The sequence below is a fragment of the Pinus tabuliformis genome, chromosome 5_2 (assembly GCF_031772625.1).
Source record: "Pinus tabuliformis cultivar Carrire ecotype Pingquan chromosome 5_2, CPIR1, whole genome shotgun sequence".
In the NCBI taxonomy this organism is placed as follows: Eukaryota; Viridiplantae; Streptophyta; class Pinopsida; order Pinales; family Pinaceae; genus Pinus; species Pinus tabuliformis.
Genome location: NC_142306.1, coordinates 764775238 through 764847326, shown reverse-complemented (window position 1 = coordinate 764847326; position 72089 = coordinate 764775238). Strand labels below are relative to the sequence as shown.

The window sequence follows — 72089 nt, the reverse complement described above, 5'->3', positions numbered from 1 at the left end:
GAATTCCCACAAAGCAGTTCAAAAATGTGCAATTAAGTTGAGCTTTCATCTTGTCATTCAATTGATGGACACTCAATATTAAATATAAGATAAATATATAGGAGTAGCATGTGAGTGTTAGATTTATAAAGAAGATTCTTTTTATTATCAATAAAAATATAGATAGTTAGTTTCATTTTAAAGGGTTATAAATATGAGTTATAAATACAAGACTTAATAGGTTGTAAATATTTAAAGTGTTGTAAATATGAGTTATTAATTGTTTTTACTCAAAATCTGATAAATAACAATTTAGAAATTTCTTTTTAATTGAGTGACTTAAATTCATGTTTCTTTAGGTTGAAGGTAAAGCCACTAAAGTGCAAAAATTGTGATGCCAATAATTAGAGGGATTGTCATCATGGGGTGATAAGAAATTTAATATTCCAAGAAGAGGAGGTAGTAATAGATTCTAAATAAATTAGCAATGCAACAACATAAATGTTTGCAACAAATTTAGAGAGATCCACCTTGTTGAATAATGCACACACTACATGGATAATGGATTTCCGCACTTTATGCCTTACGGCGTTTTCTTTGCAACATCTGGTGCAAATGCTAGTTATAACCTTTGATCAACACACATGAAATCAAAGGTTTGTTATATAATATATAATGTTTGTAACCTATCACGGTGGCAAATTTAAAAAAACAACAGAAATGGTTATCGACGTTTCCAAATATCAACGAACGGTTTTATATGGTTAACAAAATTAAAAACAATTCGATATTGGTTTTAAACAAAAATAGGTATGGTCGTACGGTTTAACCGTCAGACCAACCCAAACCCCAAGATTTGTCAACAATGCACCAACCAACAAGCCCAGGCAAGGAGATTTATTTAGTTTTCCCTTTACAAAATATTAATACGGGCACTTCCTCATTCGACAAGGATAAACGGGTGGAGGTCGAGCCAACCCAAACAACGAGGAATTGTGAGGAAGGAGCTGAAACCCAAAGTGATGGAACCATGAGATGGAACCGTACGTGGGCGTAGTTTTGAGACATATATCAGGGAATATTTTCTAAGAATATTCTTCGTATATTTTTTTTACGCTGTAAAGAATCTAAAATATTCCCTGAGCTGCCAAAATTACATGCGGCAGAATGTGGCTAGATTATACTTATTTTAACCAAAATTTCACAAGGATCACAATGGTGTAGTCAATTTTTCCATTTGAGTAGTGGATTTTATGAGTCATGGAAGGAATTCAATTTCTTCATTAGTTGTTGGGCATGAAGTTCGAGACAACAATGTGCCCTTCATAAGTGGGTCATGTTTATAATACAAAATATTAGGAAGACGAGGCAAATTCACTGGTGCTATCACTATTGTGATTTGAGTAGTTGAATTTCAAGTCACTCCTAAGATGGAGGTATAATACTATATTTTTCCATGTACTTGTCTTTCTTTTTGATGAGATGAATGAAGCGACCTTCCCACTATTGAAGCAAGGCCTGGGGATGTAGTCCACACTAGACGAACTCCTTTATCAAACTTTTGTGTGCATCGTATTTATGGTCTCATTTATGTTGTTTATTCTTTAATGTTTGCACATATGGTTTTTACATGCTATTTTATGCAATTCCACTGACATCAACCAAAGAAAACATATTGGATAATTCTGGTAACTTAGAGATTTCAGATCAATTATAGAGGCACACTAGTGCATGGTAAAGTGCTTGTGTAGTAAATGTTTTTCCTGTGCCTGCACCCCCACTGATAAACAAGTAGAAGGGCTTTCTTGGATTGTCTTTTTCCATAGTAATAATTGTTTTAATATTGAATTTTATTCTTGATTTAGTTGTCTCCTAATTTCAAGATATGCCAATGTGTAAGAAAAATGATGTTTAATGAATTCATTGGTCTTTGTATGTCCAATTTGAATGTTTCTAAATTGCATTTTTTCTTGTAGGTCATGTTGAATATCATATTTTTCAATGGAACATTAGTGTCATCTTCCAATGGAAAGTGAGGCATAAATATCTCCTCATTTTTGGATGCAACTATAGTAGAAGCAACATCAATATCACCCCATGGCCGGATTAAATGGGAAAATCATTTTTCAATGACATTGACAATATGTCATTGCAACAAGTATGCCTCAATCCATGTTACATTATCCTTTTTTAATGTGTATTTAGATTTTCTATATGGGATGTAGAGCATCATTTTTTCTCTATAATGGTTTTCTGGTTCTTTGTGTTCATTGTATCAAATCAACCATATGGCACATTGGCATTTTATTTTCTTCATTGTTGTTTTTGTGGTTGAATAAGAAACACATTCCTCCTAACAAATATTCTCAAGTTCAATGGGTCACGTGACATACTTATCAATGGTTGTCATCTAGAGAATATATTTAGAGTTGTCAAGCTCTTGCTACAACATAATAGGCCTTTTCAACATGTATGTTTGTTTTTCAATTAGAGTAGTGTTAATGAAATTTGTCTTTCTAGAGGATAAGTACAAGGGAAACAAGAAAACAATGTGCACTACTTATTGAATTGACATTTGTTACATATTTAACAATGTGTTTCCAAGTTTACGAATTGTTTGAAATTTGTTGTCTCCATTACACATGCAATTTTCTCAAATTTGTTTGAAAACATATGTCATTGAGGTGTTCATATTTGTCATATAGGAGTTGTAGTACATTGTTGTGGAATAGGAATCTAATATGAATTGAGAATATATGTTTGCTTGCCACAATGGTGGGATTTTTTTTGCAAATCCATTTATCCACACATCACGAGGGTTTCATCTGAGAAGTACGATAGGATGAGTGACAAAAGCTCGTAGGAGCGTCATGTATTCCTTTTTTGAAATGCCAAGATCAGCCAGAAAAATGTCAAATGTTATATTTTCTATATAGGCTTTGTTTTGTAGAAGAGAAGAAAGTTTGTTTTCCACTGCTTGAATGCCATTGCTTTCATTGGACAAAGGTTGCAAGATACATCTTTCATCAATTGGTGGAAAAGGGAAGCCAAAACTACAAGTATAATGTTTATGCTTTTTGCAACTTTTTGCGTGATGATGGGTTTGAATTTGAATAATTTTTTTGGCAACATTGTTAAATCACAAGTCAAATAATGATCAATGAAATCTATAACATCAACATCAACGAAATGCTGATATATTGGTGCACCTTGAATCCAAAAAAAATCCATGCTCATGCTCTATCCCTCTACTTTGGAACTCTGTGATAAAGAAATGATCTCACACTTGACTAAACAATTCATTGTTTTTTGCAACAAGGGTACATAGCGTTGAGACTCTGTCTATAATATCTACTACAAACTATTGGATGACACCTGACCAATGTGTCGATGCATTCATCAACAAAGTTGCTATTGTGATTTGTTCCAAAGTTGGATCTTTGTTTTTTCAAGGCATTTGTCAATGGATCCCAAAGATGTTTACTACTTGTGAATGTGACAAAGAAGGCTGGTGGGCCAAGTTGTCATATCATTGCAAATATGTCTTTTCGAATGTGTTTAAAGTAGTCAGGATATGTGCGAATGATTTTCAAACATTGATACATGATTGGTTATAATTTTATGCTTTTTAGTTTTGTTAAAATTTATAAGTTATGATTTTTATTTATTTATTTATTTATTTTGGGGATAATATGAAATATATTATGATGTAAATATTTGAATGTTTATTAATATTTATTGTTCATTTAATTTATATGGTTATACTGCCCGGATGCGGGTGTCCTCGAGGTGCATTTAAGGCAGGTTAACTCTCCGCCGGCAGCTGTCTTCGCACCTGGCAATCCGGCACAGCTCCCACAAACTCATCGCGATTGATATGAATGCAATGAGGTACAGGCTGATGGTTAAGCATTCGAAAATGAATGCGCGCCCTGTTCGAGATCCCGCGCAGGCTGTTTTATTCATGGCTCAGCTTCTGGTTCTGGCTATCGCTCTCATCAGCTCCTTCCATATCCGTCTGCTTTTTTTCCCGCATCCCTGTTTCGCTCTGGCCGCTTGGGGGCTTATCCAGAATCTGTTCTCTACCTGGTTCGCCCACTCTTGGCCCTATTCTGTCTGGTCTTGCTTAATCCCCTTCTCAGGTCTCTCTGTTAGTTTGAAGATGGTGCGACGCCGTGGTGTTTCTCGCCGTGGAGGCACCAGTGGTAATCGTGGTCGTGCTTCTCAGCCTGCCCCCCAGAATATCATTCCGCTGGCTTCGGCTTCCCCACCCTCTCCGCCCTCTGATCATGGCAGGCCCTTCCCGCACAACTCTTTCCAAACCACCCGTTTCAAATTTCACAGTCGGCTCAATAAACCCGTTCTATCAGCCAGCATTACGGTTATCTTGGCTGAGGAGGAGGATAAGCCCAATAGCTCTGTTCATACCACAACGTCTCAGTCTCAGGACGACAGTGTGCTTCAGGGAGACGTGGTTGGAACTGTGTTCAATTTTGACAATGTGCATGAAGAGGGGATTGTGCCTGAGGCACCTCAGCCTCCAGTTGATTCTACACAGCGCAATTTGCCTATGGTTGAACCGTAGCACCCTTCTGGTGGCAATATGAATCTGGAAGCTCCTCCAGGTGGCGGCGACATGGGAGATGGGGACAATGCTGTCGACATGTGGATGGGCTCTCCTAGCTAGGTGGAAAAGGACGCTCCGGACTCTCTGAAACATGCTTGATTTCTTCAGTACAGTGCACACTGATGGCAGTCTCCCTTCTGGTCTTTATATCATTTTGCTATGCTTCTCTGGATTATGTCAATTCTGTTCTATTTCAAGTCCTGGTTAGGTATCAATACTAGCCATTATAGTCTAATGAGTTGTATCAGGTCATGGCTCAGAAAACCATTGTTTTTGCTAAATTTTGTATATGGCTATTAGGGCAGAATGATTATTAGTAATGCCATAGTCCTCGATAGTTTTGCAGTGATGTTCACAACTTTGGTTTGCACTTTTGTTTGTAAGGGATCTGGAAAACATGTCTTAAGTCTTCTTAATCCCGGGATTTTTGTCACAGGGGTATATATCTATCAAGATATCTGGTTGAGGGATGGCTTCAGCCTCCTCAGAGGTCTTAACCTCTCTGTAAATATTTTTTCTCTTTTTTAATAGATTTAGCCTTTACGTAGATTTTTTTTTTTATATGGTTATACTAATATATATAAAATAAAGTAAAATCTATGGATATAAATATCAACTTTCTAAAATTGCTTTTAACTTTAGTTAAAATCTTTACCTCTAGCTCAAATAAGGATGCTCAATCCTTGTTGAAAAATGCACCGATAAATTCTCAATTTGATTTTTCCTTGATTAAATTGAGAAAATTCGAATTCCAACATCAGTAGGCAACTTGGATCAAGTTAAAGTGTGTGACATGGCTTGTGTCCCCTAGTTTACTCAGTAAATTTGAGTTGGAGGAGTTAGAGTTCAATTAAACATGTTTGATTGCTAATGTGTAGCAATAAAAGTCAGTTATCTCAAGTTGGTTTTAGTTAAACTAGTTCCAACTGTTGGAGGAACAAGTGGAAGGCCAGTTAAGAAGCAAGACTTTAGTCAGACTCAATGATCATCTAGATAAATGATCAATCAACCTAATGTAGATAGTACATGCAGAGAATTCGAGTTACCCATTTGAGGTGGAGATTCCAAGGTAGTGTAACATCAGTTGAAGACTATTCTGGAGTGTACATGTGTTGTATGCAACTCGATGATCATCCTTGAGAATTGTTCAATCCATTTTTGAGAAATTCCTAAATAATAGGGGCCTAATTTGTCAAGGAAATAGGGGCTCAAGCAGAGGCATAAACTAACTAAGTCTAGGTTAGAGCTTCTCACTGAGCAGAGAGAGAGAGATTATGCACTTGCAGGTTGTGCTCAATTGAGAAAAGCAATTGTAATACATCTCTATTCATCATATTAATGTAAGCAGACATAGGGGTTTTTAGCAGATTCCTTTCCCCAAGAAAAATACTATTTGCATGTGTGTGATTTATTATTGCATGTCTGATATTTTTTTCTAAATTGTGAATTGAATTCCACAGAGTAGTAGAGTATGTTTGTGTCTTGTGATTTTGATTAAAACTTCATGAGAATTTGCAAATATACACCATAATTTCTACATGGTATAGGAGAAAGATTCACATTAGAGCAGGAATTTTGAAGTTGTTTATCAGGAGGATTGAATTTGCAGTTTAGTGTAGCAGGATTTCTTCAAAGTTGAGAAGATGACCTTCAACAGGCTGAGGCTAGAGTATGCCTTGGAAGACACCTCTAATTTCATCGCACAGAAGGATCACATGGAGGTGGTATTGGATGACAATGGCTTGCTAGAATACATCAAGACAAATGTTGCAAAAACACAAGCATCTTATGCCCAGAACCTTGTTCAGTGGAAGAAAGATGTAGCTAAGGCGAGGAGAAAAATCCTGGATTGTCTCATATCTCCATGGAAAATAAACTCCATTGATAATGTGGAAATCACTGACAGAATTGTTCGAGAATAGTAATGACCACATGAAGCTGACACTCAAGGATAAACTTCGAAATATCAAGATGCAGAAGAATGACACATTTCCACAGTATCTGAGCAGGTTCACACACTATCATGATGAACTTGGTGGGGTTGGTGTTAATGTTGGAGATTATGAATTGGTAAACCTATCCCTTCTAGGCCTTCCCAAGAGTTGGTGTAGGTACCAAGATAAAGTGAATGGGAGAGAGAAGCTACCAAATTGTGAACACTTATGGTCTGATTTGGTACAGGAGGAAATAAGGCGGAATACCAAAGATGGAACCTCATCAAAAGAAGAGGAAGATGACTTTTCTCTGTTCAACAAAGGAATGAAGGCCAAGGGAAAGAAGTGTGAGGTGAGGCTGAATCCAGCCAAGAGGGAAAGAAGAAAGACTTGTCCAAAATTTAATGCTTTAGTTGTCATGAATACAGACATTATGCTACAAAGTGTCTACACAAAAATTCTAACAAGAAGGAGGTTGCAGGAGGAGCAACAGGTGAAGCTCTGGCTTCATAGTTTGAGCTTGAATTCACCCTTATCGCATGCATGTCCAACACCATGATGGGGAGTGTGTGGTACTTGGACTATGTTGTCTCTTTCCACATGACTGGGTGTAGAGAGTTTTTCAGTGATCTGGAGGAGAAAGATATCCAGATGCACATCGAGATGGGGGATGACGGAAGGTACAATGCGACCAAGATTGGTATAGTCACCTTTAAGAGGGAGTCGAGATCCCCTCTTCGACTCAAGAATTTCATGTTCGTTTTAGGCCTAATGAAAAATCTCACCTCAGTAATAGTTCTGGAAGACCGTGGTTATGATGTGATCTTTAGTAAAGGGAAAGAATTCCTAAGACACAGCCATAAGACATGTGAAGTAGATCAGGGTTCAAGTCAAGAACTTGTATGCACTTGAGGTAGAAGATGCATGCACAACTTTGAGGAGCAAGGCAAAGAATGAAGATATGGTGGTTTAGAGGGAACATGTTAGAATTCTCAACACACAACCTTAGAAGGAGCCTTAGGAAGTTTTGGAGCAACCATAAATGGAGAGTCAAAGAAGAGAAAGAGTGGAGACATCCACTAAAGCAGAGACCTCCAACAGGGGGACAATTCAAGCCAAGTTGGCAGAGGGAACACATGCAACTATACCTCTAGGAGTGAGGTGGAGCGATGTAGATCCTTAGTCCAAGAGCTGTAGAAATTTGGGCAGGGTCCATTAAGGCGTTCTCCTCATGGATCATTACCTTGCTACAAGGGCCCACAATATTTAGTAGTAGGAGGATCAGTGTCAGTTAGATACTGAGGAGTGCAAAGGAGTGTTGATATCAGAGGAGGAGGCTCAGTAGCAGAGTCAGTAACAACACAATTTTCCGAGTAAATAGTTGCAGACACAATTGAGTCATTTTCTTTTTATGCTTCTCAGTTGCAATGAAAACAACAATAGTGAGAGGTCTTGCATGGAGTACATTCCATAGGTGTAGGATAGGGGTGGTTGATAATCAATTTCTTGCTGAGAGGGAGCATTGAAAATGCAACAAGAAAATCTCAATTTGATTTTGCCTTGATTAAATTGAGAAAATTTGAATTCCCATATCAGTAAACAACTTGGATGTAGTTAACTTGTGAGACATGGCTTCTGTCACCTAGTTTACTCAATAAATTCGAGTTGGAGGAGTTAGAGTTCAATTAAGCATGTTTGATTGCTAATTTGTAGCAATCAAAGTCAGTTATCTCAAGTTGTTTTCAATTCAACTAGTTCCCATTGTTGGAGGAACTAGTGGACGGTTAGTTAAGCGGTGAGACTTCAGTGAAACTCAGTGATCATCCAGTTAACTAATCAATCAACCCAAAATATCTAGTGCATGCAGAGAATTCAAGTTACCCAGTTGAGGTGGAGATTCTATGGCAGTGTAATATCAGTTGTAGACTATTCTGGAGTGTACAGGTGTTGCATGCAATCCAATGATTAACCTTGGGAATTGTTCAATCCATTTTGTAGAAATTCCTAAATAATAGGGGCCTAATCTGTCAAGGAATTGCGCAAGGAAGTAAGGGCTCAAGTAGAGGCATAAATTGACTCAATCCGGGTCAGAGATTCCTAGTGAGAAGAGAGATAGGTTATGCACTTGCAGGTTTTGCTCAATTGAGCAAAGTAATTGTAATACATCTCTATTAATCAAATTAGTGCAAGCATGCATTGACGTTTTTAGCAAATTGCTTTCCCCAGGAAAAATACTATTTAAAAGTGTGCCATTTCTTATTGCATGTATGATATTTTTGTTCTAAATTATGAATTGAAATCTGCATAGCAGTGGAGTAGGTTTGTATCTTGTGATTTTGATTAAAACTTCATGAGAAATTGTAAATCTACACCATAATTTCTATAGTCATGGCTCAACCATTGGGGGATAAAGGAGGCGATCATCTTGGAGAATAATGATAATATTAAAAACACTATTATTTCCAAATTCAAGAATAAGCTGTGGGATGATACAAAGTTAGAGGCAAAAAGGAAGCTAAGATATTATAAGGAGGTGATCAACCTCATCACTCTTGATAACCAAAATTATCTTTCTATGTTGACCAATGCTAGAAAAAAATGAACATTATAAATATAAGAACTAAGTCTCATGAGCTTCAGAGTGAAACCGACAATTAGTCTATTCCCAAAACACCTTGGGACGAAAGAATCTGCCCCCTTTGTGATACTAAGGGAGTTGAAGATGACAATCACTTTCTTTGGATTGCCCAACCCTTACTCACATACATTCTCCTTTTACAAACATTTGCTATGCTACCAACCTTCTTGACTTGTTAAGTCAACAAAACTACAATGATCTAAGAATGTTTCTTTCCCTTCATTTTAATCATAGAAACCAACTATTAAACAACATTAATTAATCACTTTCTTTTTAAGGTTGATAAACAATATTGATCTTTATAAACATTAATCATCATTATCTTTTTCTTTTCTTTTTAAATTTTTTCTCTATTTCCTTTTAATTTTTTTTGTTTAATATTTTAATATTAAAATTTTATAATATAATTATTAGTTTTATTAATTTATATATATATTTTTTATATATAAATATAACTTTTTCCTCATTCTCTTTTTTAACGTTTAGTTTTTATTATTAAATAATAAGAATTTATCTTATAAAGATTATTTGAGATTCTTAAATAGATATCACCTGTTATGATATTCTTATATTTTATATTCTTTTATTATCTTGTCTTGCATCCGATTTGTGATGTTAATAGTGTATTAAACAAATTTATGTTCTCAAATATTTTTTAATCCATTTTACCAGGTGCATGAGAATAGCCCTTACATTATTACAATCATTCTTTGTTGATCAATATCTACATACTTTATTTTAAATAAATATGTTATAAATTTAGATAACACTTCTCTATCTAATAACAACTACCTCTTTCTACTAATATGGTACTATCTAATAACAGCGTACTTCTTTCTACTAATATGGTAGGTTGATTCTAACAAATTTGAGGTCATATGTTGGTGGAAAGTAGGTGAGCATCATGCATGTTAATAATAGTGATAATGATATAAAACCATGGAAAACAACATTAAAATGGTTAAATTTTATTTATTTATTTATGATAATTCAGTTATTCATATTATTAATTAATTAACAAATGTTTTTTTGGTTAGAAACTAAAGTTTTTATAATTTTAATAATGATTGATATTTATTTTAAAGATATTTATGCTATTTTTATTTTTCAATTTAATTAAAAAAATTACAAAATTAAATTAAAATAAAATATATAGAATATTTTGATTGTGAAATGAATGATAGTATTTTGAGTATCTAACATTAATAAGTCATGATATTGGCCCATGGTATTATACCAAAGTCTATTTATAGGGTAAGAATTTCAATGGGTGGGGATGAATCTCCATAATTAAAAATATTGATACATGTTTTTTTCAAATGTATATATGTTTAATTCATATTTAATTTTTTCTATAATTAATAGTAATAATAATTTAAAATGAAGTTATAATTTAATTAATTTTAATGATTTTTTAATCTTGGCAATGTGTGATGTATCATGAGGTAAGTGTCTTGATGCCCATCATGGATTGATGCCTATGAGCGCTTACTAGTGATTTAATTTATATGATTGCGCTAGTTATTAAAAAAATCTAGGATCACGCCTAGAACCATTACATTTCTTCAAAAATGTTGGTTTGAGATTCAACATGGAAGCTCAATCCAATCCCTCAAGTGATTACCCCTTAAAACAAAAATGTCAGTCCCATTCCAAGTAAATTTTTTCCAAAATACTCCTAAAATCAAAATGCATTTACATTCCATTTTCCACTATTTTTTTAATTTAATTTTCACTGACTTTTGTTTTTTCTTGGTGAAATATTTTTTCCTTTCTTCCCCATTTGTTTCATCCCATGGATCACCCTTACATGGATCACCCTTTGATGAATGAGCTTTGTTGTCTTCAATTTCTTCATTATCTTTTTGATTTGCCAAATAAGTTTTTTTCCAACTTTTTTCTTGGGGATTTAGAGGAGGATCGACATTCACTAGGGTTTGTTGCACTCCCACTGTCACTATATCTGGTAGGTCTTGGTACACTTCATCCTGATTGGTTTATGTTTGGTTTGGAGAATCTTGTTTAACAATAACGTATTCTTATTTTTCCTTTGTTTCTTTCTTACCATGAGTTTCTTCTTCTTTATATACCATGTAATGCTTGGTTTGATCTCCTTCCAACCATATGGGCCTCCAGTTATTTTTCTAGACTTTGTTATTCTACAAACGCTTTGGGAATTTTTTTATTACATACCCTATTTCATACCACGCTCTAGATCAAAATAATATTCGAGCATAAGTGGTTTTATAAAAAAAATTGTTTCAACAATAAAACTTGCATAATGCATTACCAATGGAAGATAATGTTGGGAGGTTCCAAAAATGTAGGGGAAGCTTCAAGAGCCTTATCCAAATAGGAGCAGTGGAGATTGATGTTGTTACGGGATCAAAGATGGGATACTAGTGGTACATAAAAATGTCAACGCTCCCCAAAACTAGGGCTCAGATTCACTAGTAGGATACTAGTGGTACATAAAAATGTCAATGCTCCCCAAAACTAGGGCTCAGATTCACTAATATTCTACTTATCCTCAATATTATCAAAAACTACAACAAAAAAACCCCAAGCCAAAGGGTAAATATTTAGATCATCCTCCAATAAGGGTCTCCACGATTTAGAGATCCATCTGTGGAGATTGGACAATCTCGGCCAAAACCCATTAAGGGTGCATACCAAACAATGTTTAAAAAAAAAATCAGTGCTAAGACATCCTTTTCCACGGGAATGTTAGGGGTCGGAGCTTCATAGACAACCAAAATAATAGATCCATATTTCAGTATAATAGATTCATATTTCATTATGGCACTATATGAAACTATGGCCCGAGTTGCCATTCCTTCAATAGAAATGGATTTTTTCTTTGAATCACTAGAATTCACCATGGATCAATGAGTTGTAGAAACCCAACCACTGGCCATCTCTCCTTCACCTGTCAAACCATGTTAACCATGACAACAAAATCTTCCATACTCATTTTAATTGTTAAAATGTATGTTTTTATCATTTATAACCAGTAATTGTGTCAAGAGGCCCTCTCCAACTCAATATGGTAGAGATGTTGTAAAGTAAACATTTTTACATCGTAAAAATAAAATAAAAATAAAAATAACCCTATAAAAATGAAATAAAAATAAAAATAAAAATGACCCATGGTATTGAGAACCCATGGTGTTCATGTGAAATATAGCCTATTTAAAGGGGAAATTAAACCACCCTAGATTTATCTTAACTCCATATCTACCATACAAACCTATTTTAGAGTGAAAAGGGATTTGATCCCTCTTGAAGTTTGGTAGTTCCAGAGTAGGTAATTATTGCAAGAGAAGCACTCTTTAGCTCATATGGAAGATATGTTGTAATGTCTTGTCTCATCTAAACATTTTGACTCGGTCAAATTACATTAAAAAATAAAATTAAAATAAAATTAATATCGTGAAAACATTTTTAGTCGGTTAAATAAAATAAAAATAATAAAAAATAGCATTAAAATAAAATTAACTTCATGGTGTTCGACCATGGTATTCATGTGGAATATAGCATATTTAAAGAGGGAACTTAAATAAATAAAAAAATTACATAAAAAAAATTAAAATAAAATTAATAACGTGAAAACATTTTTAGTCGGTTAAAATAAAATAAAATAATAAAAAATAGCATTAAAATAAAGCTAACTTCATAGTATTGAACCATGGTATTTAACCATGATATTCATGTGGAATATAGCAAAGTGGGAAATTGAATAAAAAAATAAAATTAATAACGCAAAAATATTTTTAGTATAAAAAAAGATAACCTTAAAATCAAAATAACTTCATGGTATTCACCCCATGGTATTGACCCATGGCGTTCACGTGATACATAGTCTATGTAAAGGGGGAAATTAAACCAACCTAGATCCATCTTAATTTTGTATCTACCAAGTGCCGAGAGGGATCAAATCTCTTGAGGTGCAAACCTCTTTCAGGTGAAAATAGATTTGATCCCTCTCATGGTAGATTTAGAATTAAGATGGATCTAGATTGGTATAAATTAAATGGTTGATTGCGCTTATTATAACCAAATCCTGCAAAATAGAAATGATAAAGATTTTTCAAGCGAAATTCATACAATGTTAAAAAAACACTAAGTCTTATTTTTCTTTGCTGCTTGATAGAGAACCAACATTTTCACTTTGCTGCTTGATAGAGGACCTACATTTTCACTAGTACCTATTACATCACTTGTCAGAGATAACATTTTCACCCTTACCTTTTACATCACTCGTCAAAGATTTTATGATCTCTCTATTTTTTTTTTTTGAATTTGGTGCAACTCTTGGGTTCTAAGTTGGTTCTAACTTTTCTTTTATGTATATGTTTTAAAATGGGCCGAAAGCCCAAAGATCATATTTTGCAAATATTTTGAAAGGGGTGGAGTTTTTATTTTAAGTGAACATTAATGTTATATATATTATTATATACAACCCTTAAATAACTTAATTATATTTGTAGATTAGATTTTTTTAGAAACAATTTTATTTCTCTGTGAAAGATCAGTTACATAATTAATGAAAGAACAATTAGAGCAAGAAATAAAAGCTGAGAATTAGATTTTGGAGGGTTCAAATCCTTCTAATTATGACCTAATGTAATTAAAGAAAATCTTTTTTTACTTACTAAAGAAAATCAGTTTTGATCTTATTTTTGGACAAATGTAGATTTATTTTTCCCTTTCTGTTTTTCAGTTAGTTTATGTTTTTCTTTTTCTAGTTAAGTGTTTGAGGTAGCACATTGTTTCAGTTTAATACTACATGAATTTACTTGTTAGTACATGTGTGTTTAAATTTGAAACCCTTAATGAACGCTCCACTTCCAAAAATTCACCCAGAATTAAAGCCTAAATTCTTAATTGTCTAAGCTATAAAGTTTTGTCTCTCTTCATATTTCTTCCAACTCACTCTATACTTCAAGACTCTCCAAGTCTCAAGGATATGGCCACTTTGGTTTTAATTGATTGGTTTTTGAATTAGAGTCTTTCATTGCATTTCATTCAAGTCCAAATCTAACCAGTTATTTTAAAAATTTTCATCTATTTCTTTAGATGTCCTAGGCGTTGACCTCTTGCAGCGAGAGGTTGTCTCCAGGGAACAACAACGCTAAGAGGCACTCTCCAACCCAATATAGTAGAGATGTTGTAATGTAATGCAGATCCGAAGTTAAGATGGATCTAAGCTAATATAAATTAAATGGTTGGTTGCACTAAGAGGCGCTCTCTAGCCTAGTATGGTAGAGATTTTGTAATGTAACGTAGATACAGAGTTAAGATGGATCTAAGTTGGTATAGATTAAATGGTTGGTTGCATCAAGAGGCGCTCTCCAACCAAGTATGGTAGAGATATTTTAATGTAATGTAATATAATGTCTTGGAAACATTTTGACTCGCCAAATTACATAAAACCAAAACTAAAAATAAAATAAAATAAAATAACATAATTTAAAAATTATAATTATAATTAATAAGTAAACCATCCTAGATCCATCTTAACTCCTTATCTACCAAGTCTCGAAAGGGATTGAATCTCTTGAGATACAAATCTCTTTTAAAGAGAAAAATTATTTAATCCTTCTTTGCACTTGATATATCTGAAGTTAAAATGTATGGTTTTAATATATATATATATATATATATATATATATATATATATATATATATATATATATATATATATATATATATATATATATACTAGTCTAGATTTCATATTGTTATACAAATGCTAGACCTATTTGTTTCTAACTTTGAAAATTACACCAATAATAAAATAGTAAGTCTTATGTCCACCTTGTTTTAGATAAAGACTCTTTCCAAATACAACACAATTTTTTTTTATAGATTTAAAACTATCTATACAACCAGAGGTAGACATACAAGAAGTAATAAAGCTTCTACTTATGCATGGAAAAACCAAAAAACAAAATAACTTGTGTATGCCAAAGATTAGTCTGAGAATCATGTTGATAGGGCCATCAATACCCTACTCTACAAACTCCAAGCATGAGTCCTCTTAGCCAAGACATAAATCTTGTGGTCAACAACATTGATCTTAGGCTACATCACATCTAATTGAAGGAGAGTCTCCTGATAGGCTTCACTTGTTTCAAGTAACACCTTACCCATGAGAGCTTAAATTCAATAATATAAGTTCAATCTTTTATAGTATTCAACATTCCAATCCCCGGTGTTGCTAGTGTCTCGGATTGAGGGACTTGTTTCTTCATCCATTTCAACATCTGAAAGAAACCCATGTTCAAGTGTCACTTATGCTAACTCAATTTCATCCCTAATATATGGCGAAGTCTAAGCATAGAAAGCCCCTACCTACAATTTAATTCCATGTTGATCACATGATAGAGTTGGTCGACCTCGTCCATGCCAGCATTGGAAACTTTGACCACCACGAGGCATAGTTCCTCACTCAACGAGAGAAAAAACTAAAGGAGCATAATTAAATATGAGACCACATAGGGAGACCAATCCCTACAAATCCAATTATTAGTGGCGAGTCCTCCCTTGACCTCTCAAATACAACTAAGAATGACAATCGGCCAAGGAGGAGGAAGACATTAGTGGTGTCAAAGGCCCACTAAGATAGAGATTCATTTAACCTTGACCCTAACGATAAGAACAACAACAAGTGAAAAATAAGGGGATTTAGAAACTATAAAATGAACCTTACCCTGATAAACGATAGAGGATGGTAATGATTGGAGAAGTTGGTTGAAATAGATCGACCTCTCATCCTCATCTTCAGTTGGGCAACCATCCCTGGTGGTGTATCCCTAAACATAATTATACATGTTAAAGTTTCATGATTAAAAACTTTATTACATGTTTTGCTTTCTTTTTTTGTTTTTGTTTTTGTTTGTTTGTTCGTTTTTGTTTTTGTTTTTTTGTTTTTGTTTTGTTTTGTTTGTTTTTTTTTTGTTTTGTTTTGTTTTTGTTTTTGTTTTTGTTTTTGTTTTTTTTTGTTTTTTGTTTTTGTTTTTTGTTTTTGTTTTTTTGTTTTTTTAACTTATATATTAATTTTTTTATTAATAATATAATTTAATTAAGTTTAATGATTTCTTAAACTTTAGCAATGTGTAATGTATCATGATGTAAGTGTATTGATGTCTATCAGCGTTTACTAGCTGTTTAATTTTTATAGTTATGTTAATTAATATTAGTTATTAATGATATATATTTACTTGATATGTAATTTTAAATATAAGTTGTATATTTTTATTAAAAACAATATGAATTTATATAAAAGATATGTTGATATATATCTATTTTGTAGATTTCATATTAAATATAAAAAATTTGTTATACAAAAGCTAAATTTTAGTTTATAATTACATAAATTACACTACCAATAAAATGTAACTCTTGTATCCACCTTGTTTGAGAGAGGAGTGTTTCCAAATACCATATAAAAATAAATTATCTAGAGTTTTAAGACTATCTATACAACTAAAGCTAGACTTAGAGGAAGTAGTAGAGCTTCTACTTCTTTACGGAAAAACCAAAAATACAAAGAACTTGTGCATCTAAGAGACCATACTATTTTGGTTAACTGATTTGATCTCAACATCTCAACTAATTAGATAATTAGAAGAGAGTATTATGATAATCCTCACTTCTTTCCCCAACACTCTTCCAATTAAAAGAAAAATTAAAAGAAAATCTCATGATAAGCCTCACTTCTTTCCATGACACCTTACCCTGTGAGCTTTAATTTTCCAATACTTGTCTATTGTTTTATAGTATTGGATATACAAACTACTTGTAATTTTTATAAGTGAATTAATAAACCATGGCCCTATTGGTTATTATAAAAATAATGCGTATATCTTGGGGTGTTGAGGCAAATGGGAGTATTACCAGTTAAATTTGAATGTATGATAATTTTTTCCAAAAGTATAAGCAAAAGTATTCCATGCCTAAATCTAGATATCGATTTAGTGCAACTTATTTAATGGTGAGTTGTTTACCATTAATCTATTTATACATATTTAGTTTGTACATTTGATTTTTTCTCATTTATTTGAAATTATAAAATCACTTTTTCTCTTTACTTATGCAAATTAGGAATAGAAAACATGGAAATTTTTTTATTTTTGTTTGGTTTCATTGTATAATAAAAAAAAATTATTATGTGAGATTGAAATAATTTTAATAATTCAAATAAAGTTATAATGAAATATATATTCAAATATTCAATTTGAAATGATAAATGGTTAAAGTAAAATATTCACTTAAATATTATAATAATATATGCATAAAATAAAAAAGTAAGATAGCCCATTTCCAAAATCAAAATGTAAGATAGTCCATTTACACTAGGTTTAAGGACTAAATTCAAATAAAATGAAATCCATATTAATTTATAATTTTGTGCTTTCAAATAAAATGAAGTCCGTATTAATTTATAATTTTGTGCTTTGGTGGAGATGTTCAAATTTTAAAATCTTTTAGAGTTCTTTCAACAACATTAAGTAACAGGAGAAATTGTACCAAGTTGAAGTTGTGAAGCTATAACTAAGGTTGAAACAAAGGGTTTTGATCAAAAAAATTTAAAATCCTTTAGAGTTCTTTCAACAACATTAAGTAATTGGAGAAATTGTACCAAGTTGAAGTTGAAGCTATAACTAAGGTTGAAACAAAGGGTTTTGACTAGAAAGTTATGTAAAACATGAAACTATATGAACATAAAACAACTTCAGTGTCTAAGTCAAAGCTCTAAGTCTATAACCAATTTGTGGGTGAGTTTTAGTCATAAGGACCAAAACAGACTTAAGATTGAAGGCTTGTGAAATGTTTTATTTATAGTTGTGTAGTAGACAATTCCAAGCGTCTTTATAGTCATTAAAGATGACTAGATCAAAGTTTAAATGATCACTTAGGGTTTGATATTACTTCACATGCAACTAATATTGTCATGATAATTTGGGGTATTCATGGGGTTGGAAACATTAAAATTAAAGATATTAAGGGGTAACTTAAGTTTTGAGGGTATTTTTGCACTGTAAATGCACACAAAAAGAAGCCAATATTTGTGACTCGTGTCTAACCACTAAATAAGACACAAGTAAACAATTTTGAGGTAATTACAACTTAGACTATTTATGATTATGTTATTACAACTTGGTTTTAGGTGATTGTTTTTTTTTATATTAATACTTTTGTGAGACATAACAAAACAATATATTCCACACTTACATAACAAGATAACTCACTAAAGAAGTGCATATATTTTAAGTATCGTAGAAAATTCTTTAAGAAACTAACTTTTTATTCTCTATTTTTATATTCTAATTAGACATTTAAGAATTTGAGAGAAGCCCCCACTATAGACTTGTTTTACTAGGCCAATCCTCATTATAGGCTCACTTAAAGGCCCAACAATGTTACTTTGGCACAAAGTTAATTTGGGTATAGACTCACTTAAACCCGTTTTACTACGCCAATCCTCAGTATAGACTCACTTAAAAGTGCAACAAAATTATTCTAGGCTTAAAAGTGCAACAAAGTTACTCTGTATAGAATAACTTAAAAGCACAACAAAGTTCAATTCAAAAGCATCAACATGTTAAACTTCCATAAAAAAATAACAACTATTCTGTCCAACCATCTAATCTAAACTCAACCAACCAATATTTTCTTTTAAATTTAATTTATTAATATTATTCAGAGTAAAATACAATAATTAATAATTTTATACAATACATTTATTTTACATTTTATTATAACAAAATTTAAAACTTATAATCCATATTAAAATACAATGCTAATAATTTTATACAATGTATCTATTATTTTATTATAATAAATTTAAAATTTAATTTATTAAGTAATTAATATCTGGTACTTATCCTCTAATATTCTCATTTATATAAATTTACTTTATATAGTATAATTATTAACATCCCAAACGTATTTTTCTAATATTTTCTATATTTTCTATTAATTCGTCTAAACAATTGAATGAATATAAAACGAAATATATATACTTGCCCTACCATATTTTTCTAATATTTTCTATATTTTCTATTAATTCGTCTAAACAATTGAATGAATATAAAACGAAATATATATACTTCCCACCATTCATGTACTTACTGTACCTTCCTCTGGCACAGGAATTTTAATATATAAATAATAAACAAAACAGACGAGCAGTCAAATGCCTCATCTCATATATTGAAATAATTTCTACTAATTTAAATACTCTGCAAAGGTCACTTTGATTGGCCTTCCATCACTGTTCATATAATTTTACAGAACGGAGATTCTACAGCCCTTACATACACAGCATCATGTACATGTACATGTGGGCTGAGCTCATGCATGGCAAAGACCATTATTTATCACAAAATAATAGCAGTAGTTTAATTGAACTGTTGTTTTGCTTTGAAAATTATAGAAATTTTGATTATTTAATAAATTTTTTTGAAAATTATGGAAATTTTCGTCATTTGATAAAATTTGACAAGAATTTTTCTATATTTAAATTATATCTATTAAACTTCAATATTTTGAATGCTTTAGACTGAATCTATTTCCATCATTAAAAACAAAATTCAAACAGCCCACCTTTAATCCTCTATCCATTCCTCGGTCTCAATAAACCACTCCAAAATAATATACAATGTCACCGTACAGATTACAACGTGTAACCTTTCAAACAAACGGGCCAAATGCACGGAACTTGGATCCAACACTTTTCGGCGCTCACAACACGCGGCAGACCCAAAATAGTTTCAAAATATTTTTTGCCAGAGCCAAAATAGTTGAATTTGTTTTTTTTGAACGGTAAAATTTATTGGTTGTTAGTTAATTAGTGAAACAGTCGGTAAGAATCATTGGTTGTTAAGGAATATACATTTATATTGTGGCTGTGGTTTAATGGTAAAGTAGGGAGGTTTACTCTCAATTATATACTTGATAACTACTCTAAACACAGTTTTTTAGTTGGAAAAAAATACATTCATTTCAAAAAACAATTACTCCCAGCACTATTTCTTCCATAGTTTTTTAGTTGGAAAAAAATACATTCATTTCAAAAAACAATTACTCCCAGCACTATTTCTTCCATTGAAAAAAAATCCACTCATCTCACTCCAAATCAATACTTTTCATCTGTCCAAATCAATACTTTTCTCCTTAAAACAAATTAATTCGAAATATTTATATCAAGAAATATGCAACTAATAGGAACACACCATAATAGTTGACTACTATATCTTCACAGTGTTTCTTTCTCACCCCCAACAAAAATTCAAGTATCACTCCAAATCAATACTTTTCTCGGGAAAATTAATTCAAGTATCACTCCAGATCAATACTTTTCTCGGGGAAAAAAGATAATTTGAAATATTTATATCAAGAAATATGCAATTAATAGTAACCAACCATAATAGTTGAATACTATATTAAGCTCAGCACCTTCTGTGGGATTGGGAGAATCTCAATCCTTAAGTTACCGAAAGGATTTTTCTGCTCTGAATTTTGAGGAGTGAGTGATGATTTCTACTAATCTGAACATGCTCAATAACCCAGTTTGGCACTTGCATGGCGAGATTCAGAAGCTGAAGCGCTCTGTGAATCGATCCATCTATGCGGTGGTAGCTCTTGCTGTCGTGGTCGTGGTTCTGTTGATTGGCCTCATTGTGCTCATAGCAGTAGTTGTTTCTCAGCATAGTTCCATTAACCACCTCAGGCAGAAGGCTGGGTTTGTGAGGAATCCCACCGTTGGTTTCGTCACTGGATTCGGTCATAAGAGTTTAGAGGGTCTTACCTATGGAGGCAGTTTGTTCAGAGGCAGCGGTTTCTGGGCCACCAAAACTAGTTTACCAGGTGTGTTTAAGCATTAATTTAATCGTTCATTCTTTAAAAAATCCTTGAATGTATGTGCGGGATTTATGTTTCTGGGAGGAAATCCACGAAACATGCGACAAAATACATCCCCACAGGAATCTGGCAAGTTAAATATACTTAGAATCACCTATAATCTGGCCCAAAAACAACCTGGAAAAGCTAGAGATGGATCTACAGACACCAAAATCGCCTGGACAGCACCATCCAGCAGGTCTGGAATGCCAAATTTGTTCAGTTTATTGAGTCAAAATTTGATAGATGATTTCTTTGGTTAATTTGTGAACTGTGTGATTACATCAGGGTCATGTCCTTGAATAAGACTTAAATATGACAAGAAATTAAACCAGAGAATTAACATCTAATAATAACACACATAATTACTATCTATCCAAAACTGAGTAGACAAAAGAGTAGACCAAACTTGATAATGGTTATTTTTTTATGCTTCTCATTATATGTTATTTTAGTAGACAAAACTTGATAATTGTTATTTTTTTTCATGCTTCTCATTATATGTTATTGAAGAGTCTCATATTTAAACTTTATACACAAGTTTTGGGCAATAGCTTTTCATATTTAATGTAATGTGTTTGTGGTTAAGTGAAAGACATTCAAATCTTGTTTGGAATTCACCATGGTTTTCAGATCTTAAAAAACTTTATACCCAAGTTTAGGGCAATAGCTTTTCATATTTAATGTAATGTGTTTGTGGTTAAGTGAAAGATATCTCAATCTGGTTTGAGATTCCTTACAGTTTTCTAATCTTTAAAATTTATAAACATACTCTTGCAACAACATTAAGAAATTTAGGTGAGAATAAAATATAAAAAGTTAATTAAATATAGTTCAAGATTCATAAATGAAAAGTCTAAATAGCAGAAAAGTTTTGTTATTAATATTCAAGAGATTTGTCTTGGGCTGAAAATATAATAGACCATCCCCAAAGGATGACTTTTTATCAAGAGGAGAAACAACGCCATAGCTCAGTTTAGGAGAGGAGACTTGCTTTGCCATAGCTCGATTTAGGATAGAAGATTTGCCTTCGTCAATTTTTTTATTAAACATGGATTTGGATATTCAGTGAACTAATAACAAATGGGAGATGCGTCTTCAAAATTTAACCTTCCTTTAACTCAATTCCTATCTTAAGTCCATTAAGAAAAAGCCCCTTAAAAAATAATATCAAAACTATTTTCTATGTAAGGTAAATAACTAGCTCTTGTTTGCTCTATTCACAGCGAAACAATAGTGATCAACTTACTTGATGACAGAGTTGCACCTTTTAATAAAAAGTTTTTGGATTGATTTCTCAATCAGTACCCTACTTTCCTTTCTCCTTACTCTATCGGTTAATAATTGAGTCTTATTACATTGACACAACTACCCACATAAATAAATTATAGAAATGGATTCGAGTGTGGGTATCTAAAATATAAGAATTCAAACTCAGAAAAATGGTTTAGTTAATTATGACACCTTCTCAGTAAAGATGGAATGGAAAATGACTTATCCAAAGGCAGAATTGCTTTATCTTAAATCAACCTAATTAAACTTACCTATGGGTGACTAACCAATATAATTTAGGAACATTAATTAAATTTACCTATTGGTGACTAACCAATATAATTTACAGTCAATTTTTTTGACCGGTTAATGTTAAAAAAATTAGTCAATTTTAAAAAACAAAAAAATTGTTACGTGGTACTTAAAATTCCAAGCCTACCACTCAAAAATGTAGAACGGGGGTGTTGTAACTTCATCCATAAACATGCTGAAAATGATTAGTAGAAGTATGTGTAGAAATTTCTTATAGATTCAAATTGTTTATGTAATATGCTAAAACAAAAGACTTGAATTTACTCTACTCATCAGCAGAAACAATTAATTGATCGAGAAATCACAACATAAACATGAGACCAGATTCAATCACATATGCTCAGAGATTTATCTAAGGGGAAAGCAACTGCTCAAACCCCCTTCCTATATGTATTGCATTAGTCAGAAAATAGAGAAGAAATACAATGTTTGTTCAAGCCTGAACAATCCTTGCACAAGTATAATCTATCTCTGTGCCTCACAAGATGACTCTGATCAATACAATTTTGTTGCCTGCCAAGCTCCTATTTCCTTGCGTTGTTTCCTTGGGGGTTAGTCCCTATTAATTAGGGAAATTCCCAATCAAAATTACACAATCCCTGTAGGCCCTTCTTTGAATGCATGCAACACTTGTACAACTCAGAAAATTATACAATTGATAGTACATTGCCCTTGAACTCCAATATCAACTGGGTAACTCAAATTTCATGCATGCATGAGTTAATTATGGTTGATTTATCAGTGAACTAGTTGAACACTGAAGTTTCACCCCATTGCTAAGCCTCCTACTAGTTCCTCCAGAACTAGTTTAACTGACTTTAACTCAGTTTAATTGAATTAAATTATTACAACTCAAATTAAATTCAATCTAGGCTCCTAAAATTTAGGAACCACTCTACATGACTCAAGTTAGGCCCCCAACTCAAATTAATTGAGCCAATAGGTGAAATTAACTTAGTTAACTCATTTGTGTTGTCTTATGATGTGTAATTACAATTTTCTCCTAATTTAATTCAAGGGAAAATTAAATCAGGATTTTCTTGTTGCCATTTTCAATGCTCCCTCTCAACAAGAAAGAGATTATCAGATACCCCAATCCCATCTCTATGGAACTCAAATTTTCCTCTTAGAAATGCTTTTGTCAAAATATCTGTATTATGTTCATATATCCTCTATATGCATGTATTCTAACAACATGATTTGTCTTTGAACACAATCTTGTAGATGGTGATATGGGATGTCGATATGATTGGATCGATCATGAAAAAATGTATATTCAGAGAGTTTGATACAACTCTGATTGTCATAGTAAATCACAGTGGGATCCATCATCTGACCAAATAACCCAACAAAAATCTTCCTCATTCAGATAGCTTCACAAGTTGCTTGACTAGCAACCATGTACTATGCTTCTGTTGAACTGAGTGCAACTGACCTCTGCTTCCTATTGTACCAGGAAATTGTTGTTGACACAATATTGAAGACTCCTCCTGAAGTGCTCTTCCGATCTGATAGACTACTTGCCCATTCTGCATTTGTGAAGCCTTGAAGCTTCACTCCCTCTGTCCATTTGTACCAAAGACCAGATTGAGTAGTGCCTATGAGTTATCTCAACACAACTTTGGTTGCCTTCCAATATAGTTTGGTTGGCTTAACCATTGCTTGACTAAGTTGGTTAAATGCATAACACATGTTTAGTAGTGTGTTCACCAACTATATAAGTGAACCCAAAAGCTGCCTGTAAATAGTGGCCTCCACCTCCTCACCTGAAGTGGCATCCTCTTTCCTCCAACTGCCTGCTAGAGGAGTGTCCATGGGTTTTCTACTCTCCATGCGGAATTTCCTAAGTATCTTGTTGGCATACTTGCCCCGAGAGACAAACGATAGAGGAAATAATGTATGAGTCCCATGTCCTTCATCTTGAATTCTCTTGCAATATCCTCTTTGTAAGATTTTAACAAATTCTCATCACCAGTTAGAATCAAATCATTGACATATAATGCTATAATAAAACATTTACCTTCAACAACAATATGGTAAATGTGTGCATCTACTTCACTTTTGGTGAAGCCCAACCTGGTGAAATAGTTGTCGATCCTGGTGTACCAAGCACGGGGTGCTTGTTTCAATCCATACAATGCTCGCTTGAGTCTCCACAAATGCGACTCTTTGTTGAAGGTATCAAATCCTTCATGTTGTTCAATGTACACCTCCTCCTCAATCACTCCATTGAGGAATTTTGTCCTCACATCCATCTAATGGATCTTCCATCCCATCTATGTTGCAAATGTTAGAATCGATTTGATAGAAAAGTACCTTGCTACTGGAGCAAAGGTCTCCACCTAAGAGAACCCCTTGGCCACAAATATGGCCTTGTGTTTCTCGATGCTTACGTCTGTTTCTTACTTCAATTTGTATATCCACCTCGAACGTACCACTGACTTTTTATCTCGTCTTGGGAGAGCTTCACAAACATTATTTTCTACTATGGAATCATATTCCTCTACCATGGCATCAACCCATACTGGATTTTGCACTGCTTCCTCGAATGAGGATGGTTTTGTCTCAACTAGCTCACTCATCATAGCCATGTACCTAATGTATTGATCTGGAGACCTGCTCTGCCTGCGTTGTGATATGGGTGCTCCCACATTCTCTCTAGCATCATGTAATAATCTGTTAGCTTCCCTGGTGCACTTCCTTCCATCTCTAGATGTATCTACATCAGTGGGTGCTTCCACTCTCTGCTCCTCTACTTGTGGCTGCTCCACAACATCTTGAGGTTCTTTCTTTGGAGCCAAATGTTCCTCATCTACATGCAACTGAAGCTCCCTCTCAAGGGAACATCTCATAGCCTTCTCTTAATTGAACTTCACATCTTTATGAACAAATGTTATCTTGTGAGATGGTAGGTACACCCGATAGTTGTGAGGTGTATCAATGTACCCCACATATATGCCCAACTTAGTTTTCAATTCTAGCGTTTTCCTGGCATCCTTGGAGACATGACATAAACTGATGAACCAAAGATATTGAAGTGTAACACATCTAGTTTCTCCACTAAAAAAGCTTCTTCTGGTGTACTCATCCTGAGAATTCGATGAGGACTCTTGTTCTGCATACAGTTGTGTTGCATGCTTTAGCCCATAAATGCAATGGTAGGCCCTGATCATGCAACATCGCTTATGCAACTCCCACAATACTTTTGTTCTTCATCTCAACCACCCCATTCTACTGTGGGTTATGGGGTGGTATTAACTCTCATCGAATGCCTTCTATTGCACATAAGATCTTGAACTCATTCAACACATATTCACCACTGTTATTGCTCCTGAGAACCTTCACTTTCTTGCTAGTGTCTTTCTGAACAAGTGCTTTAAATTCAAAAAATTTGGAGAATGTTTGGTCTTTCTTCTGCATGAATAAAATCCAACACTTACGTGAGAAGTCATCTACAAATATAACATAGTACCTGTGCTTGGCCATGGAGGTTGTCAAGAAAGGTCCACACACATCTAAGTGAACTCTTTCAAGGACTTCTTGCGCTCTAATGTCCTTATAATGAAAGGTGGATTTGGTGTACTTCCCCAATGTACACCCTTTGTATTTATCTCGCTGCTCTAGTGAACCCTTAGGAAGTATTGTAGAAGTTTATTGCATGATGTTCAAAGCTCCATGGTGCAAATGGCCAAGTCTCCTATGCCATAATTCACCGATGTCTCGGCTCTTCACCTTCTCTTCTTTTGTACTCAAAGAAGCATAGTCTTATAAATCCAACTTGTAGAGGTTCTTCACTAGAACCCCGATCCACTTCACTTGTTTCATGGTGATATGTTTAAGGAAGGCCTTTCCTTTGCTAAATATCACATCATAGCCATGGTCTTCCAACATAGCAAATAAAACTAAATTATTCTTCAGACTAGAACATACTTGACATCTTTTAATGTGAGAGGAGAACTAAACTCCCTCTGAAAAATAATTGTACTAATACCGGTTGCACTATACCTTCCATCATCTCCCATTTTGATGTGTATATGGAGGTCCTTCTCCTCCAAGTCACTGAAAAATTATTTTTTTCCCGTCATATGGAATGAGGCTCCACTATCTAGATACCACACACTACCCATCATCGATGTAACCATGCATGCAATGAGTGTGAAATACAACTCGAATTGTGAAGGTAGAGCTTCACTTGGTGCTCCTCCTGAGGGATTCTTGTCGGCCTTCTTGTGCGGAAACTTTGTGGTATAGTGTCCCAACTCATGACAGTAAAAACATTTAATCTTCGACAAGTCTTTATTATTGCCTGCCTAACCAAAATCTCCTTTGGATTGGGATTTCTTCCTTTTCCCTTTCTTTTCCTTTCCATCCAAGGCATAATTCTCCTCATCCTCAACCTTGGATGAAGTTCCATCTTTGTTGCTTCGCCTAATCTCTTCCTGCACAAGATTGGACCATAACCACTCCCATATTGGTAGTTTGTCTCTACCATTCATGGAATCCTAATAATTGTGCTAGCTCTTGGGAAGACCCAACAGAGCTAGAGCTACCATATCTTCTTATGGAACAATAATACCAACCTCACCAAATTCATCATGACACTGTGAATTTTCTCAGGTATTGTGGAATTGATTCAACCTTCTGCATTTTGATGCTACGAAGCTTGTCCTTCAATGCCAAATTCCTGTGATCATTTTCATTCTCAAACAAGTCAGTCAGTGTTTTCCACATTGCGAATGCAGTTTATTTCTTGTGGAGATTCAAGACAATATGATCTCAAACTCCCTCTAATATGATCCTCCTCACTTTAGCTACATCCTTCTTCAACTCAGTGAGATCCTGGACATTAGTTGCTAGGGTTTTAACTACATCTCTCCTGATGTAATCTAGTGGCCCATTATCATCTAATATTTCCTCCATACATATCTTCCATGCCACAAAATTTATGGTTCCTTGCAAATCATACTCGAGCCTGAGTCCGATGGATGTCATCTTCTCAATCCTGGAGAAAACCTGCAACGCTGATCTTGTAATTCAAACCTCCTACACAAAATTCGAATTCTCTTGTCTTCTATTACGATTCCTACTCTGATACCATGTAGAAATTCCTTGTAGATTCAAACTGCTTATGTAATATGTTAAAACAAAAGACTTGAATCTACTCTACTCATCAGCAGAAACAATTAATCGATCGAGAAACCACAACATAAACATGAGACAAGATTCAATAACATATGCTCAGAGATTTATCGAAGGGGAAATCAATTGCTCAAAACCCCTTCTTATCTGTATTTCATTAGTCAGTAAATAGAGAAGAAATATAATGCTTGTTCAAGCCTGAACAATCTTTGCACAAGTATAATCTATCTCACTGCCTCACAAATTGACTCTGGCCAATACTTAGCCAATTTTGTTCTTGCCAAGCTCCTATTTCCTTGCATTGTTTCCTTGGGAATTAGTCCCCCATTAATTAGGGAAATTCCCAATTAGAATTGCACAATCCTTGTAGGCCATTATCTGATTGCATGCACCACTTGTATAACTCAGAAAATTATACAACTGATAGTACACTACCCTTTAACTCCAATCTCAACAACGTATCAATCTTGTGGTGTTTCGATATTACCCTTATGTGAAACAGTTCTATTCTCCTCTTCTCATTCAGAGTTTCATGTTGTGAGCCTAAATAACTAGTGCTGGCAATGGATTCCTTTCCTTAGAACCCCATGGCTGTGATTTTCATTTTATCACCCGATTCAAATCCTAAATCCTCTTCTTGAGTGATTGTAGTTGTCTTTTCTTTTCCTTTGTTGTTGAATTTATTTGGTTTTATTTCGGGATGAAGCTTCCAACAGTGAGCTTCATCGTGACCCTCTCTGGAACAATGTTTACAAATTGCTTTCTCTCCTTCCTTTTTAATGGATGCACTTTTCTTCCTCTTGAAACCCTTTCCTTTCTCTTTACCCTCAAACGGATTTTTACTACCTTCTTCTAGGGTGTTTTTCCTTCTTGCTTTGAGTTGTGTAGCTTGAACACGGACCTCATCAAGATTCATGAGATTAAACATAAGAATGGTTTGTCGAAGATAGTTATGCAAAACTCCTATGTATTTCAACAAAGTATCTTTTGACTTAAGTCTACTCCTATCATAAGAGCTCTTCTCCTAAACTCCAGAGCATACTCTTTCACATTTTGACCTTTTAACTGTCTGAAATTTTTCCAATTCATGATATCTTTTTTCATATGAGCTAAAGGGTAGAATTGTGTTTTTATAGCAACAATGAAATTAGACCAAGTAATAGAGATCTTATCATGTTTTTTGATCTAGTCTTGAGTCATTTCTTCCCACCAAATGAGTGTTGCACCCTCCATTCTCAATGAAGCCAACTGGATTTTGATATCATCCTCTTGAAGGTTCTAAATTCTACAATACACCTCCAACTGACGAATCCAGTTATCCAACTTTTTCTGCATTCACTTCACCATTGTACATAGGCAACTCGAACTTAAAATCAAGCTTTAGAAAAGGTGATTTACCAGTTCCTTTTGCAGAATGATGATGAGTATGAGTAAGGGTTGTATTAGTGGAAGAGTGTGAAGATGCTTGTGAAGTAGAAGATGAAGAAGATGATGGAGAGGGTGGAGGCTTTTCTCCATTCCCATTACCTCGTCCTGAAGAACCTTCTCCTTTGGGAGGTTTGGAAATTTCTCCTTGCAATCTATTATTGCTCTCTTGATAGAGGACCTTCACCATCTATGACATATCAAAGAAAGCCTTTCTGAAGGTCTTCTCATCTTCAGTAATGTTTGTAGGTTCTCCTTCATGAGACATGGTCTTGGAAAACTCAACTGCAACTTTTGCAACTTGAGGATGTACCGGTGTAGAAGACTTTGGCAACCTTGCTCTTCTTCCACTTGACACAACTTCAGGGCTTCCAACCAACTTCCCTTCTCCTCTTTTAAGTTTTAACCTTGTAAGCATGACATAAACTTGCAAACAATTAAATCATTCTTTCACAAAGCAAATCTAGATAGCAAAAACCACTGCTCTAATACCGACTTGATATGAAATGGAGCAGTTTAATAATTCTATGCTAATTCCCCTTTCAAAATAAAACCCAAAATGCTTATCATTTGCTTATCAAGTGCTTAAGGATTCAATACTTTTGCTTAATTAACTGATTCCCATGAGAGTTTCTTATGTAAATGTTATGAACAATTTAACATAAAACATATGTTGAACAACAACAATATAATAGCAAAGAACATCAAAATACAACACACATCAAGCACATGATAAATGAGTTCACCCCTCCTAGGCTATGTCTCCTTGGTCCAGCTTCCAATGGATTTTACCTCTCTATTATGCTCAAGTTACAACAAAAGTGTGTTTTCAATGCTCAGATGCCTCTAAAACCTCTCCTAATGAGTTACGAATGCTCAAAAATGGGTATCTAGCCTCCTTTTGCAACACATTTGGATAAGAACTGAAGAAGTTATGACCTCTCCCAGTTCTCCCATAATTCGCTCAACAAATTCCCCTTTTCCGGCCACTAACCATCAAATTAGGCCTAAAATCCACCAAATTTGCCACATTTCAGCCACCGGAGCCATACTTCTTGGTGGGTTTGGAAATCGCAATCAGCAGGCACCAACAGGCTTACGTTTTATGTACGTAGCAACAATATTGCTATAGCGATTTTGGTAGACCCGACGACATTATAAATTAAAACTGATAATTATATCGCATCCGGGACCCAAACATTCCATCGACGATTCTCTATTGGCATGGGCAGGGTAATTCCTGCAATACAATTTTGTGATGCGATCCATGTGATATCGCATATCACATCTCAGCGGGACCGGGGGTCAATTCTGTAATGTCTTCTCTAGTTTGTGATTGTGATTTGCGATTGTGATATCGCAATCGCAACCTGGTACCTGTCGGGGCCGATTCTTTAACCCCAACCACCTATGATTTGTGATGTGCGAGGGCCAATTGCGGCCTGCCACTTGGCACCTCCTCATTCACTAAAAGAGTTGCCATATCATCCAATCCTGCCATGCAGACAAGTCAAACTTGAACTTTGACTTGCTCTAATGTCTGCATATAAACTCAGATTTGAGTGTCGTTCACACCATTGTATTCATAATGACGAGATCTATGATCGGAAGCTAAGTTTGATAAGATTATGACACTTTGATTTTTGAGCATAAACTTGAGCACTTGATCACATTATGAAGACCGAACCTAGTTATATATTTCAACGCTCCCTCTTAACTAGGGAGGTATTCATAATCCATATAAGGTACTTGGACATTCTCAATATGCAGAATTCTCATAAGAAGAGTTGGATTCGTAACCCATCTGTATAGCATCATATCATCCAACATTTTCACATAGCAACTTGACTAACAACTCTATCTCTCCAAAAGATTAGAGCACAATGCTGGCGAGACCAATGATTTATAAACACCCTCATCATTATCTCTCTCGGAACATACCCCACCTGATTTCTCTCAGAGTATGTTCCACTAGGACTATTCTTATCTTGGATTCCCAGTCCTCAAAGAGTATCAGTCCTCTATGACTACTCTTATCTTGGATTCCCTACCACATCCTCAAAGAGTATCAGATGACATATGCTTACCCAATCCTCCATTCTTTCTTCCCAAGTGAAGACAAGAATGATGTGTCTACCTCTCCGTCTCAACTAGGGAGGTTGTACCCATTCCAATGAAGGAATGGACCCATTCCTATAAAAGGAATGTACCCAAGCTCCCACTTAAGCAGGGGCTTGACCAAACCTCCCCTTAACTAGGGACTTGCTTCCAGCAGCTCTCTAGGTGGAGATCATTGGACAACCAACTGCTTGTAGGAATCCCTCTTTTGATGTCATGAATTTATCCTTTCCTATGGATCCTACATCTTTTGGGACTTCTTCGTAGGGCATCGACCATCCATCACTTTCATTCATGAATCGTGTCGGTCATGTCATCCTTTATTTCATCGGTAAGTGATTTACTAATCTATATCTGGCTTTCCCACAAACATCTACCTTCTCCACATCATATTTTCTTCAGGATATTATCATCCCACCACATGAGTATCAGTTGTAGATGATATCTACAACTCTTCCTTTTGTAGCCCTTCATTAGCCCATCCAAATATTGTTCAAAAATAAAAATAAAATGAACATCAAATTACATTTGTGATGGTCTTACATCATGACATTTGCTTGTTGTATCAACATCCCGCATTCATATTGACACATCTCCAAAAATATATTAAATTTCAAGGGTCATCTTCCTTTCCAGACTTCCTTGGAGTCTTCATACCTTTTCCATGGAGATTTCATGGTTAGTTCTTCTAGTTATCAAATGATGATTTCCTTTTCTATGTGACAATAGTTGCATCTTTCATGATCTCTCCTTACTTTCTTCACATATTACTTCTCAGGAACTTTCATTCATAGTTTCTTCATTTTTATCAACCACCTCATATTCCATATGAGGACTTATTATGTTTATTTCATCTAGTAAATATGTGAACAATGGTAATATGATATTTGATCTAAGACAAACAATAAGGTATTACAGACTCATGTGCATGGATGTGCCTATGTTATTTTATGCAACGGATCGATAAGATTTCGAAATACACAGGCAATGAAGCAGTTAAAGAAAAAATAATAGGCAACACATATAAGCACATCAAGTTTAATAAGGAGTTCACCCAATACTCCTGGGCTACGTCTCTTGGTCCAGCTCTCAGTTGTGGCCTCTCATTATGTTTTCAAAGCAGAGTTTTTACAACAGTGAACTCAATTTGAGTCTCACACAACAGATACAAATCAGTAAGACTGTACTTGGATTTCCCAAGTCTCTGGAGTACACAGACTCTCCTTACTGACTCTTGACCTCTATTGGTCACAGTAGTATGAGCCCAATTTGAGACTCATACAGGACATGCATTACAGAGGAGTGTGCTTGAACCTCTCAAGCCTTCTCTGGAGTACACAGACTCTCTGACTCTCTTTGTCTCTTGCTCGATGTTGCCTTCGCTTCTGTAGGTCAGCTCGGCTTCTTCTCTCTGCTTTCGGCTTACTGCCTACTGCTCTTAACCCTGCTTCTCTCTATCAGTTTGTGGCTTTAAAGCCAATCTGCTTCCTAACTGTTCATTTCCGCTTCCTAGCTTTCTCGTTCCCCTGCCTCTGTCCATTTGAATCCCTCTGTCCTGCGTAATCAGTCACTATATAACGCCTCATAGGGAGGTGGCCACCTATTTCATAACGGATGAGTGTCAGTTCTCTTGGACATATTTGAAACAACCGTTTTTTCCATTAACTCCAAGAATGCCTGTGAAACACAACCTTCAGCCAACACATCGTCCATGTTGGACTTCAAATCCTATGTGACCTCGCTTCATAACCTTGTCAAATCCGGTCATCCATTGGAACATGTCTCTATCATTGAGCTAGAGGCGCCAGATTCTACGGTCATCGTTCATATCGGGCGGCTAAGTAGCATGATGTTTACCCATCCAATGTGAGCGGTTCTCTCTCTCTTCCCCGAGACGCATGGAAATTGTTATATGGCATCGGGCGGAACTCGGTTGAAACCACTTACTGCTCGAAGCCCGTCCAATATCCTGCCAGTTTTGTGGAATCCCGCTTCGACGGAATCGAAACAATATTTTCCGCGTTTTATAATTATTTCAGATCTGGGTGCTTGGGGATTCTCTTCATTGAGATGTTTGCCTTGCGATATGCGATTAATGACTTGTTACTAATCACATATCGGAAACTACCTCCATCGCTTAAAATTATCCCTGCATTTGCTGGTTGGTGTCAGCGTGTGTCACCATGGTCCGCCGCTCTGCACACTAGATCGACAGCCCTCGTTGATCCATGCTCATCGCCATTGTAACTGTCTGAGGATTCCTTCCAATAGCTTGATCTTTATAAGATTTTGAATCTTTGGCATGATTTTTAAAGAGTTCATGAAAACTTAGAGAGTGTTCTAGGATCCATTTTGGATCACGACTTCCCACTGAAAAAGCTTTTGGACCACCAAAAGTTGGATTTTAAGCATCAATCAAGTGAGGATATAGATTCCTCGCTTGCCCAATTTCTATCCATCTTGCACTGCTTGGTTTTTAACCTTTGAGTCCAATCCTGAGGTACTCAACATCACCTCTGCACGTAGTTCTCGCCTTCTTGTCTAGAACTGTATCTTCCTGCAATTCATTGAGATATTTAGGCAACAGATCATTAATAGAAGGCAATTGACTCTGCTCTTTGGGATCTTCAATCAATGAAGGTTCAAACAGTCTCAAGCTTTTTGCATTAACTACTGAATAGATGTGCATGTAAGATGGAAAATCAAGGCAAAAAGCATTCTCACCAATTTTCTCAAGTATCCTGAAAGATCCATACCTTATTGGCTTCAGATTCTTACCTTCACCTTGCATTCTGTCTTTGTTGATATACAACCAGACTTGATCACCAACTTGGAAACTATGCTCAGTCTGATGCTTATCATGCCTTGCCTTGTACTTGGCTTGGCTCTTTTCCAGCTATTCCTGTACTGCCTGGTGAATCTCTTGGACTTCTTCAATGAACTTAGTTGCCTTGTCCACATCACTGTGTCCATCAACCTGTATGTATTTACTAGAGACAAAATCCAAGGGAGACCTTGGTGTGAAACCAAAACAGGTCTCAAAAGGAGATCTATGTGTAGAAGAATGTTTAGCCCGGTTGTAAGCATGTTGCACATAACACAAATGTTCATCCCAAATCTTGGGATGCTTGCTGCAATAGCCTCTGAGCAACTGGGTCACTGTCCGGTTGACTACCTCGGTTTGGCCATCCGTTTGCGGATGAAAAGTTGTGCTCTTCTTTAGTCTGGTGTCCATCAATTCCCACAGACTCGGCCAAAACTTCCCAACAAATCGGGAATCTTGATCAGATACAATGGAAGTGGGTAATCCAAAATGAACCCATACATGCTGAAAGAACAACTTTGCTATTTGTTTAGCTGTAATCTGTTTGTTACAGGGTATTAAAATACACATTTTGTTGAACCTATCCACAATAACATATAAATAGTCATGACCTGTTCTAGATTTAGGCAGTCCCCCAACAGTCATGAAAACACTTTCCCAAAGATGAGAAGGCACTGGTAGTGGAGTGTACAAGCCTAGTTTTCTATTGTTGGGCTTGCTTTTAGCACACATGGTACACCCTCTTACATATCTAGAAACTGTTTCATTCATTTTTGGCCAATAACAAAATCTTTGCAGCTGTGGAACTGTTTTACTTACACCAAAGTGACATGATATTAGAGAAGTGTGTGCTTCTTGAATTATCTTTACTCTTTCGGTTTGAGGAATGCATAACTTTCCAAAATGATACAAAAGTTGGTCCTTAACATGATAATCCAATTCTTCTAGTTGTTTGCCATGACTTAAAGTTGCATATACATCTTTGAAATTTATATCTTGAGCATATTGTTCAATGTAGCTTTCATGAAATAATGAGTTATGCTTAAGTATAGTAGATGCATTTATGATTGGTTTGGACAACATATCTGCAACTTTATTGTGTATGCCCTTTTTATATCTGATGACAAGATGAAACTGTTGTAGAAAACCCATCCACCTATAGTGTCTAGATTGTTGGAACTTATTTTGTGAATGTAAATATTGAAGTGGTTGATGATCAATATGTATAATTGTCTCTTTGCCCATTAGATAATGTTTCCACTTTTTCACACTCTGTACTAATGCATACAATTCTTTATCATATGTGGGATAATTAACTACTGCAGAATTAAATGTCTCAAAATGATAACATATGGGTTTACCGTGTTGTATCAACACTGCTCCCATGGCATAGTCACTGGCATCGGTTTCAATCTCAAATGGTCTTTGAAGATCGAGCAGTGCTAGTACTGGTGTTGTACTAATCTTTTCTTTTAAGGTGTTGAAGGCTTTCTGCTGTTTTCCTCCCCACTAAAACACCTTGTTCAATCCTATTAAAGCATGTAAGGGAACTGAAATCAAGGAAAAGTTAGCAATAAACTTTCTCCAATATTGTGCTGCTCCTAGGAAGCTTCTAACTTCTGTAACAGATTTGGGTTTAGGCCAGTTTACAATGACTGCAACCTTAGAGGGATTTATCTTCAATTCACCACCCCCTACAATGTGACCCAAATAATTCAAAGATGTTTTGCCAAATTCACATTTTGATAGATTAACATAAAGATTTTCCCTTTTCAAAACATCTAGAGTTTGCTTTACATGCTTCAAATGTTCTTCCCATGTTTTACTAAATATAAGAATGTCATCTAGATATACAATGATAAAATCATCAATAAAAGGCCTGAGTACATCATTCATTACTCTCATGAAAGTAGCAGGAGCATTAGTTAAGCCAAAAGGCATAACTAACCACTCATACAATCCCTGCTTCCTTTTGAAAGCAGTCTTCCATGCATCTTGCTCTGCAACTCTAACGTGATGGTAGCCACTATGCAAGTCCAACTTGGAAAAGTAAACAACTTCTTTCAATTGATCTAATAGATCATCTATGCGAGGAAGGGGATAACGATTTTTTATCGTTATCTTATTCAGTGCTCGGTAATCAATTCACATTCTCCATGATCCATCTTTCTTTCCCACCAAGACAATAGGAGACCCACATGGTGATGTGCTAGGTCTTATGAACCCTTTCTCGAGCAACTCCTATACTTGCTTCTTGATTATTGCATTCTCTAAAGTAGACAACCTGTACATTCTGATGTTAGGTAATGGAGCATCTTGCTACAAATTAATATCATGTACTATTTCCTTTTTTGGTGGCAGACCTTTAGGTTCTTGAAATAACATATCATATTCTGAAACAACTTTTTCTAAATAAGCTTGCTATTTAGCATCACAACCTTCAAATACATTGGTTTTATTAGGTTTCTTTTCCTTTACAACCATCAGTAAAAATTGTTTGCATGAATTTACAATTCTTTTCATTTGCCCTGAGTTTATGAGAGTATAATTATTCTTGAGTTTATGAGCTCTTACAATATATTTGATTCCATATTTAACGAGTTGATACTTGTTTTCAGCTCTATAGAAAATGGCTTTTCTATCATACAAGTAAGGACTTCCTAAAACAATTCCACATATATCCAAGGGAATCACATCTAACTTAACCTCATCTACAAATGATGAACCAATGGCAAACCTAAGTTTACATTGTCTAGTCACTTGTAGCTTTGTTTTATCACATAACCAACTATACAGATATGGCTTCTTGTGAGCTATGGTTAGTAATCCCAGTTTCTTTACAATTGCTTCAGAAATTAAGTTTACTTGTGAGCCACTATCAAACAAAGTATCAATCTTTTGATATTTGGAAATAACTCTAATATGAAAAAGTTCATGTCTTCTTCTCTCATTTTCTTCACTATCAATACTTTGTGCAGAATTACTAGTAGATGCTTCAGAATTTTTACCTTTTATACCTATGGTTGTGATTGTTGTTTCATCCCCTGAGTCTGACCCCAAATCCTTCTGAATAGCTGTAGCAGTCTTCTAATTTTTTCCATCGAACTTCTTGGGCCTCAGCTCCGGATGCAGAATCCAGTAGTGTTCATCATCATGCCCATCCTTCTTGTAGTGAGTGCATGAAGGTGTGGTATTTTGTACAGCATTTGTCTTCCTCTCTTTCCATTTCTACTTTCTCTTTTCCTTGTTCTTGCTTATAGTGGGTTTGATGATCTCCCAATCTCTGGGTTCACATTCTTGCCTCTAGCCTCTAGATGTGTAGCCTAAACAGATACCTCATCTATGCTAGTAGGATTAAACATGAGAATGGTGTGCTTTAAATAGTTGTGTAGACCACCTATATACTTCAGCAAAGTTTCAGGTGAGTCTAAAGAAATGCCTAGAATCAAAGCTCTTTTTTTAAATTCTTCGGTGTAACTTTGTACACTTTGCCCTTTCAATTGACGAAGAGTTTGCCAACTCATCATAGCTTGTTGCATATAAGCTAGTGGATAGAATTTTTCTTTAATTACAGAAACAAATTCACTCTAGACAGAAAGGATTTTACCATGCTTCTTCATGTCAGCTTGTGTTTTGCCTTCCCACCATACTAAGGCAGTTCCTCCAAGGCGTAGGTTGGCCAGCTGAATCTTACTTCTGTCTGAATCAATGCTCTGCACCCTGCAATACACATCAATCTGTCTAATCCAATTATCCAGCTTCTCTGCATTCAACTCTCCATCATATATTGGCAAATCAAATTTAACATCTAATTTAATCAAAGATGTTTTCTTTTTATTTTCAGGGCTATTAGGAGGTGTGGGAAGCTTTTCTTCTTTCCCTTTGCCTTTAGAATGGTCATTGAGGAGAGATTCTTCTGCTCCTTTGTTATGCTGGGAAGTTGAAGAATATTCACTTTGACCTTTCTTAAATTCTCTATACATTTCCTCTACCATGGCTCTCATAGTCAAGAAACTATCCATGAACTAAGGGTCTAATTCCAAGGGAATCTCTTCTGACATTTTCCTCCTAGTATAAACTCTACCAATTTCTGGGTTAAATTCAACCAATTCTCCTCCTCCTAGTTTAAGCTTTGATCTAGTTATCATTCACAAATAGTCCAGCACAAGTTTGTCTAACCTTAGCAACCTAATGCTCTGATACCACTTGATCTGATATTTGATCTAAGACAAATAATAAGGTATTACAGACTCATGTGCATGGATGTGCCTATGTTACTTTATGCAACAGATCGATAAGATTGCGAAATACAAAGGCAATGAAGTAGTTAAAGAAAACATAATAGGAAACACATATAAACACAATAAGTTGAATAAGGAGTTCACCCAATACTCCTGGGCTACGTCTCCTGGTCCAGCCTTCAGTGGTGGCCTCTCTATTGTGTTTTCAAAGCAGAGTTTTTACAACAATGAGCTCAATTTGAGTCTCACACAATAGATACAAATTAGTAAGACTGTACTTGGATTCCCCAAGTCTCTGGAGTACACAGACTCTCCTTACTGACTCTTGACCTCTATTGGTCACAGTAGTATGAGCCCAATCTGAGACTCATACATGACAGGCATTACAGAGGAGTGTGCATGAACCTCTCAAGCCTTCTCGGGAGTACACAGACTCTCTGACTCTCTCTATCTCTGGCTCGATACTACCTTCGCTTCTGTAGGTCAGCTCGGCTTTTTCTCTCTTATTTTGGCTTACTACCTACTGCTCCAAACCCTGCTTCTCTCTCTGTCAACTTGTGGCTTTAAAGTTCTGCTTCCTAACTGTTCATTTCCGCTTCTCGACTTTCTGGTTTCCCTGCCTCTATCCATTTGAATCCCTATATCCTGCGTAATCAGTCACTGTATAACCCCTCACAGGGAGGTGGCCACCTATTTCATAACGGATGAGTGTCAGTTGTCTTGGACATATTTGAAACGACCATTTTTTCTGTTAACTCCAAGAATGCTCGCGAAACACAACCTTCTGCCAATGCATCATCCATGTTGGACTTCAAATCCTATGTGACCTCGCTTCATAACCTTGTCAAATCCGGTCATCCATCGGAATGCATCTCCACCATTGATCTGGAGGCCCTAGATCCTACGATCATCGTTCATATCGGGCGGCTAAGTAGCATGATGTTTACCCATCCGATGTGAACAGTTCTCTCTCTCTTTTTTGGGACGTGTGGCAATCGTTGTATGGCATCGGGCAGAACTCAGTCGAAACCGCTTATCGTTCGAAGCCCATCTGATATCCTTCCAGTTTTGTGGAATCCTGCTTCGATGGAACCAAAACAGTATTTTCCACGTTTTATAATTATTTCAGATCCAGGTTCTCGAGGCTTCTCTTCACTAAGAGGTTTGCCTTGCGATGTGCGATTAGCGATTTGTCGCTAATCGCATATCAAAAACTACCTCCATCGCTTAAAATTATCCCTGCATTTGCTTGTTGGTTTCAGCACATGTTACCATGGTTCACCACTTTGCGCGCTAGATCGACGACCCTCATTGATCCGCGCTGATCGCCATTGCAACTATTTGAGGATTCCTTCCGATAGCTTGATCTTTATAAGACTTTGAATCTTTGGCATGATTTTTAAAGAGTTCATGAAAACTTAGAGAGTGTTCTAGGATCCATTTTGGATCAAATGCCTTTATGCATCCTTCCAAATGAGGAGATCCCTTTCTCTTGATCATGTTCATGAGCTGGAGCATTTATCCATGCTATCTGTGACTATATGACATGACACAATTTTATCAAATACAAGGATACATACTTCATCTCTTCCTTTTTTCATCTAGACTTCCTTCAGTAGCTTCCTTAATTAAAAGAACTGCAATCACCTTAACCTGCTTCACTTCTTTTGACAACATACTGGTATCATTCCATGAATCCCATACAAGTTGGAATTCTCGGTGAGACACTTGATTCTTCCTATAGGTGAACCTTCTGATGAATATTCCAACAAAGGATCTTCATCATCCTCATCCTGCAAATGCTTCTTTTGAATGATGTATGATGAGCTTTATACTAGATGACTTTATTTTTCCCATAAGTACTACTTACACTTCTAATGAGGTTACTAAGAGCTACATCCTTCTATAGGTGACAACCATAGACTTCTATTTCAGCTATCTTTCATGCTTCTTTGTGATGATGTCATGAGATCTTGATTTCAATCATATGCTTATATGATTCCTTCTCGTAACATGATGCATCTTATCATTATTGTTATACTTTACAATAGGAAAAATTGAAACAAAAACTTGAAAATAACTAGGTGAGGAAGAATGTCTCAATAATAGTAGAGATCTTTTACTTCCTCCTTGGATTTCTTATTTTCAGCTTCTTCCACTTCTTCATTGATATGGGCTTCTTCCCTTCCTATTTTTTTTGTTTTCCTTCTTGAGCTTTGGACAATCTCTCCTGTAGTGCCCATATTCATGACAACCATAACATCGAACATTCAACATGTTCTTCTTATTTTTCTGAGGACCAAGCTTCCCATACTTCCCTTTTCTTCTATTCATGGAAGCAAATTCATGAGCCTACTCACTTGATCCTACATCGATTTTTTCCTTCTGCCTGGTTTCTTCAGGTTTACACAATGACTATAGTTCATTGAATGGAGTAGCTTCCTTCTTCCCATAGATGTTTGATGTGAAGTTTCCCCATTCCTCTGGTAGTGCATTGAGCACTATGGTAGTTGTTTCCTTGTCAGACATTATTTCTCCTAACTCTTGGAGTTGATCTCTTATTTCTGACACCCTTATAAATTATGAGGCTATTCCTTCTTCTTTTGATTCTTCATCTTGAAGAGCTTGAGATTCTTCTTTTGGCAGTTCATTTCATGAAGAATGATTTCATTTTCTATGAGGATCAAATCTATCCTCTTCTTCCACACAAGAAAGTTTGACGGCCCAACCAATTTGTTTCTCTCCTTGCAATATGAAGTCATTTTGACATATTCAAATATAGATATTAAAAAACTTACTTGTCAAGTGAAGATACTCCTAGATAATGAAATATTCAACTTGATTCCTTCTTGATGTTGATGATGATGTAGAAAATAGAAGATGTCTTCTTGGTGAAGATTTATTTCTTCAAAAGTGATCCTTGGCTCAAAGGGATATCACCTTGATTCCTTGATGATGATGATAATGCTTGTTAAACTTGTTTCACAACCTCAAACTTTGGCTTGTTGTAGCAGTTCTGCATTTTCAGCCTTTTTTGCAATAACCCAAGTTCACACGTGTGGCTAGAACATGGACAAATTTTCCTCCTTTCTACTTCGCTTGACTTGACTTCTTTTTCTTGTTATTTCGGCTTGCAAAGGGGACCTTAAAAAACTTGATTCTTGATGGTGGCTGCAATTCAATACTTGTTGCTGCAGAAGGACGTCTTAATACTTCGCACGTGTGGAGAATATAGCCCAGAAAAATAGACCCAAAGGTGATTTTATCTTATTTACTCATGATAATTATTGTAGAATGTGTGAGTTTCCCAAGAACGCTTCAAGTGTGGAACCCTTCTTTGGATGAGATAGGGTTTTGAGTTCTTCTTTGAGGTTATTAATTATTCCCTTTCAATATAATGAGAGGGTTAGTCCTTCTTGATGGTTGATTCTCTTGATGTTTCCAAGATGATCTCTTTATACTTCAAACCTAGAGTATCCTTCTTCATGTTTCCCTTCCTTGATGTAGTCACTTAGGTCTGATTCCATGTTGATAAATCTAGGGCCAACAAGTGTAGGTGATTTCTATTACTTTGACAACTGCTTATTATGTATTTTTACTTTACTTGATTAACTTCTTCTTTCCTTTATTATTATTAGTGTTCTCTATCATCAAACAACTACCAAAGAATGAGAAAACAAGACATAGGATATAGGAAATCAACTAGGGCCAAAAACTCTCCAACTGAGATGAAAACCCACAAGAATCGTTATTTTCTTATAGAAATTCAATTGAGAAATTCCAAGATCTATGACCCTTGACCAAGACCCTCCAAGACCAAGTCATCCTTCCTTCTTGATGAGTTTTCTTTCCAACAACAAACTTCGACATTCCAACAACTTCTCCAACAACTTCAACCCCAACAACAATTTCTACAACTTCAACCTAGCAGCTTCAACAACTTTGACCTAGAAGCTTCACAACTTCGACCTTGATGCAACTTCAACAACTTCGACCTAGCAACTTCAAAACTTCGATCTAGAGGCAGCTTCGACCTTGTAGTTTCATAGCTTCGACCTTGCAGCTTCATAGCTTCGATGCAGCTTCACAGCTTCGACCTTGCAACTTCACAGCTTTGATGCATCTTCAGAATTTCGTTTAGCCCAAAAACTATAGAAACCATAATGAAAGAGAGAGAGAGGCCCAAAAACTTCGATCTTGATCTTCTTCTTCTTCTTCTTCATCCTTTTCTAGCTTCTATCTTGAGGAGATCGAACTTGCTTGAGTGAGTGTACAAATGAGGTCAAATTCCTTCTTATTTATAGGCTTGTGAGGGGTACGAATTGCTATCTTGAGGCTGACTTGTCCCTTCATGTAGACCGACTTAATTTTTTTTCCATGACGAGGTTTTAGAGGGTCTTTTGACTCAATAAATTTTTCTTTACAATATGTAACATGCCCAATTGGGTCTTCAATACATGACAATGACTCAATTGACTTTATGACAAACCTAGAAGCACTCAATGGGTTCTTGACCCAAAAAAAAAAAAATTCCCTTGAGCATGAAACCCATGCCTCAAGAACACAAATAATAAATGTATTTTTCTCTTTTCAATAAATATCTAAAATCACGATTACATATGCCATTATGAAGAACAAACCTAGTAAAATATTTCAACAAATGCTTAGACAGTTGGTGAGGTTAAACAAATAGATACATAGAAACTAATTTCCCATTAAGTTTAGACTTTAGATAAACCCCATCTATTATTAATTATAGTGCAATACAAGGGTCTTGACACAAATTGCTATATTAAATAAGGTTTATAGTCTTGAACAAGCAATCTTAGAAGTCTCAAGAGTACTTTGAAGTGGGATGTGCAAGCTATTCATAGTTTAGATTTCTCAAGGGAAAGTAATATTGAACATGAAAATTTTCCTTTGTGTGATGGGGTGGTGACATGGGACTAGAAAATAATAAAGGGATTTTACAGTTGTTAGCTATTGTAGTGATTGGCTCTAGATAAACAAGAACGATACCTTTTTTAGGTAATTCTACTTGAAAGTACCCTCTCTTTCTAGGGTTTCTTTCTATTTCTAGGAAGGATCACTGGTTGTGCAAGTATTTAGTGGGGAAGAGCTCTCTTCTGAATATGGAATCTTTTGATTTGGTATAGGAAGCTAGCTCTAAAGCAATGGATTATTATGAGTGTTTCCATGTATCAATATGGGTCTTTTTAATTGTTCTAAAAATTGACACATGCGGTCTTACATATGGATGTGTCTTGCTTACTTGATGGTTGTAAGAAGTGGAAGTTGGATATATGTAGATTTTTTTTTAATAATTTGAACAATAGTCAAGATGCTATTCTAATGTATATATTGATTTCTAATTTGAAATATCAAAAATAAAGTTTTTGCTTATTGGGAAAAAAATTAGAACATTATCCCATCTGATAAGCTAAATATTTTTAATAATTGTATTTATTATATCGAAAGACATTTTTTAAACTATTAAAGAAACTACAATATGCATCAATGAACTTTTAATATTTGTTATCTAGGTTTGAAAGAAAATTGAAATGGGTGTAGTGATACTAGACATTATAATTTTTCCCTCAGTTATTCCAAATCACTTGGATGGTGCCAAAAATCCCATTATGTTAGTTCCATTGTGTTTATAGCAAGTCTGTGTATGTTGACATCGATTGTAATCTTTTGGCCATTCCACACCTTGCTCTTTATTGGAAAATATGTCCCATATGTTTTTTCATCCATATGATATTTTATCAGCTTGGGAGTAACATCTCATAAATCGCAGCAAATTGTCAGAATGATGACCCTCTCATGCACTTTGGACTATGGAAATCATCTGAACCAATGGTTTTCAGACTCTACTTGAATTTTACCAATGTCCAACAAAAATGCCTTGATACACGACAACTCTTCATTTCCTTCTATTTTAATAGTCCTTGGGAGATTAGCAACACCAATTGAGGTTGATTTAGTGATCAATAGGTATTTCACAACATCACATTGACCTTTAATATCACATCATTCCATCATATATCCGTCATGTTTATACCCACTGGAAAACCTTTTGAAGTATTCATTTTCCATAATAAAAAAACCCCGATCTTTGAACAACATAATCACAACATCACATTGACCTTTAATATCACATTATTCCATCATATATCCATCATATTTATACCCACAGGAAAACCTTTAGATATTCATTTTCCATAATAAAAAAACCTTGATCTTTGAACAACATAACCACACCCATTCACATCCACATTCCCTTTACTCCTCTTTCAAGGTATGCTAATTATATTATACAAAAAAAAACACCTTGTGCATGGGAAAAAATTATATATCTGTTATAAAATTTATAAATAAACTCTCAAAGGACATTTACTTACTTATTTCTAGAATGTCTCTTCCTCTTTAAAATTTTCTCTATCTTCTCTTCAAATCAATTTTGTATTTATTATTCATATTCATATATATATTAATGTCATATAATATATATAAATATTTTTCTATTTTTTATTTTTCATATCTTTATTTTCTCTATGAAGTCATGAGTACTAATTGATAACTTAACTTTTATATAATAAAATTTTATATTATTAGTATGGTTGCTTTATATTGTTTCTCTATGAAGTCATGAGTACTAATTGATAACTTAACTTTTATATAATAAAATTTTATATTATTAGTATGTTTGCTTTATATTGGTAAGTTGATGGGATATTTTTAATGATATTATTATAATTTTATTAGTTTATTTTATATTTATATTTTAATAATTAATAATATATAAAATATATTTAAAATATTATTTATTTAATTTTTAATCTATTTTATTTTGTTATAATATTATCTCGTATATTATATCTTAATCATAGTTTAATTTTATTATCTATAAACTTATTTTAATTAAATTATATAATATTTCATTTAATGACAATATATCTCTTTCTATTAACATTTAGAACTCAGAGTTTTCTATTAACATTTAGAATTCAGAGTTGGTAGACTTATAAGTAATTGTTTCCGTATAAACTTGTTTTCAACCTTTTCAGACTTTTTGCCAAAATTCATTTATTAAATTTATACTCATATTGTAAAGAAAAGTTACCTCAATTTTCACCTATAAAACCAAATTCTCTGTGTACATTTATTTTAATCCCCAATCTATTGAGTTACAGTAATGTTTTGAACTCAAAATTTACGATTTAGCAATATCACACAATCATGCAAACTGATATGTAGTTGTTAAGTCTGAAGGTATTTTTATAGTTTGAATATGAGATTAACAATTTAGAGGTGCATATCAGAGCAGATTTAGATGGCTTGGTTTATGTACATTTAGATGTATGTAAATTTAAATTTAAATTTTTGGAAAATTGATTTTAGTATAAAAGGATAAAAATAATATAAAAATAAGTCCCATTACCAATTCCATATCCAGTTGAGATTTATAATACACTTAGCTTCTCTGGCCGGAAAGATGACTTTGTTAATCCTCGTTTACTCAGATAGCTATAACCTCCTTCGCATGGTATCTATCTGTGTTTTTTACAGGTGAATTAACAGACCACGCCGCTATTGGTTACAATGAAGATAGGGTGTTCATCATTGGGGGTGCCAAGGCAGATGGAAATATAACAAATGAAGTTTGGATGTATGATACTGTTTTCCACACGTATACACGGAAGTCTTCCATGCCTGAACCTAGGTATCGATTTGGTGCAGCTCTGTTTAAAGGTGAGTCACTCTTCCTTCTATTTTTCCTTTGGGGATATAATCAACTTGTTTGTACATGGTCAGTTTGTGCATTTGATTTTTCAATTCTTCTCATGCATTTGAGATTCTAAAATCATCTTTGCTCTCCACTTTTAAATGCAAATGAAGGATGGAAAATATGACATTTTTGGCTTCTCTCTGTTCTGAGTGGTAAATCGGTTTCATGGCAGAAAGAATCTATGTTGTTGGAGGTCGAAACAGTGTCAATGATTCAAATGAAGCTATGGTGAAATCTACATTCATCTACGATATCCAGAAAGATAGATGGTCAAAAGGAAACAATTCCCTTGAGTATCACAGTGATACATGCGCAGATTCCCTGAACGGAAAGGTATGCTAGCTAATCTCCATGTCTAGGGATCAATGAAATTTGTATCTTCTTTGTAAAGGCCATATCACTTCATAATTTTGTCATTTGGCAGAGATGTGGTCATTTTAAAATGCGAAATAGAATTTAAGTCCCTTTCTCCAACATTCACTGGTTACAGAAACCGTACACAAGCTCAGATCCATCTAAACCTGGTTTGATAATTCACCTTGATGGTGCAGAGATGAACCTTCGCACTTCGAGGCTGCTAAACTGAAAAGTTGCAAAGTCTATAAGAGTTTATACAAATTGCAAGGTATATGCAACCTGGAGTTTGCAATTCCCAATTTCAAGGTGTAAATTGAACCAGGGTTTGTATGCTTGCTAATGTTCATATTCAGTGCGGTTTGTATGCTTGCTAATGTTCATATTCAATGCATCCAGCGCATCATCTAAACCTTGTCACTTAAAGGTTGCCAAACGGCAAAATGCAATCTTGAGTTTACACAAATCGCTGGGTATCAATTATAAATGTGCAGCTCGGAGCTTCACATTTTTAGAATTTTGAGGTACACTCAACCTTGCGATGGATGGGTCTGTGCTAATGTCCATATTAAATGCATCAAGTGCATCATCTAAACTCTTACTCTTCAAAGTTCTTCTAAGTTGCCAACCTGAAATTGCAGATCTGATTGACACAAATAGTATCAAATACAGATATGCAACCTCTTACTCTTCAAAGTTCTTCTAGGTTACCAAACTGAAATTGAATATCTGATTGACACAATAATATCAAATATAGATATGCAACCTTTTACTCTTCAAAGTTCTTCTAGGTTGCCAAACTGAAATTGCATATCTGATTGACACAAATAGTATCAAATATAGATATGCAGCATTCAACTTTCCAACCTGGAGGTAAACATGAGACTAGGTTTGAAATAAGTCTTACTAAGCATCCAATGCTACACTCACATGGTAATATTTGGAACAACTCTTACTGAAATCCATATTCAGTGGATCCAATGCACCATTACACCCACATGACAGTATATTAACATTTCCTGTAGGTAAATACCATACATAAATTCTTTCAAAAATGAAGTTGATATAGTTTGAAAATGATTTATTGCATATTAGTATTTGGAACAACTCTTACCGAAATCCATATTCAGTAGATCCAATGCACCAATACACCCACATGACAGTATATTAACATTTCCTGTAGTGTAAATACCATACAGAAATTCTTTCAAAAATGAAGTTGATATATTTTGGAAATGATTTATTGCATATTAGTATTTTTAGATACCAATGTTTAGTAATGACCCTGAAATTTTTCTATAGTCGAATAACCTTTCTATATTTGGGAGAGCAAGAGCTCTTAAAAGTGAGTGAATTGCATCTCAAAGTTGGTTGTGTTCTTTGCTTCCTGTCAGGGAATTGCCATCAGTACACCCTGACACTTCATTTTATGATTCCACTTGTAAGAACAGATAATGGAATAAACCAGAACAATTTGGAGGTTGATTAATCCTTTGGATCGCTTTGGTTCTCTGTTGACCCATTTATAGTCCATGTGACAATCCCCGACCCCTCAAAACTATTTGATGCTTGGTCTTACAAGAAAACGGTATATTATGCATGTGTAGCTATGATTTCATTCACCCTTAGTGTTTATATTTCTGGTAAAAAACTTGTCTTTATCTTATCAATAGATTTACATGGTCGGAGGGTATGGTGCAAATTACTCGTACCTGAACATAGCTGAAGTCTATGACCCTGTAAGAGACCACTGGAGTCAGCTTCCTAATATGCCAACTGCCAGAGGGGATCTCATGTGTGTCGCGGTTGCAGGGGAGATATACGTACTTGGAGGATATTATGATGTGAGTAAACTTCCAGACAGCTTGTCCTAGTTTTCTTTTAAAATACTATATAATCATTAATATTCCTATATAAAAACAATGCCAACTGATTTTCTTCATACATTCCTGGATCAATGTTTAGTTGTTTAAACTCCTGAATTTCAGAAAATGGATTATTAGTAGTTATAAACAATTAGGTTTGAACAGATGTCTTTGGCAGTCTTGTGTCAATGGTGACTTATGTAACAAGCATCGAAATTGTGCATGCAGGGTGGATTTAATGTGAATAATTCATTTTCAAAGAAAATGGAGTCCTACAACCCCACTTCTGCAAACTGGACATCACGACCTGACCTCCTCACAGCAAGAGGAGACGCAGTAATTACACTCCTGGCCTCTCCCCCTTTATCATCTATGTTACACTCAATTTACTTTCCCACCCCAGGATATAGCACCCACTTCTCTTAATACAATTAGTGTCTGGGATCTCGAGTTTGAGGTTGTTTAAATAGTTTAAAACCTTATTCTTGAATCTCTTTACCAAGTTCGACCCTTTTCTATATCATTCCTGTGATATTTCAAATCTTAATCAGTTTTGACATAAAATTAAATCACTACCACTCCAAATACATGGCTGAAATCTAGTTTTCTGTACAGGGAATAGCTCTGCTTCCAGGAGACAGAATTATGCTCATTGGCGGAGAAGGCCATTATAAGGACAATAGTGATTTCAAATACCCAAAGCACGTAAATGAGGTATGCTAATATTGATTTCTTTTAGGAGAATGAAGTTGAAATCCTCCTGATATATATCGGATTAATTTCAAGGGAAAAAATATTCTGTCAATAGCCCGCCATATTGTGGCTACCAAGCCTCATAGTTCAAAGTTCTTATAAAGATATTACTTCTAAAATAAAGCACTTGCATTGACCAAGGAAAACTGCACCAGGTGTATTATGTAGCAGACCAAACATGGGTTGAAAAGGCAATGATACCCACAGCAAGATTCAGAACTGCAGCTGCCCAAGCTGGAGGATTGGCATATGTATTTGGTGGTGCAGATTTATGCGTTAATAAGCCTGTTTGCCCTGCACAGAATACCACAGAGGTTTACTTAGATGTGGATCATCCCCATGTGTATATATATCTAAAGAATGATCCCCACTACAATGACAATGCAGCTCTTAGTTTCTATCCTTTCTGATAGTCTGACAGTCATATATATGTGTGGGGGTTGTATATATATATAAAATGATCCCTACTATAATGACAATGGAGGTAGGTCTTAGTTTATATCCTTTCTGAATGTGTAGGTCTTAGTTTATGTCCTTTCTGAATGTCATTTTGTATAGTTACAATTTAGAAGTGCTAGTCAACCTTGAAAGTTATAACTTAATGATGTAATGGTCTTTCTTGAAGATCAGAAAATCAAAAAATATACATAGAAATATACATCTCATTTATTAACATGGCAATGTCCGGTTTCAATTACTAAACCATACCATAATATAATAAACTCTCTTTCTTTTCTCTATTTTGGCTACAGAAGTGAAGCCAGTGGGCAGTTGCAAAATAACAGATATTCAAAATTATTTTGAATTAAAATGTCATTACTCAATTTGGTTACAGAAGTAAAGCCAGTTTGCAGGTTACAAAATAAGAAACTTATTTTGAATTAAATTGGCAATACTTGATTTTGTAGCTACACCTGTATCTGTTAAGTATAAAGTTAATTTGTGTAAATCGTCATAAAATCTGACCTTGAAGCCTATTCATCTAAATGAGTCATCATAATTCAAGGCAAGGGTTTTTAATAGGTACTTTAAGAAGTGGGGGATTCTAATTGTTTTGATGAGTATAATTAAGGGTTCCTGCTACATAGCTTCGTCCGTGTCAAAAAGCACCCATTGCTCTGGTTGGCTTCCTCCATCTGGACTAGTTAAACAGCCTAATTGTGTGATCAAATCATGATTGTTGTCCGCAAGCCCATCTCAGGTTCTATAGGCAATCTCGTTGTAGCATTTCATTTCTATTGACAAGTCAAGTCAAGGAATAGTATTTTTTTTATAGGGTGAATGGGTAGTATTATTAAATGAAAAATTTAGCAGTTAAATTTTGTCATTTAGTTAATTTTTTTGTTTGTTTGTTTGTGAAATTTTTATTTTTTATTTTTTATTTTTTAAATTGATTTGTTCAAATTTTATAATATAAAATTATTTTGTGGGAAAAATCATAATTTTTTCCAAAATCTATGTACATCTTTAAAAATTTGAATAGTTTTACAAAATATTGTGAAACATCCTACAGTCACTATCTTAAGAATCATTAAGATTTTTCAAAATTTTAACCCTAAAATAAGTATGAATGCTTAAAATTTTCTCTATCTCAATATCAATCATATCATAAAAATGTATTGAATTTTAGTTACATACACCATGTTATAAAGCCTATATTAGTTACATACACCATGTTCTAAAGCCTATGTATGTCTCCACGGGATACATGAACCTTTCCCTCTTATATGTATTTCTATGTGCTAATCACACTTAAGAAATTGTGTGCACAATTAACATTTGTTTCTGTCAAATAAACCTAATAGACACACCTATAACACATCGAATTGTACCAAAACGTGTGCAACAATAGCAACACATGGAAAAGCGAGAAGATGAACAACACCATCTCTAGTTACATAACTTAACCACCTTAACAACCTAACAAACACTCTTATTACAAAATTTTGATCTTGTATATAAGATAAATTATACAAGATTAACAACAACGTAAACTTTGAAACTGGAACTGATACGATTACCATTTTTTTGAGGTAGTAAAAAAATCATTCAATTTTGGAAAGTGTTGATTCATAATACACCGTTTTTTATTTGGAGCATATTTTAGATGCTTTAAATTTTCATATGAACATTTTTTTTAAATGTTAATGATTTCCATGTTGGTTCTCAAAAGTGTTCACGAGGCATCAACCCCTTAAATTTTCTTATGAACATTTTTTTTAAAATGTTAATGATTTTCATGTTGATTTTGAAAAGTGTTGATGAGGCATCAACCTATTTTTTAGAGCGCTTATTTTTTACACTTTAAATCTTTTAATGTATTAGGTGTGAATATTTTTAAAAATTTTTGGTAATTTTCATCTGATTTTGAAAAGCATCAACATTGTTTTTAAGGCATATTTTTGACACTTTAAAATGAATTATCAAATTGACAAATAATAAGATCAATTTGCAATATATATATATATATATATATAAACATTAAAAAAAACTACTTTAAAAAACAAAAAACAAAAATATTGAAAAATAAAATCTAAAACATACCATAAAAAAGTTTAATACCAAAGAAAAATATATATTAAACTATTATCAAATTAAAAACATGGCAAAAAGATAAGATAATAAAAATGAAAAAAGAAAAAACACATACTTTAAAAAAACAAAAAACAAAAATATTGAGAAATAAAAACTAAAACATATCAAAAAACAGTTTAATAACAAAGAAAAATATATATTAAACTATTATCAAATTAAAAGCAGGGCAAAAAGATAAAATAATAAAAATGAAAAAGAAAAAACATATCAAATTGTATTAAAAAGAAAAAAAATTCATATAAAAAAAATATAAGAAATTATTCTTAAAAAGGAATCATTAAAAATTCATATAAAAAAAAAGTTTAATAGCAAAGAAAAATATATATTAAACTATTATCAAATAAAACACGGCAAAAAGATAAAATAATAAAAATGAAAAAGAAAAAACACATCAAATTGTAAAAAAAAATTAACTTAAAATTTTTAAAAATTATATAAAAAAATACAAGAAATTATTTTTAAAAAACAATCATTAAAAAAAATAAAAATTAAAAATTATATATATATCTATATATATCTAATTTATAAAATATCCTTTTAAAAAAAATTAAAAAATGCCTTGGTAAGGACCCACCCCGCGACCCAACGGGCGTCAAGGGGTGGAGGCTGGGCCTCAACCCTCTGCAGTCAGTGGAGCCTCCACCCTCTGCAGTTGAGCAACGAGGGTTTTTAAATATTTGTTTTTAATACTTTTTATGGTTTTTTGTTTTAATGTTTTTGTTTTTAAGCGATTATTTTTTTTTTTTTTTTTTCTTCTATCATTTTTTTGTTATTTTTTAAAGTTTATTTTAGTAATAATTTTTTTTATTTAAATATATATATATATATTAAAAAATTTATCATTTTAAGTTAATTTTGTTTCTTATGTTTGGTTTTTTTTGTCATTTTTATATATATTTTTATTTTATTTTATTTTTTGGGCATGTTTTTAATTTGATTATATTTTAATATATATTTTTCTTTATTATTAAAATATATATTTTTCTTTATTATTATATTTTTTTAAATTTTGTTTGTTTTAGTTTTTAGTTTTCTCAATAATTTTAATTTTTGTTTATGTTTTCTTTTTCAAATCTTGTTTTTTTTAAATGTTTTAATACATCTTTTTATTAACTTGTTATTATTTTTTAAACTTGTTGTGTTTTTTGTTTTTGTTTTCTTTTCAATGTTTTAATTTTTATTTTCTTTTGTATTTTTCATTTTTATTTATTTATTATTTTGTTTGATTTTATTTTTCCCTGTGGGGTTCGTGTTGATCTTCGACTACCAACCCGGTCCTATTATTTGTCAATTTGATAGTTGATTTTAAAGTTTTCATTATAATGTATTGAGTCCGACTCACAATGTGTCAATTTAATGGTTGGTCTTTGAGCTTTCTTTAAAATGAGTCAATTTGCCTACAATGTTTGTCAATTTGATGGTTTATTTTTAAATTTTTGTTTCAATGTGTCAAGTTGTTTTAGGGTAAGATTTTGACGTCGTTATACTTTTTAGCATTTGAAAAAAAATTACTCTTTGTATAATGACACTTTCATTCCGGTATTCATTTTAAAAAAAAAAACTCTTAGAAAAATTTCATAATGGCACGGTTGAAATATGTTGGAAAACTTAAGGTTTTTTTTAGTCCTTCTCTTTGGTTTTAATTCCATGGTTGAAAATTTGTAAAAATTTTAAGGGTTTTTTGAGTCATGACATTTTATCCTTAACGTCATTGCTAAAAAATGTTGAAAATGTACCTCGAAAAAAATGGTTTTATTGGTTTTTACTACCATGTTTAAAAAATGTTGAAAAAAAAACTTTATTCCAGCATCAACATTTTTCATTTTTGGATTGTTTTTCATGTTTTTTTGGGTTTTTTTGGTTAGAGTTCTCGTTTCAAAGTTTACGTTGTTTAACCACTTTAGCAATTGAACAAACAATCTTATAACTAAAATTTGAATATATATATATATATATATATATATATATATATATATATATATATATATATATATATATATATATATATATATATATATAAAGCAAGGTAGATAGTTAGTCAATTCATTTTTATCTTAACCTTTTATGTTGTATTACACAAAGTTTTGTGTGAAGCGTTTTTTCCTTTTTATTATTATTTTTCTCTTGGAACATTATATAAAATATGATAATAACAAGTCAATTGGGTTTATGAGTGGTTGGGAGGAATGATTGTATCCTTCCTACCTAGGGGTTCAGTTCCTACAAGTGACATGTTGAGCCCATATCTTCACGCATTGTTGTTGTAAAGCCCCAAGCTTTATGGAATATCTTACCCTTGCCTATGGGTTAGAGGATAAGGTGCTTTGTTACATGGAAACAAAAAAAAAACAGCATTCATGATGACAAACAACTTGTTGCATTCTATATGTTTTTGATATCCAATAGTAATTTTATTTATACTCATGTTTTTCATCCATAATTTAATTAGTGCAATGTTGTTTAAATTGTTTTACATTCTAAAATTAGATCATGTTCATTTTCTTATTTTGCTTATCACAATTTTGAAATTTAAATAACCGAATACAAAGATTTTGTTTCAGTAATTCTCTCAACTATTATCTAATGTTGTTTAAATTATTCTCTTAGAATTAGATCAAATTCATTATTTCTATTTTATTTATCACAATTTAAAATTTAAATAACACACAAAAAAACAAAGCAAAAACAAAATGATTTTCTTAACCATTCAACCATTATCTGACTAATTGGCATTACCTTCTTAAAAACGAAAAAGTGTATTATCTTCTTAACTTCCATGTGAGTTAAATTGATACTAGCATTACCTTCTTAAAAACGAAAAAGTGTATTATTTTTTTAACTTCCATGTGAGTTAAATTGATACTAGCTATAACTTTTGCCTCTCTTTTTTGAGATATTTTCTTTTGGCAGCACTTTATTGACAATTTCTGATCATTTCCATTTTTAGTTAATTAACCGTTAATTAACCAATGAAATGAATGGTTGTTAATGTTATAAAACATTTCTATTCCCTTTTTCCTCTTTCTTCCCATTTTTTTTGGTAAGGAATGCTTCAATGTTTTTGATATTAGAGTTTATGCTTTCTAAAATTTTATTTTTAAAAAATTCTTTTATTTTTTCGTAATTTGATTAATATTTCAAATTAATAACTCATAATATTTTTTAATTAACCTCTATTTATATTATTTATTATTATCCTTTTTTTTAATCAGGTGTATTTTAGGATTTTGGAAGTTTCCAAATTAAAATTTATACTTTCTTAAAATTATGTTATTTTTTCTTAATTTTATCAGATTTTGAAATAAGTAATTTATGATAATTTTTAAAATTGATTTTTTCCATTTATCAGTGTTTTAAATTAATAACCTATAATAAATTTTAATTTGTGTTGTTTTTGTTAAATCATTAATGCAAATTACACATGTTGTTTTTCAACATGGTGCTTCTTTTACAACATAGCTATAGGAAGTTGTAAAATTTTAAATATACATATGTATAGATGGTCGTAACTCAACAAGATGTCAAGATGAATCATTTTTGTGTTGAGTGAAACTAAATTAAGGTAATATCATAACAATTAAATATGAAAATAAATTATATATTATTTAAATATTATTTATTGACATTGACATATAAGTAACATTTATAATGACAAATTTCCAACTTTGTTTTTTAATTTATTTTGGTCTTGACATAATATATGTGTTTGGTTAGATGTGTATAGTATATTAAAAGAGTTGTTGATTTATGATAAACCATCCTTTGACCAGATTGACTTATCAATAAAAACTCTTTATAAACATTTAAATGTGTACCTATGTATTTTTATTAATTTGTTGTCTATTTATCCATGCATGAATTTCTTGTGAATAGTAAACATAGAGAAAACATCATAAATTATAGAGTAAAAACGAAAAAAATTACCTTAAAAAAGTGTGGGAAAACTCTAGCCACATTAAATGGATTATGTTATGTTTTAAATTAATATTAGGTAATCACAAATATAAAGGCTCAATGGAGCTTTATGCCCATGGCCAATCTTAAAGCCAAGAAGTAAGATCACCTATCTTGCTAAAAAAAAATGTTATGTCACGAACCAATCTGTTGTAATATTGGTATAATTTGATTTCTCCCACTTTGCAATATTTGTATAAATTTGGGCATTGATCCAACATATGGTATATCTTTGTCATCCTTGAGCTCCGAGATTCCCTTGTCTATCTATCTCATAATTTGATTACATCCTCTTCATTTTCAAATGAAGGGCCAGTGGTCCCTAGAGTTAGTTTATCCCAAGTTTTCCTATCTTTCCCATGCTCCTAGAATGCCAACCAACTCAAGGGGTTAGTTATAATCACTTTTCTGGATGCCCAATCTCTAGTTGTATGTGCTAAGGCCTTTTTAGTCCTTTTCGATCTACCACATGCCAGATGGTTATTGGTTATGAAGCCTAGATATGGAATTTTATGAGCAAATTACTCCTCATAGGGAAATTTTCTCATCAAGTATAGTTAAATTTTTCATGTGATTGTCAATCTTTTTCATTAAAATTGTGAAAGAAATTTATGAAATTGTCAAAATTTTCAAATTTGATGGGTTATTTGTTTTTAAATTCCTACCCTTGAAGGTTTATAACAATGACTTGAATCTTATTATATAGATTTACATGATAGCATTAAGTTGGTCAATGTTTTAAAGTTGTGACATGTAGTCCAACATCAATATAGGAAAGAAAGATTAATCAATTTAAAACACATGAGGTAGCCTATTGTTATTAATTTCAGTTGGAGTTGAAGAAAAAGGTATTGTTTCCCCTCTTTTCCACACTCCAAGTCCCACCCCAAATCCATGTATTTTTTGTGTTAAGTGCTTTAAATTGGGGTGGAGAGCAAACGTATCAATCCCAATATTTTCCATAATCTAGTCTTTGCCTCACCTCACCTTTGTTGATTTCACTTGGGGTGGACGATGGAGGTATCACTCAACCTCTAGTGGTATCCAACCCTTTGCATTGTATTTATTTTATTTTTCACACAACTAGACTTCCAACAAGGCATACATGAGACTTCAACCAAGATATGGAAGACATCTTCAACCATAATAGAGACTTCAACCAAGATTTGGAAGACATCTTCAACTATTATATAAAAAAGGAGAAAGGTGCTTAACTCCTATTATATGAAAATAGGGTTGAGGTTTAGTATGATCCTTTTGAGAAATTTTGAGCCAAATTCTTAGCCTTTTTGTTTTCTTTCAAAGAACCACTTGCATGTCTAATCACTTGCATGGGGTTGAGAAGCAAGAAGAGATTAATTTTGGTTATCTCTATAACTGCGTATGTGTATATGCATGCTCATGGTAGCATAAGAGAATATGGAAAGGTATTGTGTTGTAAATTCATAATAATTGAGTGGAGAATGTTGCAAAGTAGTTTTTATTGGCCATTTTGTCGCATCTAGTCAATAGGCCTTCAAACCAGATCAATTCACATCCTTAAACACCTTGTCATCATTCCTACACAAAACCCTAAGCATGACTCCCCAAACCCCTGATTTTTTGGGCTTAATTGCCTCATTTCAGTGCTTTTAAGTCCTAGTGCATCCTCGCCTTTAGGGACCTACGTTCAGTATTAGGTTGCTCCATTCTAGACCAACGTTGATAAGTAACATGTTGTCCTTGGTTGGGGGATGCGTTGATCCTAGAAATTTGGGAAAATTAAAAATACTAATGAAGCTTCCTCTTCCAAAAGCTTCCAATGGTTGTTTAACCATTTACCTTGGATAAGAAATTTGAATCCTATTTGATCATACATTGGAGATTTCACCTCTTATCCCTCGAGCTCATCCTCCCCTCTTAAGTGGATCTCAAACCTAGATTGGTAAATGGATAAGAATTACTAAACTACCATCCTATCCTATATATTTACTGTCATCCACAAGCTAGGGGTTTGATTTTGGAGACTAATCATGCCCTCATGCTAATTCCTTGAATCTAAGAGAGACATCTTTTTCATGCATTAGGGTGACATAGAGGTGTGCTTTGTGGCAAGGAAGGACAAGTCAAATTGGGGATATCTCTACAAGATCAACACTGTTTTTGGTTGTAACTCTCTCTTATTTCTATTAATACAAAGAGTACATTGTTTTCTTATATGTGTTATGTTATATTTACATTGATATATTTCAATGCCTTGTTGATCTATTGAATAGAGTAATTGGATTATGCTACATAGATGTCATATACTTTTGGCTTGTTGATTGTATGTGCAGGTTCTAATTATAGCGATCGAAGCTAGGGTTGGAGCTTACAAGCCGAGAGGAGAGTGAATCTTGCGATGGATTCCATGTAAGCCTGTTTCCATTCTTTAATTACTTTAAGGGAAACTTTATATTCTTTTCTTTCTGTTTTTCTAGATGAGAACACTAGGTCTAGGGAAGATACTTATGTCCGCAGTTGTAGATGTTGCAAAACAAATTGGTGAGTCAACATGGGATTGTTTCATTCCCTTAGTGGTTTTGTTGTCATTAGTACTTATTTTTCCTCTTGTTCTTCATCTCTTAATGGGATGGTGTGACTCTCTTCAATTTACTCTAAAACTCTTGCAAATAAATTATAGTTTCTAAATACCTTCATTGTCTCACTCAGCTTTGAAATCACCTAGGAAGGCCTTTCATTGAGCTTCAGCTGGATTTTTTGTGTCGGAACTTGGCCTATCTTGATCAGCGCTCCCCCTAGTTTGGAGAGAAAGCATTGTAGTGCTCCCCAACCTTCTCTACACCTATGCTGCAGAGCATTAGTGCGCTTTCATTACCTGCGTTGATCCTTGTTTCATGCAAACAATTGCATTTTTTGTGGTTTTCTATTTGATTATCTTTGTTCCAACTACTCTTCCCTATGTCCCTGAGTGTATTTTGGTCTCTCAGAAGCCTTCATCTTGTTTGATTTTGGTTTTGAGTGCCTTTGATAAGAATTGTTTGGATTTTTCTTTGTTCTTGTCATTTGGCCATTAGCAAACTAAATTGTTTGATCATTGAGTGCTTGAAAGAATTGGTGTTCCAGACATTGTTTTGAATAGTATTTTTTTATCAGTGATTAGACATGCATCTTAGTTTTCATCTCATTTTAAAATTAAGTGAAATTGAAAAGAAAAAACTCTTTACATTGCATATAGGGCTTTGATTTTGATTGGAATAGTGAAGTTGAGGAGATTGATTGTTGCATCACTTGTTCGTTGCATTGTTTATATATTTATTCTTCCCCTACTTAGTTAGGCATTTCATTTTTAAAATGAAAACGAAAAGATCTCCTTTTTTCATATTAGTTTCATCATAGGTGTGTTCACGTGACATCAATTTCTAAGCCTTGAAATCGAAACATAATTCAAGATCAACTCTAAAATTCACCTCAATTAATGTAAGGAGAATTTGAAACATTAATGCAAGCGTTTAGAGATCTAGGCTAGAGACATGTTTCGACATCATTAAGCGTAGGGGCTGTCTTTTTTTTCCACCGTTGCATTCTGGGGGTGATATCATGTTCCACGTATGTAAGTGTATCTTATCATTCTCCACGTACCTTCAAGTATATCGGATGGCACTCCACGCATGATAAGTCTATGGGAACGCTCTCATCGAACAGTTACGCATTAGACAACACTACTACAGACTGCACTTCCACATACCGTCGAGTATATTTTCGAAGTCCACCATAGGTTGTTATCCTCACCATAGGTAACAGATTCGGCCACCTTGTACATTGTGATACACCGAACATAACATTTGGGGAGATTTCCTTCCCATACGTAAATCCTTATTTTACCAAGGTAGTGTATTGCAGTTCATAGTGACTTGGTAATCATTTTTTCCTAGTTACCCTTTTTTTCATGTCTTTAATTTTTAAAATCCATTAATTAACCATGGAACAACATCCTTATCGTGGGACACCTCCTAAGTGGACCTTATATTGATACTAATGGTAACAGTTCCTAATTCTACCAATCAAGGAAACCCCTTTGATGGGAATCCTGGTCCTTTTCCTTCTTTTGGGAATAATGGTTATCCTTATATGACAACTTTTTCCCTTCCTGGATTTACCATTGGTTTACCAGTTTGGTTGTTTTCGACATCCTTGGTTCTGAATGTCCAAACTTCTTTTCAACCATGTTCTCATCCACCTGAATGATTTCAACCTCAAGTTGATCCAAAAATTGACCCTTTGCCTTCTTCACCTGTTGTTTCTTCATCCCTTTCTTCCTTCTCTCTTGGTGAAAGTCTTGATTTTAGTAACCAGGAAGCTAAGAAGAAGAAGAAAAGGATGAAGAAGAAGAAGCAAAATAAGTAGGGAGTAAACCAGGCAACCATTGCTACCAATATAACTAGTATGGAGGAATCTTCCAATCAACCTTGCAAAGTTAAATCCCCTTGAAAGTTATGTAAGGGTGACCACCTTCTTAGAGATTGTCATGGTATACCCAAGGTATAAGAAGTGTGGTCCACAGGCTCACATCGACCTTTATCGTCAGTTTTTGGAGATCATATTAGTGACAAACCATCAAATCATGATCATAAGGTTCACGAGAAGAAGGGTAATGTTAAGTTTCCCTGTAAGTTATGTGAAGGGAATCATCTAATTCACCTTTTCCCTTATATGGATGAAGCACCCAAATTGTTGGGAAATCTTGTTGTTTCTCAACCACAACTTTCAAATGGATAACAGAAGCTTTCCCCTAATCCTCCACTAGTTGATGAAGTGATTGATCAGAATCTCTCTCCAGTCAATCCCTTTATCTTTGGACATGAATCCCATAAGTTTATTCTTGACCAACCATTGGTTGAGAAAATGGTTGACTCGATTCCACCTTCTGTTGATTGTACTTTTCCCGTAGAGAGTGAGTCTCATACCGCTCAGGTTCTTCTTGTTTCTTCATGTTCCAATGAACAAGGGAGAAATCCTCCTGTTCCCACAACACAAGGGAGCAATTCTCTCATTCCCATAGCATGAGGGGGAAGTTCTCTCTTTCCCACAACACCCCCTCCAAATAGTATGGTCACTTCCTTTGATTGGAGTCGACTACCAGGATATTGTCTTCCTCCTTATGTGCCCTTCCACATCATAGTACAACCTTATAATATGGTTGTACTTGACATAGTCATAGCTAAAGGTGCATTTGTTGGCATTTTTTCCTCAACTACTTGGAAATCTTTAGGTTATCCATAGATTATGCCCGTTACCCAAAATATGTTGCCTTTTAACAGAGGAACTAATCAACTGTTGAGGGATCCTTCCTTCAATGTGATGGTATCCCAAGACCCTTTGGATTTTAATTTACTCCTTAGGTGTGACTATGTTTATGACATGGAAGATTTTGTCTCTTCACTTTTTCATGTGATGTGTTTCCCACATGAAAGAAGAATCATGACCATTGACCATCTTTCATTCGTTGGTCCTCACTTGAATCCCAATCAATCAACATCCCTAAATGGTATTTATATGCAAGTGGTATCTCCCCCACCATAGATTACTTATGTGGAAGCATATTCCATGCCCATGTCTACTGATGATCTAGTAGGCGATGTAGTGCATCATTTACTGGGGGCATTAGAGTCTTATCTTTCCCTTGGATCCTTTGATACCTTCCAAAGCAATGTTCTCCCATTTGATGTGAACCTCTTAGAATCCATGGCCCTCTGCAAGTCACGATCAAGTTCCTTGAGCAAAGTTCTTTTTCGTGTGTCAAGCTCATTAAAAAATGAAACAAGGTCCCTTGAGCAGAGTTCCTTTTCTTGTTTCAAGCTCATTAAAATATGAAACAAGGTTTTGGAGCACAGTTCCTTTTCTTTTGTCAATATTGTTAAAAAATGAAACAAGGTCCCTTGAGCATAGTTCTTTTCCTATGTCAATCTTGTTAGAAAATGAAATAGATAGCCCTCCAATTCAAGTATTTAATTAGATCTCGTAAATGAGCCTTTAATTCCATTTCAGTCCAGTCTTTCACTTGAGATCGTAAATGAACCTTCATTCCATCCACCTGTTAGTAGCTAGTACTCTATTTAGGTGAATGAAATGAAGCTTGGGGGCATGTCCTTAGAACTGAGTAATTACATTGGAGGCACACAAACTAATTGTATCAAGCATAGTTTTCCTTTGTTTCCAACTTGTGTAAAAATGAAACCAATCTGAAATATAGTTTCCCATGTTTCAACCTTATGTAAAAATGAAACCATTGCCACTTTACCTCTCATGATTTCCATTTTTATCTGCCTATTTTTGCTAGACGAGCCTTGGTTTTCTCATTACATTGTCACCATTCACTTGGCCAATCATATGCTTTCACTTGTTTTTTACCCTTTCCTAGGGAACCACTCCAATGTGTGGTATTATTATCTAGCCTCTTTACCTCTACATGTTTTGAATAGTTCCATCATGACCAAAACCAGTTGCTACCCTTTATACCACACATTCCTCCAGGTGGAGTCCTCTTTCAGCTCTTTTTAGACCCCCAAAATATGAAAATATTGTTGAGCACTTTTCTTTTCGAACTCATTAAAGTAAATGAAAAAACATCTACTTAGTATAATTTTAACCCTTTTCCGGAATGAGATAGACTATTTAGAAAAATGAATACCTTATTCAACCATGGCTAAGATGTTCTGTTGAGTATTTTTTTCATCCTTTTCAAACTCAAGGGACTATCTACAAAAAGGAACCTTTGGATTTTTATTTTTTCACCTCTTTTTCATACTCTCTAAACATGAAAAAGATGTCGAGTTTCACCTTCGTTGGACTCATAAAAACATCACATAACGATGGACTCTTCCAACATGATGGGACCAAACCACTCCTTCTTAGGGTTCATTAGAGATACTCAGAGGGATTCATTTGAAGGATGAAATTACAAATCAAACATATGTTATCCTCATCAAGTTTGTCAAAAATAAAGATGCATTGACCATAAATGGTTGGGGAAATTGGGAAAATAGGGTACTCCACTTGTTAATGGCAGTGAGTCTCTCTTGAACATGACACTCTTCCACTTCATCTATGTGGTTGTTGGGTTGGTAAATTTTCCTGTCTTTTGGTTCATCATACCATATCAAATCCTCCGCTTTCATTTTTGGGTCAATGTTGCCAAATACATTCAGTGTCACTAATATGTTCAAGAGAGGTCATTCAGTTAATATCTACTATGGTACTCTTAAGACTTCATTCCATGTTTGTTGTTCCTGAATTAGTTCCACATCATCTTCATTCTATCTTAAATCATGGTAAATGTTTCGTGTCATTGATGGGAGACATATCAAGGCCCTCTTGCAATGGGTCGCTTCCTATCGACATCAGCTCATTATTCAGGAAGTTTACCTAGAAGCTTCCTTTGGTACCTTGGGACTTGAATAGATCAATGGAAAGTTTCCTCACTCTCAGCAACAGGTTTTCATCATTTTCCTTTGACTGAAATATTATGTGTGGTGTTTGAATTCAATTCATTCATTCACACTATATGGATTATACAACAATACCTTGAGATCTATTCACATCATCGATGTTTTTTCTCACATTTGTTAATGGCTTACATAAATGGCCAATAATCAGATGGTGTCTACCATGTTTGACTTTAGCTCATTAATTCACATGGTCAGACTCATACATTAGATGATCATGTGAACAAGATAGAAGATCCTGGATCTAGTTCCATCCATAGGGGCTGCGATTTTAGGATTCATACAATATCACAAAGTATGATGGTTGTGATCATAAAATAGTTATCCAATCATGGGTCCCACCTTTGGTCATCAATGGACATGTCTTCTTTATCATTGTACATGTAATGTTAGCTTATGTGTTGAGCATGGGTATGCATCCCTCAGCAAAAACATGTCATGATGTAAATGTATTGTAATAGATGATGATCTATACTAGTTATTCTTGATCCAAACTTGTCACAAGGTAAATAACTTCAGTAATCAGTTGTCATTTCTGAGTTTGTGCTTTAGGGGGAAATCTGTTATAGGCCATTTTTTCGCATCTGGTTAATAGGTCTTCAAACCAGATCAATTCACGTCCTTGAACACCTTTTCATCATCCCTAAACAAAACCCTATAAGTATGACTCTCCCAAACCCATGATTTTCTAGGCTTAACTAACTCATTTAAGTGCTTTTAAGGTCAAGCACATCTTGGCCCTTTAGGGACCTGCATTAAGTAGCAGGTTGCTCGATTTTGTACCAATGCTAATTAGTAGCAGGTTGTCTATGGTTGGGGGTGTGTTGATTCTAGAAATTCAGGAAAATCAATCATATGTTATCCTCCTCAAGCTTGTCAAAAATAAAGAGGTACTAAGGTCCAAAAATGGTTGGGAAATTGGGAAAACTAGTACTCTACTTGTTAATGGTAGTTATTCACTTTTGAACATGACACTCTTCCACTTCATCTCTATGGCTATTGGGTTGGCAAATTTGCTTGTCTTTTGGTTCATCATACCATATCAAAGCCTTCACTTTTGGTTTTGGGTCAATGATTCCAACTTCATTCAGTATCGTTGATATGTTCAAGAGAAGTCATTTAGTCAATATCTACTACGATACTCTTAAGCCTTCATTCCATGTCTTTCATTCCTAAATCAGTTTCATTCTATCTCAAATCATGATACTCATGTTGTGTCATTGATGGGGGATACATCAAGGCCCTCCTGCGATGGGTCATTTTTTGTCGACATCAACTCATTATCCAAGAAGTTGACCTAGAAACTTCCTTTGGTAACTTGGGACTTGCATACATCAATGGCAAGTTTCCTCATTCTCAGTGATAGGTTTTCATCATTGGCCTTCGACCGAAAGATTTTATGTGGTGTTCAACTTCAACTCATTCATTCACACCGTACGATTTTATTGTAGTAACTTGAGAGCCATTCACATCATCGACGGTTTCTCTCGCATTTGTTAACAACTTACATAATTGGTCGGTAATCAGATGGTGTCTACCATGTTCGAATTCAGCTCATTAATTCGAATGGTTGGGCTTGTTAACTAATCCTTCGTGATTTTTATTGTAGAATATGTAATTAGTTTCATATTCTGTTTTTTACAGTTAATAAGTTATTGAGACACAACTATCTCGTACCTAAATTGCACATATATAAATAAGTGTTTTATCATTAATACGACTGTCTTTAACTGTAAAGTTTATTTCGCCTATGTACGGTGGTATCAGAGCTTTGATTGAGTTGTTTATAAACTCCATGTATTCTTGTGAAGACTGTGGTGTAAAGGAGAGGTTGAAGCAGAGCTTTTGTGATTGTTGTTGAGGAAGTGACCAAGAATATTGTGTTGACTGTGTGAAAAGTTGAAAGGGCATTATTTGAAAGGGGGATATTGGTAGTCAATGAAGTAAAGTGAGGAGGTTGTTTATTTCCATGATCTATGCAGGAGCGTGATGCAGCATAGCTATTAACAGTGGCATGGGGAGAATTAAAGAAATAGCTACCATGAGTGACACAGAAGGGATTCGAGTCGTAGACTTAAAATCTCGGGTATGATTTGGTCATCTATTGTTGGTGAAATAAGCATTTTGGAGGCTATATTATTTAAATATAATGATTTATTGTTGTTGGTGAATTTTTTAATTTCTATCGGTGGAATTAATTTCTTTGGAGGCCATATTTTGTTAGTGAATATTTATTAAGAGCAGCAGTTTTAATAAGGCATGGTCAATTTTTTTTGGAAGAAGATTATTTTTTTTGACAAATTCGGTTGCTATTATAAATCTGAAAAAAAGAGGGAGACTGAGCTCTTGAAAAACATGCTGAGGTGCCAAGAAGAGCTAGGGAAGAAGGAGTTATAGCTTAAACAAAATTCGTCCTTAATCCTGCCTTTTGGGCTTCTAAAAACCAAAGACCAAAGGTAAATCCTAACAAACTGCAGTAGTAAATAACAACATTTACAAAGCATATCAATCAATATTACTGTGGCTTATGTGTCGAGCAGTGAACTCTTTAGGTTTGTCGTTGGCGCCGACTTTCTTCAAGCTTGACGAACTTGTTGGAGCTGTGTTTTTCTTTTATGATGTTCCTTTTCTGTTGTTCCATTTTTTCTGTTGTTCCTTTTCTACTGTTCCATTTTTGTTGTTCCTTTTCTGCTGTTCCATTTTTCTGTTGTTCCTTTTTTGCTGTTCCTTTTCTACTGTATTTTCTGCTATTCCTTTGATGCTGTTCCGTTTTTTCTGTTGTTTCTTCGGGAAAAAGGAACAGCAAAAACCAAAGGTATATTGGCTGAGCTGAGATGTTGTTCAGATCCAGGAGGTCTCTTCATTATGGTATATGATGAAATGATTCCACGCCATTGCAGATAAGGCAGCTCAGTGATCTGGCACAAGCTTTGTTGGCTTGACTGTCAGCAATTTTATTGAGCGATTGCAAAACATGATAGTAGCACACATCTTTCATGGTGTGTCCTAAAATTTGGCACCGTCTGATAATCTGCTGAAGGAGAGCATTGGGAAGATCCCTGTTCTGAACCATTGCACTGACGACTATCGCCGAGTCTCCCAATATTGTGACTGTGTCTATACCAAGCTTCCCAAGTTGGATAAGACCTTGGTAAAGGGCCAAGGCTTCTGCTCTGTTATTGGAAGTATGGCCAAGACCCCACTCGTATGAGTGTATGGTATCCCCATTAGCATTAAAAATCACTCCTCCCGCCCCTGCTACCCCGGGATTCGAATTTGAGGCCCCATCGAAACAAAGATAATACCTATTGCTGTTTTTGAGCCAACCTGCAAATTCTTCCCTTGTTAGCCCGATCTTCCAATTAGGGGAAACATTGTTGTTTCTGTTGCTAGCAACGTTTCCCTTCGGGTTGCTGGTGTTTTGGTCTAACAGGTGTCCAATGAAAATGCATTCTTCTATGATGAGTTCACTGACGTTTATACCTCTTGGATTCTTAACTGAGATGATCTCAAGGGCGAGACTCCTTGCCTTGGTGCAAAGGCTTCTAACAGTCGAGTCCTTATCCTTAAAAACCTTTCGATTTCGTGCCAGCCAAATATTCCATAACATATTGTGGGGAAGAATGTCCCAGACTCTCTTCACTGTGTTATTTTTCCTGTACTGCCAGGGGTAGTTTTTTTTCCATTTGTAAAGAATTTCTCCTATGGTGTTTTGGGTGTTCCATGGGATTTGATTGTTATGAGACAAATTCCTCCAACAGTTGATGGAAAAAGGGCATTCAATAAAGAGATGATGCAATGATTCTTCAGCAGCTAAGCAGTTAGGACAACGAGAGGGGCCATTAATTCCCCTATTTTGCAAATTTTCGGCTGTGAGGACTTTCCCTTTGAGGAGAGTCCATAGAAAAAACTTGATTTTTGGACTTGCCTCAGATTTCCAAACCACCTTCCAGTGGTGCCAACTTGGCATGGGGTAGCTGATGTTGTAAATATAATGGTGAGCAGCTTGGATGGTGTAAGAGGATATGGATGGATCTCAACGAAACCCATCAAGATCGTTCTTTTTGACAGGGGCTCTACTGTGCAAATGGGATTGAAGGACAGAAAGACTTGCATCAATACTATTGGGTGTGGCTGGGAAGGCCCAACCTGACCAAAGAAGGGTGTGAGGATCCCATTGGGAGATCTGGTCTAGGTAATGAATGCCTGTTCTTTCAAAAAAGGAAAGGATAGGGTGGACTCCCCCATGTCTGTTTATTGGATGCTGACCCATGATTATGTCTGCTCCAATATTAATGCTTGCACTTCCCTTGGGGATTTTTGAGGTATTTTGAGCGATTAGTGGAATTATTTTCTTGCATAATTGTCAAATTTTGGAGGATTCTCTATTGGGAATATCTCGATCAAGAAGCTGTTGTCTAGGAAAATTGAGGTATTTTCCATAACTTTTTTCCACCATGTTGGGAGTCCAGTAATGAGTCTCCAGACAATTTTTCCTCCAAAGGCTAAATTGAGAAATTTAGAAGATCTAATTCCAAGACCTCCTCGGTCTCAGGGTTGGATCACCTGCTTCCAATTAATCAAGTTGAATTTCTTTTTATCATTTTCCCCCCCCTGCCATAGGAATTGGCGAAGGACGATTTCCATTTTGTTGTGGAAGGATGCCTGAGCTTGAAGAAGAGAAAAATGATATAGGGGGAGAGAAGATACACCTGACTTAAGAAGAGTGAGGCAGCCAGCTGGGTTGAGCCAAATAGATCCCCACTGCTGCACTTTTCTTTTCATTTTGTCGATTACTGTGTCCCAGACTTCTGCTCTCAAAGGTCCAGCACTTACAGGCATGCCCAAGTAAGAGAAGTGAGTCCAATCATACTTGCATGTGACTCCAAAGAAGTTGGCGATATTGTGAAGCACCTGTACTGTTGTGTTCCAGCCATATATGCAAATTTTCAAATTATTTACCATTCCGCCAGAGTAGATCATTTATTTTTCAAGGAGAGATTTGAAACGCTTGGCTATTGTGGTGGAGGCCCCTCCAATCAGCAGGGTATCATCGGCAAATTGTGAATGATTTATGTTCTTGACCCCGTCCCAAAATTTTATTCCTATGATTAAGCCAACTCTTCGGTTGAAGTCCAACACTCTGCTGAAGGATTCAACCATTAGAATGAAGAGATAAGGTGAGAGGGGGCAACCTTGTCGGAGGCCTCTAGAGGATTGGAAAGCTTCTCCAGGTCTGCCATTTACAAGAGGGGAGATCCATGGCCCCGAAATGCAGGCTCAAATGAGGTTGAGAAAGAGGTCATCAAATCCCATCTTCTTCAAAGCTGCCAAGAGGAAGGAGTGTCTCACTCTATCAAATGCATTGGCCAGATCAAGCTTGAGGATAAACCCTTTCTCATTTCTAGTTTGACTAGAATGGATGGCTTCTTGCACAAGTAAAATGGAATTAGATATTTGTCTGTTCGCTATGAATCCCCCTTGATTTTCGGAAATGAGAGAAGGGAGCAAAGGTTTTAGGCGGGTAGTAATGATTTTTGTCAAGATTTTATAGGAGGAGTTATAGAGTGATATGGGCCTGAAACGAGCAAAGGAAGATGGCCTGTTTTCTTTGGGGATGAGTGCTAAATGAGTAGCATTGGTATATCCTCCTATTTTTCCTTTTCGTTGGATCCAATTGAGCATTTTTGTCAAGTCCTTTTTAATAATTCCCTAGAATGCTCGATAAAAGAAGATGGGAAAGCCATCCGGTCCTGGGGCTTTATCAGGTTGAAGAGTCCAGATTGATCTCCTGATGTCCTCCTCATCTATCTCCTTGCTTAAAATGTCATTCATTCCCTTGCTTATCCTTATTGGGAGATGTTGCAATAAATCTGTATAATCCTCTGCTTCCTTTGTTTCAGTTAGCAAGTCCCGATAGTGATCTGTAGCAGCTCTTCGAATGGCTTCCCAAGTGCTTTGTCTATCACCTTCTGCATCTAGGATGGAGCTAACATTATTCCTTATCTTTCTGGCTGTCATTTGTTTGTGAAAAAATGTTGAGTTCTTGTCACCCCCTTGTAACCATAATTGTCTCGACTTGAGCCTCCATTTTGTTTCCTCTTCTCTGTTAATTCGGTATAGCTGTAAGTAGAGTTCATTTTCCTGCTGTTTGTTCTCTTGGGAAAGGCCATTTTCCTCTATTGCTCTTTGGATACTCTCCAGATTGTTCTTAATTTCTTTCTTTACCTTCTCTGGTTCTTGATACTTTGTTTTAGCCCATTCTTTGATGGCTTGATTTGTTTTTCGTAGTTTTGTTTCCCAAATGAAACCGGGAGAGCCTTCCATGTGTTGGGTCCAAGAGCTGTATGCAATTCCTGAAACTGATGGTATATCATTCTAGAGATAACTATATCTAAATGGGATGGGCCCAAGTGGCCTATGATTTTCTAGCGTTAGAGTAATTGGGAAGTGGTTGGAGGCAGAGCACGTTAGAATGTTAGCATATTCGACGGAGAAAGCAGAGAGAAGTGTAATATTGATGAGAATTTTGTCCAACCTCTCCATGATGTTACCAGCACCCATCCTATAGTTGTTCCAGGTGTATCTACCATTTTTTGAAGGGACATCCATAAGATCATGCTCCTGCATGATATTTTCCAACTGTATTCTATATGGATCAGGTGTAAAGGTGCCTCCTCTTTTCTCATTGGTGTGGAGGATTAAATTAAAGTCACCTCCTAGAATAATGTTAGTGTTCTCTTCTGCGTCCAGACTATCTTTTAGATCATGCCAACAACTATCCTTATCTCTGCAGTGATTCGGCACATAGATGTTGTAGATGATAATGGCTTGTTGATTTGCTTTATTTTCCAGAGTTGTTTGATCCAATGTTGATTTATTGTTTCCAAAATACAGTTCCATATACCTTGATTCCAAATTGTTGCTATTCCTCCTGAGGCTCCTCTTGCCTCACTAATGTTTCCTCTATACTATCTCTGCTGCTCAATGACTTTACTCATTTCCTTGTGGTTTTGCTTTGTTTCTTGTAACATAATAACTCCTGGCTTCTCAGAAATGATAAGATCCCTTAGGGCTGCTACCTTGGAGGGGTTCCCTAGTCCCCTGCTATTCCATGAGAGGATTTTAATCATTTCAGGTGAGAGGTGCAAGGAGTTGCTCTCCCTCCCTTTTCTTTGTTTGCTGTGTCTTTGTCTATTGGTCCCTAAATATATGATTCAATGGGGTTCTGGAGTCCCAATGCTATGTCTTTTTGTGCATTTTCATCCCTGTATTGTTTGGTAGACTTTCTTCCAAGCTTCTTTTGATTGTCTAGAATGGATCCATGCTCCTTTGAATTACTTCTGGTGATTCTGAGAGGGGGAGTATCAGACGGGAGGGAAGAGGAAATGACCTGGGGAAGGGGAGAAGAGGTAGGATCAGATTGAATCAAGGGAGGGGATTCCTCGGGAAGAGAGAGGATGTGAAAGGGATTGGAAGAGGGAGGAGAGGTAAGGGGACCCGGCTGGCGATTAGAAGATAGGGGAGGTTGTGGGGAAGAAGGGGAAGGAAATGAAGACGAGGGAGAAGAGGGAGGGGAAAATTGGGGAGGTTGAGAGGAAGGACCTACTTCATGGGATGGTTTAGGATTAGGGGCTGTCTTTTTCTATTTAACGGTTTCCCATTGCTCTTCTTGTGGATTATTTTCTACATTAGAAAGTTTAGTGCAATGATTAGCAAAGTGACCATACTCGTGACATACCTTGCACTTGAAGGGGTTCTGTTCATAGTCAAGCTGCTGAATGTGCGTCCAGTCGTCAACCTTGAGCTTGATGGCTTCTGGCAGGCCTTTATCCAAATCAACTTCTACACAGATGCGGGCACAACCCTGCATGTTATCTTTCGGTTCACTCTGACCAATGTATTTCCCAACAACATTCCCAATAGCATGCACATATTCGTCTCCCCAGCAATGCAAGGGGAGGTGAGGAAGCCGGACCCAAACAGGGACCGAATTAGGAATATCAAGCTCTGGGTCAAAATCTGGAGTCCATTTGTTTAAATATAAACCTCTGGAATCCATGAAATAAGGCCCATTATAGAAGATTAAATCCTTGTCTTCCTTTGTCTCAAAATGAAATGTAAAATATCCCTTTCCACAAAATCTGATAGAGATTTTGCCTTGTATTTTGTCTGTCCAATTCCTTTCCACCCACCTTTGGACTGTTTTTGGAGAGGGAAAAAGTCCTGTAAATTGCCCAATAAGTCCTTTTTCTACCAAGGCAAGTGCAACCATTCTAGGCAAAGTTGGAGGGAGAGAAACTTCCTGTAACCCATCAAGTTTTTTCACGAACTTTGAGACTGAAGGGCGAGCTCGCTGAGGAGGTGTGGACTTGATCAAGGAAGAGAAGGCGTGTTGGAGAGCCACCTCCTCCGGCGAAGCCTCTGGAGGGGGCCATCCCGAGCGGCCGAAGATCGGTTCAGACCTAAATTTTGCAGGCGGCGGTGGGAGCAGAGCGCGCGATTTTTCCTTAAATAGATTTTTGGAAGAAGATTATTATTAATAGCAATAGTTTTCCTTTTATTAATAATAGCATTTTTTAATAAGGTGTGATAAGTTTTTTTGGGAAAAAACTTTTATCATATTTGTTGCAGTGAATGGGAAGTTACAATGGCAAATATGTTATTTACTGCAGTGAATGGGAAGTTAGAGTGGTAGATATGTGAATTTAGGATTTGTAGTGAATGAGATATATTTCTTTACTTCAGTGAATGGGAAGTTACAGTGGTAGATATGTGAATTGAGGATTTTTAGTGAATGGGATATATTTATTTAAAAATAGTGTGAGTGTGGTCATTTTTTCCAGTGATTTGAAATAAATTTTAAAATCAAT

The 72089-nt window shown here is 34.8% G+C and overlaps 1 protein-coding gene across 1 annotated transcript; it reads left to right on the top strand.

Annotated features, from left to right (window-relative positions):
• Positions 1 to 20629: 20629 nt before the first annotated feature.
• LOC149161535 (uncharacterized) lies at positions 20630 to 49856 on the top strand. The gene is made up of 7 exons (XM_089437003.1): positions 20630 to 21055; positions 45992 to 46174; positions 46384 to 46544; positions 48239 to 48409; positions 48659 to 48766; positions 49046 to 49144; positions 49339 to 49856. The coding sequence occupies exons 1-7, from the start codon at positions 20722 to 20724 to the stop codon at positions 49591 to 49593; spliced, it is 1311 nt and encodes a 436-aa protein (XP_089293129.1). The 5' UTR covers positions 20630 to 20721; the 3' UTR covers positions 49594 to 49856.
• The last annotated feature ends 22233 nt before the right edge of the window (positions 49857 to 72089 follow it).

Excerpts from the sequence above, each read along its gene's own strand:
- LOC149161535 (XM_089437003.1), top strand. The coding sequence starts at position 20,722 with ATGATTTCTACTAATCTGAACATGCTCAATAACCCAGTTTGGCACTTG. Across the intron at positions 46,545-48,238 it reads CAGATTCCCTGAACGGAAAG|ATTTACATGGTCGGAGGGTA; the intron begins GTATGCTAGCTA and ends TCTTATCAATAG. Across the intron at positions 48,767-49,045 it reads TCACAGCAAGAGGAGACGCA|GGAATAGCTCTGCTTCCAGG; the intron begins GTAATTACACTC and ends TTTTCTGTACAG.